General features: G+C 32.7%; 3 protein-coding genes across 7 annotated transcripts; 2 read left to right on the top strand and 1 right to left on the bottom strand.

Annotated features, from left to right (window-relative positions):
• The first annotated feature begins 12,188 nt into the window (after positions 1-12,188).
• LOC131029290 (uncharacterized) lies at positions 12,189-13,354 on the top strand. Its single transcript, XM_057959721.2, has 3 exons — positions 12,189-12,460; positions 12,568-12,656; positions 13,124-13,354. Exons 1-3 carry the CDS (start codon positions 12,280-12,282, stop codon positions 13,142-13,144), a joined length of 291 nt encoding a protein of 96 aa, XP_057815704.2. The 5' UTR covers positions 12,189-12,279; the 3' UTR covers positions 13,145-13,354.
• Positions 13,355-25,742: 12,388 nt separating this feature from the next.
• Positions 25,743-26,619, top strand: LOC131029284 (uncharacterized). Of its 2 annotated transcripts, none has more exons than XM_057959709.2 (3): positions 25,743-25,997; positions 26,105-26,178; positions 26,349-26,619. In XM_057959709.2, exons 1-3 carry the CDS (start codon positions 25,817-25,819, stop codon positions 26,418-26,420), a joined length of 327 nt encoding a protein of 108 aa, XP_057815692.2. In that variant the 5' UTR covers positions 25,743-25,816; the 3' UTR covers positions 26,421-26,619. The 2 variants fall into 2 exon arrangements, with proteins under 2 accessions (XP_057815692.2, XP_057815691.2); XM_057959708.2 differs by having other exon boundaries at positions 25,752-25,997; positions 26,102-26,178.
• Positions 26,620-29,394: 2,775 nt separating this feature from the next.
• On the bottom strand, positions 29,395-30,563 carry LOC131029285 (uncharacterized). Of its 4 annotated transcripts, none has more exons than XM_059213235.1 (3): positions 30,326-30,563; positions 30,029-30,105; positions 29,395-29,719 (listed from the first exon to the last, which is right to left on the bottom strand). In XM_059213235.1, exons 1-3 carry the CDS (start codon positions 30,489-30,491, stop codon positions 29,567-29,569), a joined length of 396 nt encoding a protein of 131 aa, XP_059069218.1. In that variant the 5' UTR covers positions 30,492-30,563; the 3' UTR covers positions 29,395-29,566. The 4 variants fall into 4 exon arrangements, with proteins under 4 accessions (XP_059069218.1, XP_057815695.2, XP_059069219.1 ...); XM_057959712.2 differs by having other exon boundaries at positions 29,395-29,726; positions 30,326-30,556; XM_059213236.1 differs by having other exon boundaries at positions 30,371-30,554.
• Positions 30,564-72,089: the final 41,526 nt, after the last annotated feature.

The following is a 72,089-nucleotide window of genomic DNA, read 5'->3' as shown; positions in this document are numbered from 1 at the left end:
AACTTTATATAGTTTGTGATGTGAAGAAACTCAAGTTGGTATGAGTATGGAATCTTTTTCTTCAATGTCAACTTCTATTGAAAAGCATTCATTTGAAAACAAAGGATTGATGTAGACACTTTCACCAAGGAAGGAATCATCATTTGGAGATTTCAAGCACCAATCTGGGGTACAAACATCATTAGATATAACTTGATTGAACTCCTTCATTAGATCATCCATTTCTTCATTCTTCTTTGCATCACTGGTACAGTCCCCAAAACTAACCTCTTGTATGGGGTGTCTTCTTGATTTAGTAATTCAAAAAGTGGATTGCTTCAAAGCTTGAATGCTCCATAAGGCATAGATTGCACTTCCATCGAGGTTGATACATCTACATAGATTTCACTTTCAGCTTTCTCAACAATATCCATATAGTCTTCTATATTCTCTTCACTGGGGAATTCTTCTTCATGACATTCTTCATGAAATTTGAAAACTTCATACTCAGGTTGCATGTATGATAAAGGTTGAATGCTTGATGAATCATCTTCTTTCACCTGGGACTCTCCATGAGTCACAATAGTACATGAATGTCTAGTAGTCATCAAATCTATGAATTCATCATTAGATTTATCCTCTTCAATTATTAGTGATGAATGAATAGGAACATCTTCTCCACATAGAAAGTCATCATATGGAGCAATGAGACACCAACCAGGAATAAAGACTACTTGAGATTCATCTTTATGATTTTCTTCTTCATCATTACTTTCAAGTTGGGGCTGCATGAAAGACTTGAAATCATTTGACACTTCAATTTCATTAATGATTTCTTCTTCGAATTGGCAATCTTTGTAATCTTCATGGCTTACACCAATGCAATCTTCTTTTCCTATCTTTATCACTTCTTCATGGTATTTTCCTTCACATGTATTCCTATGAGAGGATATAGCTTCATCACCTTTCATGCATGTCTTGTAAGAATTTGATTTTTCTTCTACTTTAAGCTCCTTGTTTCCAAGTCTATGGAAGGCTTCTCCTTGGCTATGGCAATCTTCATAATGCTCATGGCATGTCCCGATACAATCTCCCTTTTCTATCCTTCACACTTTTTTTTGATCTTTCTCTTGACACACATCCTCATGAGTAGATTCAACTTCATCTTCTTTGGTACATGCTTTTTGTGATGAACCTTTTTCAAGAGTTGGATTGCAAGAAATTTCATCTGGAATGTGTTCATCATCATGTTTTTGTTCAATCATTTGCAATTTTCAAAGCAAAGAAGGATGCACTTTGTTAGGATCAAGTTGCCTATTGCCATAGAAGCTTTTTAAAAATTGAACTTGTTTGGGATCATCAAGTACTTGATTTCTTTCAGCAATAGGTGTAGGAGAAGGAGTATCATCATTATTATCCATTGCCGATTCAACAATACAATCATGATCAAGAAATTGGTCCTCTCTTCCATCTTTTTCCTCGATCTTTTGTAGAGTTTGGAGTAAAGAATGATGAATTTTATCAGGATGAAGTTTCTTTCCACCATAGAAACTCTTCAAGAAGTCAACTTGTGCAGGTTCATCAAGAGTTTGATTTTGTTGAGCAACTGGTACAGGAGAAGGATCACTTTTTGCTCCATTTTTCTTGGTTGTTGTTGATTTGGGTAAATGGTTAGAAGAAAGAAAACCAATCTTCTTTCCATCATTTTCTTCAATAGTTTGTAGAACTTGAAGCAAAGGAGGATGAATCTTTTCTGGAACAAGTTGCAAGCCTCCATAAAAGCTCTTCAAGAATTCAACTTGTATGGGCTCGTCAGGAACCTACTTCTCTAGATATGGATAGTCTTCATCATCACTTTTGCTATCACTTTCCAATTTTCCTTTGTACCAGACCATTGTTGGCATTTGATCTTTCAGTAAGAGTCACCAACCTTCATTCTAGAGAAGGTACCTTGAAATTTCTGAGAAACAAAACACATTGGTCTTTCGATCCCCAGCAGAGTCGCCAAAAATCTGTTGGTAAACGGATTTGTTGCTTTAAGAAACTTTCTTGAAAAACTCTGTTTTGCCCTCTAATTAGCAACAAAGCGTTCACAACAGTTGAAGAATCATAAAAACAAAAGAATGGTAATTCTTCTCTACGTTTGAGAGGGGCAGCTCCCTCGTATAATGGGGGTATTTGGATTTTTCAAAAATTTAAAGAACGAACAATAAAGAAAGATTTAACGCCATATAAGGTATGAATCTAGACTAAAATAAATCCCATATAATCAAGTTTGAGATACCACAACTTGAAATAAACTTCTTCACATTCAATGTTAAAGGGAAAGCATTAGGTAATCATCAATCAAACATAAGAACATTGATAATAACCCATGAGAATAAGTTGAACACACATCCAAATTGATCTCTATTGCTTAATTGCTTGAATAATACTATCCAAGTCTCTTATACAAAGCTTGTGAAAAAATGGAATCTCCTACATTGAATAATAATGAGGTATATATAGGTGAAGTTGTAACCACCTGAGGTAACCACCCTAACCACCTTTATAACTACTTTATAACTTCCTCAACTATTTGAAAGAACTTCCTCAACTTTGGAAGAAATAACTACTTAGAAAAACTACCCAAAATGAGAACTTAGGATAACTACCTCATCCAATGCTTAGAAAAACTACCCCTTACAAATAAGTTAGAATTGACCTAACTTTCACAAAAGAAAAGCCCAAATTCTAACTTTAATTACAATAAGTGACTTAGGTCACTTTTACAAAGATCAACTTGAAACATTAAAACATTAAAGTTAGGACCAATGTAAGGCACTTATCCATCTTCATCTTCTTTAATGATCTTTGTCACCGTCTCATCATCTATTCATTTTTATTGACATCAAGAAGTAGTTTTCGCCAACACATCTTCTTCAAGTACATATGTGCTTCAACTATCCCATTAAGCATCTTTTGCTTCCATGAATACACCTTCCAAAAACCAAGGAGTCTTGCATCAATGTGACTAACTTATTTCAAAATATTGCATATTTTGTTCACATTTCCCCATAACCATTTTGACATGACATTAAAGTGGGAAGAGTTGAATGTATTCACTAAATGATAAATTTATATTCATCTATACATTCTTTGTCACATTCTGTCTATACCTCCTGCACTTCTCTTTATCTCCACATCAGCAAGATTTCGGAAATTGACTTTGGGATTTTTTTTTACATATCTTCTCATAAGCTTTTAAATTCATTCTAATATGTCATTTGTGTCCAACCTGTTATTATTTCATTTTCCTCCATGAGATGACATGTTTTGGAGGCATTTGTCAAATGGATCTTTTTCTATGCAAATTCTTTCACGGCTTGTCCGGTGTACTTCAGTGGGTGTCCATACCATGAGCATGAAATAATGTTTCTCTCAAGCATCCTTTTGAATAATTCATGACGCCATGTCTATGTTTGTCATGCTACACACATGTCAACCAATGCCTCTCCTTTACTTTGTATTCTTGGGTGACAATGTTGATTGCTAGGACATATTTAAAACTAACATCTTTCATAGGCAATTTAAGGAGTATTGGCAATGTTTAACTCTTTGTTCTCCCTCTTCATCAACATTATGGTATGTGTGAGAATATTAACTTTGGCAACCTAGGAAGAGTTACCAACTTGTTGACGATGACCAATATGCCACCTTGAAAACTTTTCTTTGCCTTGTCTATACTTACATTCTTTCCTTGTGCTCTAACTGGCGTCCATATGTTGTCTCAAATCTCTTGTTTCTATTGCAATCATTATGTTTCATTCTTTAATGAAAATGGTATCTTTGAGGCACTCTATCAAATAATTCAGATGATGATTTGATGAATGTTGAAGCGCTATTGCAAAACTCCCATTTTAGCAAAGGCAGAAGGATGCTAGCTGAGGTTACGGAATTTTTCTTTACACCCGCCAAGTGCATCGACTTGAAAATTTCAAAAGACTTTCTTTTCACAGACCGATTTGTGCATATCCTGCAATCTTTGCTTGTCATGAGACCACATTTATTTGATGTTTTGCCTTTGAAGATGCTTAGTTAATGACCATACATTGTTGTGAAGAGCCCTACGAAATTGTTGGGAAACATGACATTACTCCTGCAAATTGCATTTTTTGAAAGTTTCAAAATCTTTTTCAACATCTCCATTTTGTGCAATCTGCAACTCAAACAGCGCATTCATTTTGTCTATGTTCTTCCACACTTTGCATTCATATTGGCCAAGGTAATAGAAACCAAATCATTCGATGATGGATGTTCTCAACCTACTCTGAACTCTAGCATTCCGGAAATAGCTTAGGCACTTTGTCTATAGCTTCTCATTTTGCATGCATATCTACCATGGCATTTCCAACTGTAAAATCTCATTGAAATCTTGCACTATATTAGACATCTCACATGCAGTGAAGGCTATCTATTTGCTTTGAGTATTGAGGTGTACGATGAGAGGTCATTTCCTTGAGACATCCTATCAAACATTTCGAATGCATTACCATCGCATAGCTATTACGAGGCTCCCATTTTTGTGCTGACAAAGAAAATGGAGACAAAGATTGTAGAGCTCGGCTTCGCAACTGTCACTTTAAATTTTCCTGATGGTTACCAAGTTGTTTTTATTGAGTGCATGTAGTTTCAAAGCAATATAAGAATTAGTTATAATAACTAACTCTTTCTTGAAGAATGCATATGTGCTTTCAGAAGCTTGCACAACTTTTCTCAATCATGGATGAAATAATAACAACCTTTTCGCTTAAGAATGCATCAACTCTTTGGCAACTTGATAAAATTGTCAATAAATGAGTTAGAATAACTAACTTTGAGAGTGCATTGGTGTTTTTCTATACTTTACACAGTTGGCAATCTTACAAATATTACTTCATTTATCGTCCAAATCTTCAGTCAATTAGTGACTTTTGAAAGTGCTATAACTTGCCAATGATATTAATGAGTTGATATTTTGGTAACTTTGGAATATTGAGAATTTTTTTTTTAAGTGAAACTTTGAAAATATGTCTCATATAAGTATATTGGCTTCTTTAGAAAATAAACCAACTTGCCGATGAAGACTTTATCATTGAAAGTGTTTGAACAAACTTGGCCAACTTGTCAAATCTTCGATGAATGAGCTTTAACAACTAAGTTTTCATAGATAGAATGCATGGGTATTTTAACTTGTATTGACAACACTCATCAATAATGAATATTACTTTGGCAATTAGGAAAGAAGGATAATAAATCATAATTTTTTTTTCATTTTAAAACCCCTCATTTATAACTTCTTCGGCCATGAGATTATTAGTTCAAGGATTTTAGCACAAAAAGTTTAATGTTTGACCTAAAAATTTTTAATTTTACTGTTAAAAATGGAGCTAACAATTATATATTTAGATTTTTTAATAATATTTTTAATTTCTATTTATTTTAATAAAAATCATATTATAATATATATAATATGTAATTGATGATTTTAAGATATATGTATTATATTAAAATTTTAATAATATTATTTTTTAATTTTTACATGCATGTAAATAGGTAAATAATAGTTTATTTTTCACTAAAATATTTTTAACTAAGTTATACATATTTAAGTTAAAAAATATTATCAAATTTACTAAAATTAAAAATAAAAGTAATTAACTAAGTTTCTTAGTTAAAAATATTATAGTAAAGTAATTAAGTTACACATATTTAAGTTAAAAAATATCAAAAAAATTTACTAAAAGTAAAAATAAAAGTAACTAAGTTACTTAGCTAAAAATATTTAAGAAAAAAAAATTAACTTACACATATTTTTGATATTTTTTCATTTAAAAATAAAAGTAAAAATATGTGTAATTAAGTAAAAATATGTGTGACTCATATACAAATTTAACATATATATTAAAAAATAAAATTAATATAACTTAAAAATAAAATTAAAATATGTGTAAGTAATGTTAAATTTTAAATCCATAATATATAACTAATTAAGTGATTTTAACACATGTAAGTTAAAATTAATGATTAGTTACACATATTTAAATTATTATAAAAAAAATTAAAAAATTAATTAAAAGTAAAAATAAAAGTAACTAAGTTACTTAGTTAAAAATATTTAAGTAACTAAATTACACATATTTAAGTTAAAAAATATCAAAAAGTTTACTAAAACTAAAAATAAAAGGAACTAAGTATCTAAGTTAGTTAAAAATATTTAAATTAAAAATATTTAACTAAGTTACACCTATTTTTTATATTTTTTAAAGCTTTTTTTTACTATATTTTACTTTTATTTTTAAGTTATATTAATAAATTTTTTAATATATGAGTTAAATTTTTATATTGCTTACACATATTTTTACTTAATTACAAATTTTTAATTTTTATTTTTAAATTAAAATTTATTATTAAAAAAATTAATATATAATTAAAAAATGAAACTATTATTTACCTAATGTATTTTAAAAAATTAAAAAATAATACTATTAAAATTTACATATATGTTAAAATCTTATAATTATATATTACAATACAATTATATCAAAATAAATAAAAATTAAAAAAATTAAATATACAACTTATTATTAAAATAAAACATTAAAAAGAAATATAAATAAAACATAAAAACATAAACAATAAAAATAAAATTTTAAAAGAAGTTAAATGAGTAAAACTTAAAACAATATAAATTAAAACATTAAAGGTTAATAATAAAAATTGAAAAGTCCAATGGGTTGAGCTTAATTGGTTAAAACACTGGGTTCTCATTTTGGAGACCCAAGTTCAATTCCTAATAGGGACATCTAAAGTGGAATTTTAAGCTATGATCTTGGGGTCAATCTAATCAAACATAATAATAATAATAATTCAAAAATTAAACATATAACTATTTATTTATAAATTAAATATATATTTAATTATTAATTTATTATTTAATTAATATAATTAAAAACATAATAAATAAAAAATTAAAACAACACCAAGGAAACTCTATCCTACTCCTGTAAAGTAAATTTAGTATATTATAATTTTATCATAGAATCTTTTAATGTTTAAGTGCCAATTTGATGTGTGCTCTAAGTAGCCCCGACAACCCAAAGTAACATTCCATATTTGTCACATTCTATGGAATTTAGTAAATTTAGTACATTGTTTTTTTAATCCTTGAAATAATATTGGCAGTCAATCAATTAGTCAATCTCTTCGTAGAGTAATCCGCTCCTCATTATTATTACTAACAATTGCACTTTGGTGTGCAATGGGTACACCGAAATGGTGTGGAAGGTCAATTAAAAAAAAAAGTAGTCTAATTTTTTTGCATACATTTGTACATTGCATGAGGTAGATTGATAGACCATTTAAAAAATCATATCTTAATCCATGTAAGTAGAGTGGGAGACTAAGGGAAATATATAGATAGAGGGAGAGAGATAAAGAGATAAGGTGACAATGGTAGAGAAAGATATGGATAGAAAGAGATAGAAATATAGCATAAGTAGATGAAGGGAATAAGAGAGATAGTGAGACATAGATATGGGTGGAGAGATTGATAGAGAGAGAGGGGGGGACATAAGGAAGAAATGAGAGAGAGAAATAAAGAGAGGATAAAGGAGAAGTGGATATATAGAAAGAGGGAATGATAGGGAGAGAGGGAGATATAGGGATTAAAAGAGAGACATAGAGAGATAAATGTATTGGGAAAGATAGAGGGCGAAGAGAGAGAGAGAGACGTGATGAGAGGTAAGGAGAGAGAGAGAGAGAGAGAGAGAGAGAGAGAGCTCTTTATATATTTTTCTTCCCTTCTCTCTCTCTAACCACAAATGAATGTGAAATGGATATACATCAAATTATAAATCAAACTTAATACAAGAATGTGTCACTTATTAATATATAATTGTATCAATATATTCCATCAAAAAGAACCTAAAACTAAATGCAATTTGTTATTAGATATACACTTTTTAACATGACAATATGTGATTGAGTTTATTTAATTAATTGAAAAGCTAATTTCCATTACAATTTCTGATAGCATGGAACTTCTTTGAAATGGCTATCCAATCTATGCCCATTTAGTTGGTATTTATTAATTAAAGTAAAAATCACAAATAGTTGTATTTTGTTTAATAAATAAAAAATAAATGTTTAATAAAAACCATTTTGTTCGTTGGATAGGCCAATTTGACCCGACTTCTGATTCAAACAAGCTACTAGGCAAATTAACCCATCAAAATGAATAACCAAGTGCTTTCTATTCGTGCCCATCAAGAAAATATTTTCCCTAGCCAAAGACCAGAGCAAAGCATCAATCCAAATATTATATTTACACTATCAATGTTAGCGGTGAAATCTGCACCTCCTCTCAAATCGATTATAGATTATACATCAAACTACAATTGAAATGATCAAACAATCAACCTCATTAGCCATGGCCGATGAAGAGCAGAAACCCCAACCTCTACAGGGGCACATAGCCATTGTGATAGGCACATCAGGGGGCATAGGAAGAGAGATCGCGATCCACCTGGCCCTCAAAGGAGCCAAAATCCTACTTGTTTACTCTTCAAATCCACAAAAGGCACAATAAGTGGCAACCACAATAAACTCTAGCACCCCTATTACGACAACAATTGCCTCTAGGACCGACATCTCAAATCTGGCTCGAGTGATCGGCCTCCTTAACAAGGCAGAGGAGGCGTTTGGGCCAGTTCACATAATTGTAAATAGCATAGGAGTAATGGATGCCAAATATTCATCCCTGGCAGAGATTTCAGAACAAGATTGGTACAAAGCCTTCAACATTAATTGTAAAGGGGCTTTTATCTATTCAAAGGAGGCGACAAAGTGGCTTGTGTGTGACGGGGGCAGATCATAAATGAATTTTGTGTCAGAGACCTAGCATTTACCTTGCATTCATTAGGATCGATCAAGGGCCAATATTACTACAATCGTCTTGCAGTACCTCCAAACAATTCTCCACCGTGGATTTGAAAAAAGTAGCCCATCCATTTCATATAAGAAGTGTACTTTCTTGTACAGCCAGCGAGGAGGAGGATAAAAAATCAAGGGATGAAACTATTTGAATGGTCTTCCATGAGATTTTGTCAATTTTGAACCATTGATTTTAATAATCAATCGGTTCATCACATATAAGAGATGCCTTCGGCGTAAATAATATGGTATTCGATAACAATTATTTGTATCTGTACGATAAACTAAAAGGGTCATCTTAAAAGGGTTCACTACTATTCAATAGTTGTAGTTATCCTGGTTTTAAAATAGTTTGTGTTATTGATACTTTTGAAAAATTATAGTCGTCGCTTTCATGATCAATGATCTGTAATGCACCCATAATTTATATTATGTGACTTTGTGTGATAAATTAATACGTTTTTGAAACCAAAATAACCGCAGTCACTATTCCACATGGTTGAATTACCATAAATTTATCTACTTTAAATTATGGACTATACTTTTAATAATAACAAATATACTTGTCTTGATCTTCCAAATTCCACACCATTTTATGAAGCAGAGTATTTAGCACTAGCTATAATAAAATGCCATTAACACAGTGAAGTTGTTAGTTCCACTTTTCCATAGTCAATTCCTCATTCTCTACAACATTCTTCAAACCCACTTTACTATCTTCTTGTTAAACGTATGTGTTTCCATTCGGAATTTGCATGTGTGTATACACCTCTATATGCGTTCTATTTTGAATGCAGACTTTTTTGAATAGGAATCTAATGTTTTGTAGTACATTAGTTTTAGCTTGGAATATTGTTACATTTCATGTGTTTGTTAGTTCCACTTTTCCACAGTCAATTCCTCATTCTCTACAACATTCTTCAAACCCACTTTACTATCTTCTTGTTAAATGTATGTGTTTCCATCCGGAATTTGCATGTGTGTATACACCTCTATATGCGTTCTATTTTGAATGCAGACTTTTTTGAATAGGAATCTAATGTTTTCTAGTACATTAGTTTTAGCTTGGAATATTCTTACATTTCATGTGTTTGTTACACTATCTTGGGTGATTTATTATCAAGAAGATTGAAATTTTCCTAGTTCACATTTCAAAAGGAATGGTATAATGTTTTTTATTGTCTTTAACAACATTCATATGTATTAATATTATAGTCAATATTAGTTTTTATTATTATATATTTATAAGAGATGATCTTTCAACATCTATAATGTTATTTCTAGATGCTAGCAATTTTCAAGGGTTTGGTTTGGCCGTTTTTTGTTAGGTTTGGGCTTTGTGGTTTCTTGACTCTATTCAAGTTATGGGAGCCTAGAAAACCCTTCTTGTTGGTTGAGGGTGCCAGTTAAAACCCTCGTTCTTTGGTCTATTGTTTGTTGGTTGTTGTTTGATTGGTTGTGGCTTCTATGTTTCTTTGTTTATGCTTTATGCAACCTTTGTGTTTTGGGATCTGGATGCTAGCTAGTCTAGTCCATCATTCAATGGTAACTCTTTGATTGTAAGGGTTTTGGGGCTGCTACAAAACTTCTTTTATCCTAATCAAAAACATCTATAATGTTATTCATGTTTGTTGTATATAATAAAAAATTATTAAAATCATATCAAAATTTAAAAATATTATTTTTTATATTAAAAAATTATATAAAAAATATCAAAATGGGTCAAATGGTTGCCAATTGAAGTAAGTAAAAAATTGAGGACTATTAAAGTAGGCAAGTGCATAGAGTTTTTTTGCATAAATCTTATGTGGATATGCTTTTTCTCATTTTATTCTTATTTTTATTTTATGTAATCACTTAAAATTCATACGATAACCCTTGTTTAAAGAATATTTTCTTTTGCATAAGATTGTAGAAAATTTAATTATAATAATTTTACCTTGTTTCTAAACAATCAAATCCAATGCATAAATACAACATTAGAAATTTAGAATAAATCCTCTCATTTTATGGCCACGTGTATCAAAATAGGGCACTCTATTTCAAACCTTTTTTTTTTTTGCTTAGTTCATTCATAATCTTTTTCTTTTAATTTTGTAACTCCCACCTACAATATCTTACACATTATATGATCCATTACAATCTTACAATATTATAAGTGTACACATCTTAGATGATAGATAGTTTTACAACACTCTATATTAGTAAAGGATTTCACACCAAGTTAGATGCTTATTTCCCATGAGAGTACATAAAAATACAAATTAAATAATAAATATAAATATTAAGAACTACATGTGATTAACTCTTAATCTTAATAGTAAATATTATATGAGACAAAGAAGCCCAACCTAACTCCTATTCAATCAATCTAGGTGGAATTCTAGAACTATAAGCATAAAAAATTTAGAATTAGCTTGAGTGCATTTGTAATGAAATCAAGTAATTATAAATGTTGAAAGATAATACTTTCAATGCTCATCGCACTTTTATACAAAAATTCTATACTTCCTAACCCAAAAATCTAAGAGATTCATATTAATATTCCATTAAATTTCTTAAAAATAAACATGTATTGAAATTATTTATTATTACTCATTAAACTTTAATGTGGCCAAATTAACTTTGTTTATCAATACATATAAAATAATTTGATGCTTTGAATGATCATTTAAAAAGAAAAGATGCCCAACCCCAATTCCCTTCTGTAGAGAGATAGAGAGAATTTTTGTCTGAGTTTCCAAACATTTGAGAGGCACAAGTTGGAAGATGTCTATGCAACATACCAAGACTATTAATTAATAAAGAATTAAAATTCATTATATTCTAGTTTTTAGCTAATTAATATATACGATCAAAGATACATCTTATATATTATTAAAAAAAAAAATAAAAAAATCGAAGTGAGTTTGAGAGTCAAAAGTAAACTTGACTTGAGCTTTAGATTCACGAGTCAACTTGACTTGAACTTGGGGCTTGACTTGAGCTCGAAAGTTACAAGTCAACTCGGGCGCATTCATGCTCCACTCAAGTCATTGTCAGCGAGTAAAATGAAGTGACCTTAGTGCATTTATTTACATCATTTTCGCTGTTTTCTTAATGGCTCGGATAACGTTCACACTTGAATTGCGTTAATCTTATGACTTAATCAAGCCCTCACTTGCACAAGTTTTGTTCTTCACTGCTTGCACGCCTTTCAATATGGAATCTGTGACTTCTTTATCTTTTCCTTTTGCCCGTGGGGTTCAGCATGTCGAGTCTTCAGAATGCGGAATGGAATCTTACAAGAAAATGCATATAATGAGCTCAAGAAGAGGAAGAAGAAATCAGAGATAAGGGTGGGTGAAGATGAGGCGAATAACAGTGAGCAGCAACACATGTGTTCTGTGTATGCGAAGCTTCACTACTACCCATATAAGTGTTTGGAGTAATGCTACTGTTTTCCACAACAGATTTAAACATACATTTCCAAAGGGAAAGAACGATAAAGTTACTCACAGCTTAGAAGCAAGAGAAAATCTGCAACTGGGTATTTGCTATTTTATTGTCATATAGCTACAATGGATTTTCTTATTTTGTAATGTTGTTTATTTTCTTTCCAAGTCCACTTATTTGATTTTCTCTGCACCCTTTCAGAAGATGTCAATCTGGTGGAGAACTCTACTAATGAGTTTAAGAAGGCATCAAAAGGTGGTACCATGAGAAAAACCCAAAGGTTTTCAACTGTAAGCATCGATCCCCAGACAGAAGAAGTAATGCAGTATTTTTCTCTTGCTGCAGTTCTTATACTGTAGAATCAGGCCTTTTTTACTGATTATTGGAGTCAATGGTTTAAACAAATTTTTTGAATTTTAAAATGTGGCGATTATTTGTCATTTTGATGTGTACTGGCAAGCAGTATTTCTTAAAAAGAACAGGTTTTAGATTTGAACTTTTAATACTTTTTAATTTGTAAAAGAAACAAGTCGTTTGATCACTATTATCATTACAGTCAGTAATATACAATTTTCATGTAGAAATGATCTCTCGTAAACAATTGACAAGGTAACTACAACATAGCTGCAGTTTACCTGGGTGATTCCATTGTGGCGCTTTTGTTATACTGCCATCTGGTGAAATCAACTTTATCAAACGGTTTTGATAATAAAGATTCTCTTAATCTAAATCTTTTTGTTGGGTATTTGTGATAAAGGCTGCTGTTATGAGTGTGTAACCTCGAGACACTCCAGACCCTCCAGGCCCAAATAAAGGTGATGACCCACATCATGATTAGTAACCAGATTGTGATATACAAGAGGAGAATAAAACACATAGGAAAAGTATGGTAGATTTATGCATAGATTAGGGCTAGTGAAAATGTTGTGTTTTGAAGTGCCCTGGTGTTGGGACACAGAAATAAAAGTAGTACTAGTGGTTTGCTTTATTTCTATGAGAGGTTTCTACTATATTAGACCAAGAGACTAAGATCCTAGTATGATATATGATAATATGGCTACAATATGTTTTGAAGTCTAATATAATGTAATACATTAAAAGCTGAAGGCTTGCGAGAAAGGATTCCATTCTTTAAGGAAGTGGATAAGCCTACGATAAAATGATATTTTCTTATTGATTGAACTTTGAAGTCTTTTAGGCTAACTCTCTCACTTTATAATGCTATAAAAGGGTGTCATTTTAATTTCAATGGATTATGATTTAATTTCACCAAAATATCATTTAATTTAATAATAAAATGTCAAAAAATATTTACATAATTTTTTTTAAAAAAGCTAAAGTTCAATGATTTATCATCAAAATATATAATATTAATATTTTCATTATTAAATAATGTGAGATTATTTAATTACTGGGGACTTAATGTTTTAACTTTTATATGATGGAAATACATGCAAATCTTTCTACTCTATCATGGGTATGGAAGAGAGATTTATTTAAAAATAAAATTTATAAAAGAGTTATTTTGATGTCTTTTAATTCCTTTAAGTATATAAATGTGCTATTAGATGGTCAATATACGTATATAAATAGTTTTCTAAGCAAAGGAATACATAATTACATTTTTTTTTTTTTGAATTGATTTCATGTACTACAAGTGGTCAATATGAGTATTTATATATGTTCTTATCAACCATTGCATATCATCTTCGAGTGCTTTTAGTATTTAATGCCAATAACATGTATTAAATAATTAAAGATTTGACAAATTTATTAAAAATAAGTGACTTTTATTGCATTATAGTTTATCAACATGAATAATTATACAAAACAACACATGAATTGTTATCAAAAGTATAAGCCATAAAATTTTAATTTATTTAATTTTCTATTAAACAATATATTTATGATTTAATCGAGCCTGAGCCTGATAACCACAATTCTTTTTAAAAAGATGAGGTCTTTTGGTTAGTGATAGAAAGGGATAATCTTTCTTCCTACATTGAGGGAATGAAAGGCTTTGACCCCTCTCTCTCTAATTATTTCTTGGCATGAAGGTAGGGTTTGTATTATAGGGTGCCTTTCACTATTTCTATGGAGCTCATTATAGTTGCTATTGGGATTTCAGTTGAAGGTGTACATTACTTAAAAAACCCAAAGGAAATTACAAAAGGGTTTTAAGAGATTCCTAGGGTTGGTGAGAGAATCTCTCAACTGTAGAATGGATTCAATAGAGAGGACCTCCCGAGTAAATGGAAGGATGTTTGTCTTGTCCTGATTAAATATATTACTTTTGATGGTACGTAGAAAATATTTTGGACTCACAACTATTTCCTATGCTAAATCACTTTGGGCATTGGGTTGAAATGAAACTTTCTTTTTGGATTTTCTCATCCTTGTCTCAATTTGTTGTTGTAGCTAAGTCAATGGATGTGCTTCCCCTTCACCATGGGTTAATTCTCAAACTTTACAATTTTCATTTGTCTATGTCCCCTGCTAGCAACTCGCAAGTGAACCCGATTGGCCGTCATTTGAAACCTACCTTGGTTGTGGAATTGTTGAATGTCCTAGAGACTAATTGTAAAGGTTCTTCCAACTCTACTATGGATACTCCCCATTCCAAACTGTTGGCTACCTATGTCAATCCTCAATGTACTACTAAACTAAAAAATATTTAGTTTCATGTTCAACCCAAAAACAAAATAGTATGTTTGGTCCTAAGAACTATGAGGTCATCTAGGTGATGACTCCACTTCTTCATGGACTACTAGCTTAGAATGGACCCTATATGACTCCCTCCCTAATGCATCCATAGCTACCACTAATCCTTCTTCAATAACCCTACGTTCCCCTGCCCCTTCCCCTATTTTGTCCCCAAGTGATTTGGATTTGGGAGAGGTAGCAGAGACAATTAATGATTTATGTATCGCCTGTAACAAGCTTGATTAAATAATTAGATGGCTCTTAGCCTGACTTCACACTACAATAAGGAAAATTAATAGATTGGAGCCTTTGGCTAAGGTGAAGGTGAAGGATGGTGATCGGTCTTCAAAGGTTAAAGATGATAGAGTTTGGACTTCTACTAATGATCTGGCAGAGAGATCCATGAGATGGGATAATCTAAATGTAAAGGTTAAGGCCCTAAGCACTAAGGTAACCTTGGAGGAATAAAGAAATGAAATCACGAGGGTGACCTCTACTATCCAGGGTAATCAAGAGACAATAAGAATAAATTTTGATGAGATTGTAAGCAAAAAGTTGACTTCTATGTAGGTCCTCCAAGAGGAGCATGAATAAAGACATGCCAGCAGGATGATGTCCATGACGGTCACTACTATTGTTACTGCTATGGAGTCATCTTTTAATACTCTTAAGGTTAATTGTGAGCCCCTTAATATTATTCATACTAAGGATAAAATTAAAAGACTCTGTTTCTAGAGAAACTAGAGAAGCTACATTGGGATTTGTAGGCTATTAAAACCCCTAGTCTCTAGACCATTTTTTCATGTCTCCCAAACATATAACAAAACAAAATGATGCTTGCCAATTTATTGGAAATCTTGATTTAATTAGATTCATGAACTCATTTTGCATGCCACCAACAATAAAATCTAAGATAAACCTACAACCAAAACAAATAGTTAGATATATAAATAGGAACTAGGGGGGTGAAAAGTTAATTAAGACATGACTTAAGGGGAAATTAACTAATTAGGACATGGGGCTTAAGGGGATGGGCCCGATTAGGACATGTGGCTTAAGGAGATTGAAAACTAAATAGGTCATGTGGATTAAAGGGGATCATGTGAACTAATTAGGACATGGCTTTAAAAGGGGATGGGCCTAATTGGGACATGTAGCTTAAGGAGATCAAACTAAATAGGACATGTGGCTGAAAAGGGGATCATTTCAACTAATTAGGATGTATGGCTTAATGGGATGGGCCTAATTGGGACATGTGGCTTAAGGAGATCAAACTGAAGAGGACATGGCTTAACGAGACATAAAATTAGAATCTAGATTGAAGTACAAAATGGTTGAACATTTTAAATGACTTGTAAAAATATGTATTAAAAGCAATTTATAAATTTATCATTGAAAAACATGTAATTTAAAAAACTTATACATACCTCTGTATTAAATACTTATTCCATTACATACCATTGAGCAAGCTCTTAAGGACCTAGATAAATCAAACAATAATATTTAAACTATCTAGATCAAATGGTAATAAAAAAAATTATAGAGAGAATCTGAAAATTGTGTGTGTGTGTGTGTGTGTGTGTGTGTTTACCTATATAAATACTTATTTCATTGTACATCTGCATCCTCTTTTTTTTCCAAAGCATCTATAATTGTCTTGTCATCTTCCATAGAAATTATCCACAACTCTTTATTAGTAGGTCTCCCACGATATCTCACTAGTTGTATATTTGTTCCAACAATAAAATGTGAGTAGTGTATAATCTTCCTGTGTGTTTCATAATCTTCAAAATTAGGCAAACCATTCTACCTTATCAAATATTTATTTATCCAAGTTCCAACAACTACCATTGAACCAGTCAAATAATGAAAGTCATCATCATCTTCTCGAGGATTAACTAATTTGTGTTTAGTATCAACACATCGAGCCAGCCAATACTTTGTTTCCTCTTCATTGTCCTCAGGTGCAACAAAAACATACACATGTCCTACAAAAAAAATTAATTTTATCAAAATTTCTAATAAAATTTCACCAAATTTTTCTACATTATATAAAAAAAGTTTTAAATTAATTATTAAACATGAACCAGAACAATATAAATTTGAAACAAAATAATTAAAGAATTACCCTTTTGTACAAGGTCTGAAACACGATCATAATCATCTGATGTTGCAAACAGTTGACCATTATCTTCAATTGTGTCAATTTGATCTTGTCTTTGAGAAGGTGTCAACATTCTTTTATTCCACTCTTCAATCCATTCAGTATTCTCACATACATCAGAATCACCTGGAATACAAAACTGACAAAAACATTCAAGTTTTCTTGTTCATATAGTCCATGTGCTTGCATTTGAACTCTTAAATGAATGCCATTTTGTTGATCCACTAATTATCTCACAATCAAGTATGGGCATAATGTTCTCTTCTTCAACTAACCAAAAGAATCACTGAATTGTAGATTTCACACCTAATCGAGTAGATAATGTTGTATTGCACCAATCCACAATTGCAATTTCATCTTTAAATTTTACATTATCTTCAAATTTTAATTTCTCTGTAGCAAGAATTATTTTAACACATGCACCAGCTCCATCATGTTCTCCTTTACCATGTTCAACTTAAAAAAAACTCTATATATATTGGATATTGTACTCCTTGTGAGTCTCACTTAACCAATAAAATATTTGAGAATTCTTGAATGGTCATGTACAATTATCTAACCATATAAGATGTTATGTCATCTAGATTCCTCTTTCTCTTAAATTTTTATAAAAATGTTGAAACAATATTTAACAAATTCTAATGAGTGCATCTAATTATCACTCACATAAAAATGGTACTCCCTTAAAAAATTTCTATCATCCTCTGTGCTATCATCTGCACGTCTATAAACAATATGAACAAAAATAGCAACTTGAGTGGAATTATAATACTGAGATTGAATTTCCTCTTATGTGTTAATAGTATAGTTTTTTGCAAAGTCCACCACTGATAGTATACATCCAACTGGAAATGAATTTCTACATGTTTGAAATTGATCATCAAGCCATCTAGCATGTTGAGAGTGTGTCACATATTTTGGTACAATCTTACTCTTAAATTTTGGTTTGTGCTTCGAATTGGTCCAAATTTGCTATATCTTTAGTTATGGATGTATTGGATGTGTTCTGGACTTTGATGTGTGTCCTCAGTTCGATTGGTTCATGATTTGGATGTCCACAAGTGAATCTTTCATGCTAACGACTAGATATGATGTTGTTCTTGAGCTCTAGTGGTGAGATGGTGATGATTCTGGTAATCTGAGTTGTTGCAGTTGTTGTGGTACAATTCACATTGCTTGTGAATATTTCTAGATCATTTTAAACTCATATTGGTGGTTTGTATTGATCGTTGTGCATGTTATTGAATATTTTCTAGGTTTGATGATGTTCTTTGTGTTATGTGATACTCTTGGTGGTTGTAGCATGTTGCAGATGATCGAGGCATAATTGTTGGAGGTCTTGTGTGTTTGCAATGTTGATTTGGATCTAGAATATGTCTTAGCTGACTTTTTTGGTCTGTATATGGTGTTAAAGCATGTGAGATTATTATTTTGTAATTTGTATTAAGGGTTTAGCCGAGCTTGAGATATAGGTCGATGTCTTGTATAAATAAAAAAAATGTTGTAATCATGTAAGATCAAGAGTCTACGATCCTTGAGTGATTGTATGATCGATTTGTATTTGCGAACAAGTGATTTCATCTATCGTTAGTGTGAAGGAGAGAAGAGAAGTGTTGCAAAGTAGACTGTGTGCTCAATCGGAACTGTATCCAGGCATATGGAGATGTTATTTTTATAGTTCATGTAATCTTAATTTTTGTCCAAATGCTTTTGTAAGTCAGTGAGACTTCTTGTATGGAAGAGAGTCTTCCCTTAAGGTTGTAGCCTTTCTGGGTTTCTTGGTTGAGCAGTGAGCTCTAGGTAGTGTGCCTAAATGCATGTGCATTCCCCATTGTAATATTTCATTTACTCCTAATAGGGTATTATCTCATTGTGGGTAGGTTCCCCTTGTGATTTTTCCCTTAATCGGGTTTGCCACAACAAAAATCTTGGTGTTATGCGTGAAATTGATGTGGTGTTGTGTCATGTTTTAATTGTTAATTATCAAATCTGATTTGTAGTATAAGTTGCATAAAGTTTTTGTGTAAACTAATTCACCCCCTCTCTCAGTTTGCTGCCTATTGCCAACAATTGGTATCAGAGCTAGATCCTCTGGAAGAAGCTTGATCCTTTGGAACAAATTATACTCTCTTGAAAATTCAGTTGCAATGTCATTTAAGATGCATACAAGAAGAGTACTGGAAGATCATGAAGAATATATATAATTTTCTACAGAATGGTCCTACTACCCCAGACAAAGTTAAGGAAGAAGAATACAACATCAAAGCAAAGGAAGCATTGCTAAGTGCCTTGTCAAATTCCAAGATGATGAATGTTACAGACTTAGAGATTGCACATAAGATCTAGATAAAACTGGAAAATTTGCATGAAGGTGATAGTCATGCAAAGATTTCTAAGATACATAGCCTGAAGGGTAAATATGAGAACCAAAAGATGAGTCAAGATTAGAATATCACCTATTTTATGCAAAAATTAAATGAGCTTGTGTGTGGAATAAAATGTATCGGTGGAGTGCTAGAAGAGTCTATGATTGTTGCCAAGGTACTGAGATCCTTGCATCCTACCTAGAAACATAAAGCTACTGCTATTGATGAGATCCAAACTATGACAAATGTGACAAGAGACATGCTAATTGGTAGACTTGCTACTTTTGAGCTGAGTGAGTTTGGAGACTCCTCTCCTAAGACTTAATCTGCATTCAAAGCTCCTGTTTCTTGGAAGCAAAGATATGATCTGGGAGAAAGTTCTACAAGGGTATCTAGATATGAGAAAGAGATGGAAGATGAAGAAAGAGAGATTAAGGAGATTGAAGCACTTATTTCCAGGAAATATTTCCTAAAGGTGCTAGTAAGTATGAAGGTAAGTTGTTGCTTAAATGCTTTTCATGTAATAAGATAGGACATTTTGCATCAAGGTGTCCAAAAAGAGATAGAAATCCTAAGAAACCATTTAAGCCATATAATCCTAAATATCAAAAGAAGTGTCATTTCTATCAAGGAAGATGATCATGTAGCTATAGATTCTACAAGTTGCATTAATGAGGAGAAATCTTTAGCTGCTAAAGTAGAAGAGAAAGATGAATGGATAATTGATAGTGGTTTGTCTCATCATATGACAAGTGATAAGAGTAAATTTGTGATCTTTGAAAAGTATCATGGCGGTTTAGTAAGATTTGGTGATAATAAAGCTTGTATAATTCATGGTAGAAGTTCTATTTCTCTTGATGGTAAGCACAATACTGATGATGTGTTGTATGTTGAAGGATTAAAGCATAATATTTCGAGTATTCCAGTCAGATGGTTGATAAGGGATATATCTTGCAATTCAAGAATGGAAAATGTGAGATCTTGAGTAGCTCCGGAACTAAGATTGCATTAGGAACATAGACTAAAGGTAATATCTTTCACTTGAATGCTAGTGGTAAAAGTTGTTTGATTTCTCAAATTAATGAAAGTTGGTTGTGGCATAAAAGGATGTCTCATGTAAATTTTGATTGCATGGTTAAGATAAGTTATACTAGAGTAGTAAGAGATCTACCAAAGTTGATAAAGCCATCTAATCCGGTATGTAAGGAATCTCAATTAGGGAAGTAGACAAGAGTTACGTATAAGAGTAAATAGTATAATTCTAATGGATTGTTGGATCTTGTGCATATGGATCTATGTGGTCCTTCTAAAACAAGAAGCTTGTAGGGTGACAATTATTTCATGTTGCTAATTAATGATTATTCAAGAATGATGTGCGTTACATTCTTAAAGGAGAAATATGAAGTGTTGGAGACGTTCAAAATTTTCAAGACTATGATTGAGAGAGATAGTGGTTTGAAGTTAAAATGTCTGAGATCTAACAAAGGTGGAGAATTTACCTCCAATGAGTTTAATACATATTGTGAAAAGCATGGAATCAAGAGATAGTTATCTGCTCCTAGGACACCACATCAAAATGGTGTTATGAAAAGGAAGAATAGAACAGTTCAAGAAGATGCTAGAACCATGATGATTGAAGGAAATTTTTTAGATATGTTTTCGATAGAAGCTATGAGTACTGCAGTATACACTCTTAACCAAGTAAATGTCAAAGTTGGTATTGGTAAGGCTCCTTATGAGTTATGGTTTGGCCATGCTCCTAGTATTAGATATTTCAGAATTTTTGGTAGTAAATGCTATATCAAAAGAGATATAAGACCTTAGAAAGTTTGATGCTAGATGTGATGAAGGAATCTTTCTTGGTTATTCTGCTAAAAGTAAGGCTTACCAATGTTATAATAAAAGATTGAGAAAGATTGTTGAAAGTGCTAATGTGAAGGTTGATGAAGGAAATATGTATTAGATTAGATCTTTGTAGATACAATTCTAATGACCAGGATGTCATTTCAGATAAAGGAAGACAAATGTAGACCCAAAGTGAAGTTCAGACTGCTCCGGAAAAGCCTGAGAATGAAGGTGTAGATGCTAATGTAGAACAAAGAGTTCAAGAGCTTGAAATTCAAGAAAACTCTTATGTTTTGATGTTGTGGTTGTTTGTTTTATGTTCTTGCATATTTCTCTTCAGTACTAATATTTTTGGCAAAATGTTATTGGTTTCATGGTTATGCAAGTATATTCAGATGGTATGGATGAGGCAATTGTTGGAAATGAAACTTGATGGATACCTGGTATTTTATTTCTTGAGAGAGAAGGTGAATGAGAAAGAAGTCTCACTAGAGTATGTATCTACAAAGGAATATGTTGCAGATATCTTTATGAAGCCCTTGCCTAAAGATACTTTTGAGTATCTCAGAGAAAAGTTAGGGGTAATTGCCCCTTCTGATAAGAAATAAGATGCATGGATTTGCATCAGTCCGGTGAACTTCACAGAGATATCTTGTGATCCAGATTGATGTGTGAGACTGCTACTTAGGGGGAGTAGTCAGTGTTGGTGTTCAAATTTTTGGTGAGGGAATCCTAATCCCTAAACCTTTGTCATTTATGTCAAAGGGGTAGAGAAGCATGTGAAAAACCCTAGATAATTCTGAGTTTTGTAATTTGAGTTATTTGAGTTGATCCTGGTGACTTTGATGGAGATTGGTGAGGGATAATTTCTTTCTTTGCATTGATTATTTATTACATTCATATGTTACCATCAATACCAAAGGGGGAGATTGTTGGATGTTGTTGAGAGTTTGTTGGAATGATGTGTTTTCATTTATGTCAACATATTCTTTCCTGTATTCCAATGTTGCGGTTGATTAAATGAGTTGGTTTGGTCAGTGTGTTGCAATTGAGCTAGTGCAATTTAGTGAGTTTTGAGATAAGTATCTCTAGTTGATTCAACATAATTTTCAGTGGTTTGTATGATGTTCAAATTGAGTTATGAAATCCGGTATTGAGATTGATATTCAGTTGTTCATGTTAGTTGGTATTTTGACTTATGCTTCGAACTACTCTAGAATTGCTATATCTTTAGTTGTGGATGTATTGGATGTGTTCTGGATATTGATGTTTGTCCTTAGTTTGATTGGTTCATGATTTGTATGTCTACAAGCAAATCTTTCATGTTGAGATTCAGTTATGATGTTGTTCTTGAGCTCCGATAGTGATATGGTGATGATTTTGGTAATTCGAGTTGTTGTGCTTTCTGTGGTGCAATTCACATTGCTTCTGAATATTTCTAGATTGTGTTCTATGCATATTGGTGGTCCACATTGATCATTGTTTGCGTTATTGAATATTTTCCTGATCTGATGATGTTCTTTGTCTTATGTGACATTCTTGGTGGTTGTAGCATATTGTGGATGATCGCGGTGTAATTGTTGGAGGTTTTGCATGTTTGCAGTGTTGATTTGGGTCTAGACTATGTCTTAGCTGACTTTTTTTTGGTCTACATATGTTGTTGTAGCATGTGAGGTTATTATTTTGTAATTTATATTGAGGGTTTATCCAACCTTGAAATATAGGTTGATGTCTTATATAAATAAATGTAATAATCATGTAAGATCGAGAGTCTTTGATCCTTGAGTGAGTGTATCATTGAGTTGTATGTGAGAACAAGTGATTTCATCTTTCAGAAGTGTGAAGGAGAGGAAAAGTGTTGCAGAGCAGACTGTGTGCTTAAACGGAACTGTATTTAGTCATATGGAGATGCTATTTTCATAATTCATGTAATCCAGATTGTTGTTTGAATTCTTTTGTAATTTAGTGAGACTTCTTGTAAGGTAATGAGCCTTCCTTAAGGTTGTTGCCTTTTGGGGTTTCTTGTTTGAGCAGTGAGCTCTAGGTAGTGTGCCTGAATGTATGTGCATTGCCCATTGTAATATTTCATTTACTCCTAACAAGGTATTGCCTTATTGTAGGTAGGTTCCCACTATGGCTTTTCCCTTAACCAAGTTTTCCACATCAAAAATCTTGTTGTTATGTGTGATATTGATGTGGTGTTGTTTCACATTTTAATTGTTAATTATTAGATCTCATTTGTGGTATAAGTTGCAAAAAGTTTTTGCCCAAACTGATTCACCCCCCCTCTCAGCTTGTTGCTCGTTCCCAACAGTTTCAGATGGCATATCAATACCACATTCCTGGATATGCATGTTACTATGCAAAACACAATGTATATATTAAAAATCATCATAATAGTAACAAAATTGCATGAGCGTTTTACAAAAAAAGAGATTATTTGCTTATTAATTTTCACATAACAAGGCTTGCATTTCTCAAATGATCTTTGACATGGTAATATTTTCAGGTAACACAACTTCATCCAAAAAAATTCTATAAAATTCCATTTGAGTTGTGTCTTATAGGTGTTTTGGATAAAGATCACAAATTTTCGACCCCACTCTCAACTTTAGAACATCTCTAACATTAGATGATACCCCTGTATTATCATGCCAAACCTTTTCAACCAAAGATTTCAATTCAATATTCAATTTCATATTTGACCTTGGAAGTCTACAACTAAAACTCCAACTTTGATTGATTGGATCATTTTCAATACTTTTTTTTTTTGTTGTTATTACTAATGTTTTAGGGTGCATCTTTAAAATTCTAATAATGTTGCTTACCATCCTTTTATTCAAGGTTGTTTTATTAACTGTAGTAGTTGTTATAGCTCGACATGTATGTGTGAACAAGTGATTTCATATTTCGGAAGTGTGAAGGAGAGAAGAGAAGTGTTGCAGAGTAAATCCCCTCATTTTATGATCCTGTGTACCAAAATAGGGCACTCTATTTCAAAACTATTTTTTCCTTTAGCAAAGTTCTCTTATGCATCATAAATTGGTCCACATTCATTCATAATCTTCTTTCTCTACTTTCTAACTCCCACTTACAATATCTTACACATTATATGATCCATTACAATCATACAATATTATAAGTGCACACATCTTAGATGATAGATGGTTTCACAACACACTATGTTGTACATATTATATTAGTGAAGGATTTCACACCAAGTGAGATGCTTATTTTTTGTGAGAGTATATTAAAACATAAAATAAATAATAAATTTAAATATTAAAAATTGTATGTGATTAACATTTAATCCTAACAATAAACATTACATGAGATAAGGAAACCCAACCTAACTCATATTCAAGCAATGTGGATAAAATTCAAGAACTATAAGGATTGAGAGTTTAGAATTAGCTTGAGTGTATTTTACTATCAAATCAAATCATTATGAATCTTAAAACATAATACTTTTGATGCTCATGGCACTTTTATACAAAATTCTACACTTCCTAACCCAAAAATCTAAGAAATTCATATTACAAATCAATATTCATAAAATTTCTTTAAAAAATAAACATGCATTGAAATCATTTATTATTATTCACACCTAAACTTTAGGTGTAGACAAATTAATTTTGCATCTCAATAGATATAAAATAATTTGATACTTTAAATTATCATTAAAAAAGAAAAGAAGCCCAACTTGAATTCTCTTCTCTAGAGAGATAAAGAGAATTTTTGTTTGGGTTTCCAAATGTTTGAGAGGCAAAAGTGGACAAACGTCATAAGATATATTTTTATAATAATTATTAATTAATTCATTATATTCTAATTTCTAAGTAATTAACAAATACGATCAAACATGCATCCTGTTACCTTGTATATTGCAAGAACAAAAATAAAAAAATCAAAGTGAATTTTAGAGTCAAAAGTAAGCTTGACTTGAGCTCTAGAGTCACGAGTCAACTTGACTTGAACTTCACGAGGGAGCTTGACTTGAGCTTTAGACTTTACGACTCAACTTGGGCTTGGGCGCATTCATGCTCCACTCAAGTCACTGCCAGCGAGTAAAATGAAGTGACCTTAGTGCATTTATTTACATCATTTTTACTGTTTTCTTAATGGCCCGGATAACGTTCACACTTGAATTGCGTTAATCTTATGACTTAATCAGACCCTCACTTGCACATGTTTTGTTCTTCACTGTTTGCACGCCTTTCAATATGGAATCTGTGACTTAAACTCTTATCTTTTTCTGCTTTTGGTGGGGTATTAACATGTAGAGTCTTCAGAATGCGGAACGGAATCTTACAAGAAAATGCATATAATGAGGTCAAGAAGAAGAAGAAATCAGAGATAAGGGTGGGTGAAGATGAGGCGAATAATAGTGAGCAGCAACACATGGGCTCTGTGTATGCGAAGCTTCACTACTACCCATAGAAGGGTTTGGAGTAATGCTACTGTTTTCCACAACAGATTTACACATACATTTCCAAAGGGAAACAATGATAAAGTTACTCACAGCTTAAAAGGAAGGGAAAATCTGCAATTGGGTATTTGCTATTTTATTGTCATATAGATACAATGGATTTTCTTATTTTGTAATGTTGTTTATTTGCTTTTCCAAATCCACCTTTGATTTTCTTTACACTCTCAGAAGATGTCAATCTGGTGGAGAACACTAACAAAGAGTTTAAGAAGGCGTCAAAAGGTGGTACCCAAAGGTTTTCAACTGTAAGAAACAATTTCCCAGACATAATAAGTCATGCAGTATTTTTCTCTTGCTCCAGTTCATGTATTGTGGAATCTTGTATACTGTGATCTGGTGAAATCAATATTATCAAACGATTTTGATGATAAAGATTCTCTTAACCTAAATCTTCGGTTGGATATTTGTGATTCAGGCTGCTGTTATGAGTGTGAAACCTCCAGACCCTCCAGGCCCAAATACAGGTGATGGCCCACATCATAATTAGATACCAGATTTTGGTATACAAGAGGAGCATAAAGCAAATAGGAAAAGTATGGCAAATTTATGCATAGATTAGGGGTAGTGAAAATGTTGTGTTTGAAGTGCCCAGAGAAATAAAAGTTGTACTAGTGGCTTGCTTTGTTTGTATGAGATGTTTTTACTGTATCAGAAAAAGATCCTAATATGATAATATGGTTACAATATGTTTTGAAGTCTCATATAATGAATTGTCATTCATTAAAAGCTGAAGGCTTGTGAAAAAGGATTCCATTTTTTAAAGAAGTGGATAAGCCTATGATAAAATGAAGTATGAGTATCTAGCATTATATATTTTCTTATTGATTAATGAAGTCTTTTAGGTTAACTTGTGTTACTTTATAATGCTATAAAGGGGTGTTATTTTAGCTTTCAAATGGATTATGATTTAATTTAATAATAAATTTTTAAAAAATATTTACATAAAAAATGTTAAAAAAGCTTAACTACAACCATTTATCATCAAAACATATATATTAATGTTTTCATTATTAAATTATGTGGGTTTGTTCAATAAGCTGGGAGGCTTAATGTTTTAGCTTCTATATGATGGAAATACATGTAAATCTTTCTATTCTATTATGAGTATGAGTGAGAGACTTGTCTAAAAATATAATTTACAAAGAGCTTATTTTGATCTCTTTCAAAAGCTAATACATTTGAGTTCTCAATCCGACCTGAAACTTGGAAGAAAATAAGATAAGATCAGATCATATTCTTTTCCAAAAGGAAATCCATCTCTTATCATCCTCTATCCCTAGCTTTTATAGCCCCTTCTACTATAGAGAAGATAAGATTTTCATTTCACCACTATTCTGAAAGATCTTATTTGGAATAACAATATTTGACCACTTTCACGATGGAAAGATTGTGAGTTATAGATCTAACTCTACATAGCCTTCCTCCGCAAACTCGAAGACATCCACTAGCAAAGGTTGGAGTCAAAACATGACCATCCACCATACGTGGCATGCCAATGAAGACTCAGGAATCCTCCCATATTGTATGATTTATTTCCTTCACTAGGCCAACACGTGGTAGGTTATTGGAGAGAAATTGGAGAAGAAAAGATTTTGTTCGTAGGGACACAAAAAAATCAAAACGTGCCCCATGGGGCTCACCGTGTGATAAGGAAAGGAGTTATCCATTTGAAAGAAAAGGGTTGGAAGGCTAACCATTGTAAAAGGTTTTACGGTTTGTATAGTGTATTGTAATGAGTTTCCAGATTCTATGTTTCATAAAAGATATATCTAAAACAAAGAAATCACAAAAAAAAATTTCTTAGAAAAGAACAATTTGCACTCTAATGTTAGGATTAATCTTGTTTGTGAAGAATTGTTTTTATGATGATCATCTTTTATAAGTCATTATTAAAAAATGTGTAGTAGATCAAATATATAAGTAAATATAATCTTTTACAAAATTATAATCTATAACAATAAAAAATTTCAAATATAATCATATAACTATCAAATTCAAATTCTAATAACAATAAATGATATTCATTGCTTGTTTCTTAAGAAATATTAAACTTAGAATAATAAGTAATCAAACTCTTTAAATTGCTTATTACCTACATTTATTAATTCTCTCTTTCAATATTCTGACATACTTTAATTATATTCGTTTTGAAAGAAAAGAAACAATTATTTAAATATTAATAGAACAGCTTCGGAATAATTGACTCCTATAAGTGAGACTAGACAAGAAGGATAGAATCTGAATTTAAAGATCAAACATGTTCTTACTATCTAATATTCCACTTTACTTTACCGTGAATGGAATGATTGTCTCTACGAAATCATTAAATTTGAAGATGACTTTATTATATGTTTCCTACTGACGTGAAATTTAATTTATAATACGGTCGTATTGAACTTTACAAAAATTCTGACAGAAAGTTTTTTAACGCCAATAATCTTATTCTTAAAATAAAATTTGTCATAGAGAATTACAAACAATTCACCATATGTAAAAACATAAAAGTAATGATAGCTTATTCTGAAAGGAAATTCTTATTCATTCAATCATTATGAGCACCATATGCTAGAAACTATTCAATTGCCATTAATTTGTCTAGTTACTTCTTTAATATATTTTCTAATATTCATTATAATTTTTTATAATAAAATTTATTGATTTTTAAAATTTAAAATAATATTGATATTTTTTAAATAATCATATTAAATAATTATAAAAAAATAATTTATTATTTTAATTTTATTTGTCTACCACACTTATCAAATATATAATCTAATTATACAACATAATATAATATAATACATACAATCATAAACAAAAATTTGTTTAAAAGTAAGTGATTATAATGCAAGCATTCTATATTTCTACTATGTATCAATTTTATATACAAACTTACATAGTCATGTGTCATCAAGACAACATTTATAAATCTACATGAATTAACCCTACTAAAGCATGGAAATAATGTACTTGTCTATGACTCACTAAAATGCATTGTAAGGCAACAAGTAAGAACTCGGTATAGAAGAAAACAAATAAAGGAGTGAAAAACAACATTGTTTGAAGGATATAAATATTCAAGAATGGAACCAATCCCACTTAAGAGTAAGAAAAAATGTGCTATATTAATTTGCAATTTCAATTGCATTAGTATGAAATTAAATTTGGTGAAACCCACAAACTATAAATTGTTGCAAGAATAATATCTTGGATCTCATGTGATTGTAACAACCTTCTAAAATATCTATTGTGATTTCAAGTTGATTATGACTCCAACCATAGCATGTCATTACAATGGTATTGATGAACTTACTTCTCATAAGAATAGAATTTAAATTGATCTGAGAAATCTGTTAGTTAATTGAAACATACTTCCAAAATTAAAAACATTTTTTTATTAAAATTAGATAATTCAATCACAAATAAATTTAAAATGATTTAACATACATTAGATCCATAAATAATTTTAAGTAATCTACATATTAATAAACCATTCATCTTATTAAAGTTACATGCTAAATTTGGAAGAACTTTCAAAAGCCCCTGCATGAGTTTCTCTGCTATACTTATCTCTGCCAAAAGGCCGAGAAAGGTATAGTTCACTACCACACTTAAACATATGTTTTAAACACTTTATCTATTTTCTTTCCTACATAATTTATAAGCTTCCTGGTGGCTGGCCATCCAACCTGAACCCCAAAACTGTAACCAATGTCCTCTCTCAGTTATGAACAGGAGGAGATCCTGTCTCTGGTTTCGGTTTAGGAGGTTCCTGCCCTCTTTTACCTGAAATCTGAACCCAAAAACATTAAAATGTCTTAAAATGAGTTTTATCAAAATAATCTTTTAAAAATGTCTATATCATTACACATATTAAGCAACATATTAAGTCTAAAGAATGTCAGTCAATTCTGAATGTTTTAACACTTTTAAACCTAGAAATCAAAATTTATGATGTGTTTATGCAGTCTGCATCAAAAATAAGATTATATTAACAATCAAAAATACAATTAATTCTTTTGGTAGTTTATTAACTGAATCTTGGGGGAAAAAAATATAAATAATATTAGTTATTAAGTAGGGAGAAATATTTACAGCAGTTTCTCCTTTGATGGAGGTAGCCTGCGACCTCTTCTGCAAGTTAGTGTGAGCCTTCTCCACCGGAATGACATCTTCAGAGAGAGAAAAGTAAATAACACAAGATTAGAAAGCAAATAAATGATATGTTTAACAGAAATATTACTTTTGGGACCACAGATCACTGATTTACTCTGAAAAGTTGAAGTAACAGATCTTATGTATTTACTGCCAAAATCATACTAACTGATTTATGTAAAAAAATCATGTCTACTACAAAAAAATGCATTATGTTGATATGATAAAAAAAATTACTCGATTTCAGATTTTCCCTGGTGTCTGAGCTCTGAGTAAATTTACCATTTTCTCCCTTTGAAAATGCTTGTGCATATCTCCTATGAATAATGCTTGCATTTCTCCAAACAATAGCTGGATTAGCGTTGACGATCCTGCGAATCCACATATTGCAGATGATGCTCATTTTGATTTTGATCAATTATCACAAGCAATTGTGATCTCTTCTGTTGAATGCTCTTGCCGCTATATAACTTTACTCTATCCTACAAAATTTCACAGTAAAATTGACTTCTTGTGCGTAGTAAACCCTAGTGGACAACTCAAAAGTAAGATTCCTTTATCTTGGAAAAAAATTTGCCTGTCATTTTCTCTCTACATAGATTGCCCCACTTTGCTTTTCCCAATATAATGATATTGTTATTATTCGCAATGATTTTTCTAGTCTAATATAGCTAGTTGATCTCCCTTTATTGCGGCAAGATCAACTATAATTACACATTGCTACAAACACACACTTGTCTTGACTAGAGGTGCTTATTCCTTTCACTATTTTCTATAGATCTCTCAATTTGCTACTTATGGCAATTAATTCATCTTCTCTCCCTTTTTCTGAAAAGTAAGTTAGAATTTTAGAAAACATCTATTAATATTTACATATCATAACATTTTAGTCAATAATCACATGTACCCATGCAAATATTTATCAAAACATTAATAGAAACATAGTTTTTGAAAATTATAATAGAAACATTTGAGATTCTTGATAAATCACAAAAAATAAGATTCTTGGCAAGCCACCAAAAAAAAACCTTCTTCTACCTTTCGAGATATTGATGACAATACATATTACCCTCTAACATAAAAAATTATTGAACAATCAATTTTATAATAATTTTGAAAACAACAACAATAATATTCTAAAATAATTAATAACCATTTTTAAAAATTCACCAAAATACCTATTATCTACACCCATGGCCCCTTTTTCTTTTCTTCTCATATTGTGAAAGATCAAATCATTAACATTTACAAACAAAAGTTTAATTTTATATATTTATTAATTAATAAATGTATAATAAACAAAAGTATTTGAATAAATTTAATATCCACAACAATTATACCACACATGAAACACTCACTTATATAAAATCACTTAAAAAAAAAAAAAAAATCCATTCCATCATATTTATTAATTAATTAAAGATTATAAAAATATAGCATATACTAATTTTAATCAATTAACAAATTTGGTAAAGGTGCATTCTTGTTTGGATAGACAGTAAAGTAACACCACAGCCGGCACACGTTGTGCTGCTCCAAAGTAAATTTAGTATACTATTTTTTATTTTTTTGTATCATGGAATCTCTTAATGCTGAAGTGGCGATTTGATGTGTGCTCTAGCCACCCGACAACCCAAAGTAAGATTCCATATCTGTCACATTTTATGAAATTTAGTATTATATTTTTTTTTATCTTAGAAATAATATCCGTAGTCAATCATTTGGTAATTATCTCTTCGTAAACAAATCAGCTTCTTTTTACTAATACGATATTCGATAACAATTATATGGAACTGTACGCTCAATCAATACTATCGATTTTTAAGGAACACCTTAAAGGTTAGCTACTTTTCAACATCGTTAAATTACCATAAATTATCTACTTTAAATTATGAGCTATACTTTTTTTATCTTCCAAAATTCCAAACCATTCTATGAAGCAAAGTATTTAGCACGAGCTATAATAACATAGAACCATTTTATGAAGCAAAGTATTTAGCACGTTCTTCCAACCTTTGAGATTCGCGTTGCCAGTTGGAGGATCCGAGGATAGAACAACCGACACGGTAGGAATAGGGTTAGAATACGAAACTTCACTTGTGACCTAAGGGTTCTCCAAAGTAGAGTCGTCAAACTGAGGCACTGCCAGAATGGAAGGAGGAACCGCAGTGGGACCAACAGAGGATGTGGTAGATAGTGTCAGCAATGCAGTGTCCAAAATGGGGGTCGTGGGTGGTGGGGGGAGATCCCCACTAGCAAACACCAACATGAATGGCGAAGGTTTAAAATTTGAAATTGCATTTATGACTAAAATTGCCTGGAAGCTTCTAAACAAGGATACGGATTGGAGTAGGATCATTAGGGCTAAGTACTTGGGCAATGCGGATTTTTCCTCTGTCCTGAAAAAGGTGGGCCTTCCTAGGGGTTCCAAAATTTGGAATAACATCTTGAGTTGTAGGGACCCTTTATCTCATGGTTTGAGGTCGATTATTGGAAATGGCAGGAACATCCTTTTCTGGGAAGATTGTTGGCTAGGAGAGGAACCCCTCGCTTCTTCCCCCTTCCTGAGACGGATACAAGATGTCACTAAAGGCTTCTTTGGTGAGAGGGTCGGTGACTACTTCAACAACTAGAAAACCTTGGAGGATTGTTGTACTGACCTCCCCTTGCTCCTTCTTGCTGCTAGAAAACTCCAGAAGATTTTGGCTGGTATTTTCCTCCCCATGTTCCCTAGGGATGACAGACTTATTTGGAAATGGGACCCCTTTGGAGACTTTTCTGTCAAGACTGCCTATATAAGTCTACAAAGGGAACCTATTGTCTCCTTTATCTAGAAAGAGGTCTGGAACCCCAAGCTCCTCCTCAAGGTCAATTTCTTCTGGTGGACTGCCCTTTTCAACAAAATTTTGACCCAAGACAACTTGGTCAAGAGGGGATTTCATCTCCCAAACAAATGCATTCGCTGCAAAGATGATGGAGAAAGTACTACCCACCTCTTCTTCCACTGTGCCTTCATTCGGGAGCTTTAGGGGATGGTCTATAATAAACTCAATATCAGCTGGGTAATGAACGATAACTTGGCTAATATGTGTGAGGAGTTTCAGGGCCCCTCTCATCCAACACCTATGGAAGCAGATCCCCTCCCATGTTTGCAGGTGTATCTAGAAGGAACGAAATGATAGGATATTCAGAGACAAGGAGACCTCTGTGGAAAAGGTGTTTGCTCGGTTCCTTAATTTGATTCTTGAGAACATCTTGTTCTCTAAAAATTGAATGGCATCCAAGCCCCCCTCTACCTGGGACTGGGGAATTAGCAGATGCTGGAACCTCCCCCCCTCGTTCTCCCTTATTGACTCCTCTAAGAGACTTCTAAGACAATGCACGATTTGGTTCCCCTCGGCTACTAATTTTAAATTGAATTTTGGTGGGGCTGCCAGGGGTGCCTTGCTGTTGGTGGTGGGGTGATCAGATCGCACCTGGGGGGCCTTGTTGCTTCTTATACTAGCACCCTAAATGGTCATTCCTCTAATCAGGCTGAAGTGATGGCCTTAGCCTGGGGAATTTGTATTGCCCTCTCCATGGGAATCAGAATTATGGACATTGAAGGGGACTCCATGCTCATCATTAATGCTGTCAAAGGAAGGAATAAGCTTAATTGGTCAATTGAGGGAACTATCACGGACACCTTGAGTCTCATCTCCAGGCTTGACTCGTTCAGAGTGATGCATATCTATAGGGAAGGAAATCACGTGGTGGATGCCATGGCTGCCATTGGCCTAAACCTCTCAGGGCTCAGATGTTGGAGGAGTCTCAAAATCTCTCCCAAACCATGTCAACTTCCTCCTCCAGGAAGAGAAATCTAGAATCCTAACTAATGATTGAGTGGTTGCTAAATGCTTCCCTACCCCTCTTATTTTCCCTCGGGATTATCTGGCGGTGGTGGTTTCATAATTCAAATAACGGGAATATTCCTTAGCTCTCTTCTGATGAGGTGGCGACTTATTCGACCTGGCTGGTGACGATGCATGTGTTGTTGTGTTGGCACTTCACTTGGGCTTGCAAAGCCATGATGAAGTATTACGTGTTTGGAAACATGTTGCCTGCTGCCGATTTTTTTTGGCGCTTAATGCCTCATTTCCAGCAAATCATTACTAAAAGTGACTTCTTGATTTCCCATGCGCCCAACTTTATTTCTCATTTTTTGAAACTGGGCTCGCACATTCCCCATTTATTGAAGTTGGGCTTGTACATTCACCATTTTCTCTGCTGGGCTATCTTCTCAAAGAATCTTTGCATTTCCCTCTATTTCACAACTAAGGAAGCTTTATTGGCAGATGAAATGGGGGGCGATAGAGTGAGATATGAACCGGATAACCGAGATGATTTTAAAAATGACCCTCTTGTTTGGAACTTCTGTGTTGAAGGTGAAATTTTTTATTTTCTGGATTGCTTGAAGGGCCATGACGAGCAGGTCTCGGCTACGCTCACCTCCTCTTGGTCTGGAAGGCGGGCCTCGGTTGGCGGCATAACCTTTGATATCTCTGAGGAGACTATTTCCCAAGCTACCAAGCTAACCCTGGATGACCACCGCTGGAAGTGCACTAGTCATGTGGCTAACAATGAGGGTTTGAAATGATTCTTCTGTAACTGTGAGGAACCTATCAAGCTACAAGGTGGGTTTGCGCGAGAGGAGCTCAAGTACCCATGGAACATGATCTGCCTCATGATAATGAAATACTTCACCCTCAAAGGTAGGTATAAGGTATTCTACTACTACCATTTGCCCCTCCTCAATCACTTCCACAATAATGATTTGCTTTGCTTGCCATTTTATTTACTGCACTCCTTGGAGAGCTTTGTTGAGGACACTATGGATCCCAAACATGGGGATAAACCTCATTTCCTCCTCCACCAGGGTCTTATATATAGGTTGTATAAATTCCATGAGGCCCTCTGCCCCTCAAGGAATCTCTTGCTCTCTCAACCCCCCATGCTGACTCCCCAGCAGCTCGCAGCCCTATCTTTGGCTTTCCCTAGGAGGGATTTGCAATGGCCACCATGTCCTTGCCTGCCTATGCCTTGGCTATTTCTCTATCGGTGACCTCCCCTATTTTAAGTCTCCCTTCCTCCCCCACTATTTCTCGCTCCCTGGCCAAGGGCAAGAGTAAAACTCCTGCTAAATGCAAAAGCATTGTCTATAATGACAATTCTTCCTTTGAAGATTCTGACAATGATAAGCCCTCCCCGGATTTAGAGGTTAAGAGAAGATCCTCTAGAATTGCTTCCAAAGGCCGCATGAAGAAGACCCCAGTTATTGAAAATTTGGACTCTAAGGAGGACCCCATTTGGGACAACAAGGAGGAGGGCCCAAAAAAATTGGGGGCCCCTAATGGGGGTGCTGACAATGTTAATATGACTAGGGACCCCATTGTCCCGACCGCTGTTGTTGCTATTGACATTACTACTCCTGAAAGGAAAACCCAGGAACTCATTGATGATAAAGATGTGGCCCCTAACACTTTGGGCCTTATGGAGGTGGAAAACCTTCACAACAATGCTCTAGATCCCAGAAATTCAAAGGTGGATTCAAACTTGGCTGAGCAGGTGATGCATTCTATCCCTTTGATGAACCTGGTTAAAGACATTGATAACCCCATTGTTGGTGGTGAGCAGAAAGAGACTTCTGAAACTACCGATGATCTAACTACTGAGGACCCCCAAGAGGCCTCGACGATACAACAAATGGAAAAGTTGAGCATAGAGGTTTCAGTTATTACACAGAGAATTGAAAATCTCAGCCCTGTCCTCAATTTGTAGTCCATCAAGCAGGAGGTTAATCAGCTAAAGAACAAAATGGTGGCTTGGGAAGCCCAAATGGTGGGCCTGAACAAATTTCATATGCAGGTTCTTCGCAGCTTTGCACTCACCCTCTCTCTTTTGAGGGAATGCCATTTTGACACTAAGGACGACAAAAAGAAAAAAAACGTAGTTTGTTTTAAAGGTCGTTTTTAATGCATTTTTTTGATGTTTTAAATCAGTTTATAAAATGATTTTTTTTAAATGTATTTGCTTCTATCATTCAAAAAGAAAAAAAAATGCATATGATACTTTATATCATTTAAATGAAAGTTATTTTAATGAAGAATGTTGTTTAGTTTCTTAATTATGCATGAGGTAGCATTAATCTTGATAAAAGTTGATTGGATATTGAATAACGTGATAAAGGAGCTTATAGGCTAATTGTATCCCACGTCATTTCATGACATATGCCCTCTTCCTAATTAATTTTTACAACTGTAATTTTGTAATTTAATATTGTTGAATATATTCTTATTGATCTTGGATTAATGAATCTAGATCTTACCTGCTAGCTGATTAGGGAAGATGGCTAATTGAGGTAGTATTGTTTAAAAAAAAATGAATGGAATAATATGTTATTGGGATTGAAATACGAAATTGTAGAGGCCGGTTTTAGACCAGCATGTTAATGACGTTTTGATTGGAGATTAAATAGCTTATTTTAGTTGATTAATGGTTGTTTGAGATTTATTAATATGAATTGGTTAAAAACTCATTATGGCTTAATTTGCTTGTTTGATGCTTTGATCTTTCAAGAGTTAGAAAACCAAGAGCGACCTATCCCTCGATGAGGTAGATAACTGTTATCTGATTTAGATCTTGTAGAAAACTTGACCGATTTTAATGTTTAAATCAAGTTGAGGAAATATTGTCTTTTCTGATTATTGCCTTGCAAGTTTAATTTCTATATTTGCCTTTAATTAGGAAATGGCATGTCTTGCTTTGTTTGGTAGGACCCTGTCGTATGGATTGACTTGGGGTGCCTGTTTCAGTCCTCGATTCTGAGTGGACTGTCGTATTGTGATGTTATCATAGTTGGTCATATCCTCTTTGTGTGAGTCGAATGATGATTCATGGTTAACCTTAGTTGTCAGGTCTCTAGTTAGAGTACTGTCAGTAAGTGTTCATCTTTGAGTCGTGTTTGACCTGATGATTGTATCTCCTTGAACTCCGTTCGTCTGACCATGTGTATTCTGTGGTTTGAGTTCGTTTGAGTTAGTCTAGTGTCGTATGGGAAAGTGGCTTTCGATTGGGGGCCGCGCCCAAAGTGGCGGCTGGATAACCCGTCGAAAGTGAGTCTAATAAGTGATAACCTAAGTAGATTAGAATATAATTTATAAATAAGATAATGTGCCTCACACATGGGACGAGTGCTAGTATAGACTCGACATGCTGTGAGAAGGCCTGAAATGGCAAACTACCTTCCTTGTCTTCACGAGAGGATGTGTGGGTCCACATGAGGCTTGGATGGGCCGGAAGTTCGGATTAGGTTGCCAGGGTTACCAGTGTATGGGCCGGGACCTATGAAGACTTGCCATGGTATCCATACCAGGTTGTGTGATGACAATTGTCCCTACGTTCGCTAGTGTGTTGTCGTTTTGTCCTGTTTTGAGTACCTTTGTGAGTCGTCCTTTGTCTCTGCCCTTGAGAGTGTCGGTTTCATGTTAGACCTTGGGTGGTGATGGCTCAGCTTTATGGATGCTCCTCCGGACTTATGTTTTTAGCTTTGATTATGTCAGCTGGATCCTGTTCTTTTAAGGATCGTTTATGTATTATTGACCGATGTGGTCGTTTGTATAATGTTTAGGTATCGCCTTGATGGCTGGATTGTATGGTGTAACCTCTTGTACTCTTAACTTTATTAATTATCAGAGGGGTCTTGCAGTTGCGCGGACCCGGAGATGTAGCCCTTTAGGGGTGAACTCCGAGATCATTATGGTGTTATGTGATGCATTCTCTTATGTCTCTTTATTCAGCTTTATCATGTATGATTAATTTATGTTAAAATGGTTAAGTGGATAAATGGGAATTAACTCTAAATGCTTATACTTAGTTCTATCTTGAAAGCCATGTGGATCGAATGCATAATTGGTTGAGATGCGGTTTATCATAATGCATGTGTGAAATCGACCCTTTTAATGCAATAAGTTGGAATATGGAATAATGTATCTTAGAGTAATGAATTATTCTCAGTTGTTGCTAAGGAAATTTAATATGCTTGGTAAGATCTCTTATGTTATGATGAAATCCTTGTGAAATAGAATGTTAGATGTATGGTTTGTAATTTTAAATGAAAAGCTTGAATGGGAAATTATGAATGGACCTTAATGGATGAATCCTTGCTTGTGATTTATATTTCCGTCTTTTGAAAGAAATTGTCTTGATTATGAATTATCTCGTTGTTAAGATAATTAGCTTATTGGATTAATTTTGCGAATTAGTGAATTGTGATATTTAAGTAATCTCATTGGGAACTCTTTAGGTGTTAGTTGAAGTCTTCCGCTATGTAATCTGAATCTTTGATATCTTGTTGCATCTTATGTGTTGTAAACTTTAAAAAAAAAAAATTTGCACTCTATTCTTGTGTTTTGGCTTTTTCCCTTCGGGGTTTCCTGGCGGGGCATTACATTTGGTATTAGAGCCCATGTTGCAAACATTGGGATCTCTGGTGTCGCGTGTGCCCTCTAGTGTTGTGAGGTGTATCGACCTTATGTGTACGCTTGTCCTCCTTTTGCAAGTGAGTGATTGAGCAGACCTTGTCTGGTGTGTAACGTGTGTGTTCACACCTTGTTTTCGCCTTCTTGATGTTGGTGTCTGAGTGCTTAGATGTGCATTGTTGCTTTTGATGTCTTGGTCTACGATTACTCTTATTCTGAAAGAGAGTCGTATGTACCCTTCCTTATTGAGTGTTATACTCTTTAGACTAATCCATTTGGATTGGTCCGTGCTTGTCTTGAATCTGAAAGTGCGAATTTTGTCTGTTTAAAAATTATGATTTAGCTTAGTGTTGTCCACTTGAAGGACTAGTATGGCAATTATTGAATGCTTATTTTGTAGAAATTAAATGATTATCACCATTCCTCTCTTCTTTCTGGAAATTAAAATGATTAGGATATGTGTAATTATCTTTGATTTGAGTTCTTGTTTGCAAAAGAGAAGAAGGTGTGATTTCTTGAGCCCTTGAGTGAGCCTTATGTCGCTTATGTTTGTAGATTATTAAAGGGCTATGGGTTTAAAAATTTATTTTGGGTGAATGGGAGGAAACTGTATGAGTGCGTTTAAAGAATTCTCCATGTGTATGTTGTAGGAGTAGCATGATTAAATTCTATTTTAGTAAGGTGCATTACTATGCGAATAGATGAATTATGTGAAACTGCTTGGTTGTAGAAGTATTAAAAAGAGCATGTTATTGTAGCTTTGAGAGAGTGTTAATGTGTTTTCCGAAAGATTGTCTTATGTGTTTCATTAAACCAGTTTGATTGAAGATTTAATTTAGCAAATGCTCCATTGAACTCGCTTTTGGGTATATGTAATTACCTTAATATGTTTAGAAAGTGCGAGTGAAAAGCTTGTTTGATGTGCGTGCATTAATATGTTTTATTTGGGTAATAGCTTCTTGCTTATCTTGATCGTAATGTGATCTTCTCTAATAGGTTGCAATTATGACATGTGTCTATATTGTATTTTTATAAGTGTGTTTTTATGAGGTCTTGCATTATCGAAAAGATTGCCTCTCTTGATCTCTGTTTTGTTTGGAAAGCTAGAACCTCCTGTTGCAACCATAATTATTGGAAATGCTTTTGTTAGGCTGATTGTCATCCTTTAACGGTAGCGAAATGAAAACCGTGTAATTAAATGATAGGCTTATAGTGGGAAATTTAATATTATAGCGTGATCTTGATTGATCTTGTGTCTTTGTAGGAAATAGTTTGGTTATCAAACTCTTTTTCCCTTCTCTTTGCCTAATCATGAGATTTTTAGAAATGGTATTAAAGAGTGCATTGATTTAAATAGAATGCTTATAAAACATGTGAAATTGTGTGTTTGCTTTTGGCTTCATAGTGATAGATGAAGTCTTAAGCTTTAGAAATGAATTTGCGTAGCTAGTAATTTAATTATGAATGCTTAGTGAGATTCGAGAAAGCTATAGGAATGATGTTAATTCCTTATATAATTGTGAATTGTTAATAATTTCAGTACTTGTATCTAGAGTAAATTTGATTCAGTCATTTATATAGAAAGCGTAATTGGAATCTTCCTTGTATAGATGTTAGCGTACTAAAAAGTATTCCCCGTAAATGTGATTAAACCAGTGCTGGTGTATTTGTGTGTATTGTAAGAAACCAGTGCTTATTATATGTGCCCATGGATTGGTGAAGTAATCAACCATGGAGAATATGTTGCTTATGAGTAAGGGAGACCATACTGTTTATGTGATGTTGCTTATTTGTTTCCCTATTGAGTACCAAACCTCGGGTTGTGGGTAACTCAGTATGTTAAGGGGTAGTATTCAAAGTAACCGTTCCTTGAATAGTATGGATTGGCGTACGAGTAATATCGACGCGAAGCGACCTTAGCTTCTCTACTTCGAGGAATGATATAGTTGTACTACTAAACTGTATCAAGGTGTACTCAATACTTTCCCTTTGATGAACCTATTTATAGGTTTATGTGTGTCAACCTATTCCTCTTCCTTATTTGAGCAGTTTGGATGGTGATTCTTGTGTATAGTGATGGTATGATTTGGAGGATCCTTTGCCTTGTCTTCATGAAAGGTAGGTTTATTCACATGTGCTACCAGTTAGTATGTGTTGGTGGGCATGTGGATGGACCATAGTCATGTATACCTCTGACTTACGGCGAGTATCCTTCTAGATACGTCGCTATGCGGAGTGCGACCAGCGCGTGCCTTATCCGTGGGGTACACTGCCATGCGGGATACGTCCATTGCGTGCTTTGTCCGCTTGGAGTATTGCCATGCCGTGCTGAGACACGATGCGGGATGTAGTAGACATTTCCATGCGGCCTACCGCTAGGTATTGGGTAGAGCCATGCCACGTGACGACGTGATGCGGGGTGATGTCGAGGTGCACACTGCCATGCCATGTGGATGTGTGACTTGGCCACACCATATGATGAGCTACTAGGATAGCTTGACGATTGTTCCTTCCTTCCTCGTTGGTGGCTAGCTATTAGTCATGTAGTGATGTAATGTGCAATTGTGATATTCTTTATATTTCTTTGGGGATCAGCAGTTTATTTTACTTTGATTTTGAAGGTTTGGCCACGATCTTGTGATCTTTTGCACTTTGATTTGGTGTTGAGATTCCGGATTATTTTCTTGCCTTACTGTTGGAATTGAGGATTTATTATCTTTATTCTTCTGTACTTTGGTGGCTAAACTGGTTTATCATTATTGTTTTCGTATGCTAGTCTTGTGTTGCAATGTGAATTCCTCTCCAAGAACGTAGGAGATGGGCTTGGATGAGTGTATACGAGGAAGTAGACGCAAGGAACCTTGAGGATGGAGGTATGCGAGGCTGTGATGCAGCTAGTACCCACTACCTACCTATGTGTGGTGACTATCTCTTGGAGGCTAAACACCTTACACAACAAGGGATATTCACAAAGGTCTTGTATGGAAGGTAGCACCGCTATGGTGTGCCTAGCACCATCAAGCCTTTGAGTGAGATATTGGATTCTTATGATCATATTGTTGTTATGAGATCCGGCATAGAGATGCTGATCGTGCATGTTACCCTTTGACCGAGCATTAGACATGCTCACATGTGGCCTTTTCTGTTATGCATTCCAGTTTTGTGGATGGTTATTGCTTGTATCATGGAGTAAATTGTGTTAACTTGTCGCTATGTTATGGGACATAGTCTTTGGAAAGGTTTTCTTATGCCTGGCAAGTGTAACAATTGAGTTATTTTGTTGCTCTTATTTCATGAAAGCTAATTTGGCTGTAGAAATTGATATTTTGAGCTAGTTCTATGTTATTAAATTTTATGATAAAGATGGATTGGTAAAGGAAATTGATCTTATGGCATGTTTTTCTGTCATTTTGATCGATGATTATGGTAATTGTTGGTTACCTCCTTGTAATGTTTTAATTTGGTGCAATGAAAGGAAGGAAATTCCTGTTTCTCTGCTATGATTGTGGATAATTCCTAGAATATCTTTAAGGAATGTATGGTTTAGATGTATCTTGCCAATGGATAATGGCGTTTGTAAAGGATTTTGCAATTATATTTCATTTATTTATGGAAAGTTTTCTATGTGCAATTTGATCTTTGTTGAATGAGTTTCAGGGCTGATGCGTACGACATGTTCTTCATCTAGCCTTACGACTTCCAGGAGTAAGTCGGAACCTAGGGGGGGAGAATGTAGTACCCCTACCGTAATCGATCTCTAACCTTGGTTTAATCTTGATTAGTTAATCGTAATATTATGTTATAGTTAGATGTTAATTTTACGCATAGCTATTGATGTGGTTCTCACACTAGTTTTATGCTAGTTGTTTAGTGTTCTTATTTCATGGTATTCATCGAGCTAACGCATTCATTAAGTTTTATATAAGTATGCATGTATGATCGTTGGTTGCAGGAGATTTCAGGTACGAAGTCGCATGAGTGCGAGGTTCGTCGTCACCTGGTTTTGCAGGTTTGAGCATATCTTTTTAATCCTTAGAGTTGGATTAGGTGGTCGTAAGACCCTAGTTGACCTTAGTCGTGCTCAAGTGAGCATCGCCAGTCGTCGTCGGTGACCCCTTCTTGTTTGGGTTTGCGAGTCATCTGTTTGGTTGACCTTCTCGGTTTGCGTGCCTGGTGTGCATGGTTAAATTGGTTAATTAGTCCTTAGTAATTATCTTGTTTATTTATGCGTTTGTGCATTGAAGATTAATGGATTAGATTAATCAGGTATTCGTTATGCGATTTTCGTTGTTAATGAATTGCCTATGTTAAATTGGAAGTAAATCTGATTAAATGTCTGTTTTCGAATATTTAATGCATTTTGTTTATGCTGTTGAAAGAGAAAGTCTGATATTTTATCGCAATATATTAATTGTATTCTGTTGGATTATTAAATTAGAAAGATTAAATTTGTTTAAATGAGAAATCGAATTTTGAATTGAAAAGGCAAGTTAATTTGTTGTGTTTGTGAGAAAGGAATTAAATTTTGTGAATTATTTTTAAATAAGAAATTTTATTCCAAAAATGGGATTTTTGGGTCAACTCTTCCATATAACCCAAATTTGGGGAAAAATGGAAGGATAGAAATATTTGGAGAAGATTTTGGTTGGGAATGAAAATTGGAGGATTTGGGAGCTGGAGATTGGGGCTCTCCTTCAGCCATTCCAGGATTGCGTTTAAAGGTAGGATTCTGAACTTGTTATTGAAAATCAATGTGATTGTCCATTTTAAATTGGCTGGAAATTTTGGTTTTGAGATTTTGGTTTTGAGATGTTGGTTAAATCCTCTTTGTTTTTGGGTGTTTGAAACCCTTGGACGTTTGAAAAGAATGAGAAAACCCAGCATGAAAACGTGATAACAATCTCAATATGTTTAAACCGGATGTATAGTAAATCAAAATTTTAGTATGAATCTTTGTGCTGGGCGTTTGTTTTAGTTTTCGGATTGGGTGTTTTAAAGGAAATATATTTATTTAAAAAAAAAACTCGGGCTGTGCGTTTTGTTTTACTCCACCTGGGCGTTTTAATCAAATTGGTTTTTTATTAAAGTTCATACTGGGAATGTAACCAGACTGTGTGTTTTTTTTTTATTATTAGCAAAATATTATAAAAATTCCGAACTGTGTGTTCGAAGAAAGTTTCAAATGCTGGTGTTCGAACCTGGGCGTATTTGTTTTTTTTTGTTCGGACTGTGTTTTGGGGATGGGAGGCGGGGAGCGGAGCTCCACCCGCTCCCTCCCTCTCCACCGCTCGCACCCCCTTCGTTCCCCGCTCATCCCCCTGGTTCCTTCCCCCGCCTTTCGTTGGTGTTAGGGCCTCCGATTGTGGCTCACTGCGGTGGCCGTAGGGCCGCGGTGGCCGCGGGCCTGCGGGCACCGCAGCGGCGCCACCGCTTGGGCAATGCCCTGCGGTTAGGGTTAGGGCATAGCCCGCCCTCGCCGCTAAGGGTTAGAATGCATCTTTTCATTTTAAACATAGTTTTTAAAAAAAAAAAAAACTTAGTTTGTTTTAAAGGTCGTTTTTAATGCGTTTTTTTGATGTTTTAAATCAGTTTATAAAATGATTTTTTTTAAATGTATTTGCTTCTATCATTCAAAAAGAAAAAAAAATGCATATGATACTTTATATCATTTAAATGAAAGTTATTTTAATGAAGAATGTTGTTTAGTTTCTTAATTATGCATGAGGTAGCATTAATCTTGATAAAAGTTGATTGGATATTGAATAACGTGATAAAGGAGCTTATAGGCTAATTGTATCCCACGTCATTTCGTGACGTATGCCCTCTTCCTAATTAAGTTTTACAACTGTAATTTTTTAATTTAATATTGTTGAATATATTCTTATTGATCTTGGATTAATGAATCTAGATCTTACCTGCTAGCTGATTAGGGAAGATGGCTAATTGAGGTAGTATTGTTTAAAAAAAAATGAATGGAATAATATGTTATTGGGATTGAAATACGAAATTGTAGAGGCCGGTTTTAGACCAGCATGTTAATGACGTTTTGATTGGAGATTAAATAGCTTATTTTAGTTGATTAATGGTTGTTTGAGATTTATTAATATGAATTGGTTAAAAACTCATTATGGCTTAATTTGCTTGTTCGATGCTTTGATCTTTCAAGAGTTAGAAAACCAAGAGCGACCTATCCCTCGATGAGGTAGATAACTGTTATCTGATTTAGATCTTGTAGAAAACTTGACCGATTTTAATGTTTAAATCAAGTTGAGGAAATATTGTCTTTTCTGATTATTGCCTTGTGAGTTTAATTTCTGTATTCGCCTTTAATTAGGAAATGGCATGTCTTGCTTTGTTTGGTAGGACCCTGTCGTATGGATTGACTTGGGGTGCCTGTTTCAGTCCTCGATTCCGAGTGGACTGTCGTATTGTGATGTTATCATAGTTGGTCATATCCTCTTTGTGTGAGTCGAATGATGATTCATGGTTAACCTTAGTTGTCAGGTCTCTAGTTAGAGTACTGTCAGTAAGTGTTCATCTTTGAGTCGTGTTTGACCTGATGATTGTATCTCCTTGAACTCCGTTCGTCTGACCATGTGTATTCTGTGGTTTGAGTTTGTCTGAGTTAGTCTAGTGTCGTATGGGAAATTGGCTTTCGATTGGGGGCCGCGCCCAAAGTGGCGGCTGGATAACCCGTCGAAAGTGAGTCTAATAAGTGATAACCTAAGTAGATTAGAAAATAATTTATAAATAAGATAATGTGCCTCACACATGGGACGAGTGCTAGTATAGACTCGACATGCTGTGAGAAGGCCTGAAATGGCAAACTACCTTCCTTGTCTTCACGAGAGGATGTGTGGGTCCACATGAGGCTTGGATGGGCCGGAAGTTCGGATTAGGTTGCCAGGGTTACCAGTGTATGGGCCGGGACCTATGAAGACTTGCCATGGTATCCATACCAGGTTGTGTGATGACACTTGTCCCTACGTTCGCTAGTGTGTTGTCATTTTGTCCTGTTTTGAGTACATTTGTGAGTCGTCCTTTGTCTCTGCCCTTGAGATTGTCGGTTTCATGTTAGACCTTGGGTGGTGATGGCTCAGCTTTATGGATGCTCCTCCGGACTTATGTTTTTAGCTTTGATTATGTCAGCTGGATCCTGTTCTTTTAAGGATCGTTTATGTATTATTGACCGATGTGGTCGTTTGTATAATGTTTAGGTATCGCCTTGATGGCTGGATTGTATGGTGTAACCTCTTGTACTCTTAACTTTATTAATTATCAAAGGGGTCTTGCAGTTGCGCGGACCCGGAGATGTAGCCCTTTAGGGGTGAACTCCGAGATCATTATGGTGTTATGTGATGCATTCTCTTATGTCTCTTTATTTAGCTTTATCATGTATGATTAATTTATGTTAAAATGGTTAAGTGGATAAATGGGAATTAACTCTAAATGCTTATACTTAGTTCTATCTTGAAAGCCATGTGGATCGAATGCATAATTGGTTGAGATGCGGTTTATCGTAATGCATGTGTGAAATCGACCCTTTTAATGCAATAAGTTGGAATATGGAATAATGTATCTTAGAGTAATGAATTATTCTCAGTTGTTACTAGGGAAATTTAATATGCTTGGTAAGATCTCTTATGTTATGATGAAATCCTAGTGAAATAGAATGTTAGATGTATGGTTTGTAATTTTAAATGAAAAGCTTAAATGGCAAATTATGAATGGACCTTAATGGATGAATCCTTGCTTGTGATTTATATTTCCGTCTTTTGAAAGAAATTGTCTTGATTATGAATTATCTCGTTGTTAAGATAATTAGCTTATTGGATTAATTGTGCGAATTAGTGAATTGTGATATTTAAGTAATCTCGTTGGGAACTCTTTAGGTGTTAGTTGAAGTCTTCCGCTATGTAATCTGAATCTTTGATATCTTGTTGCATCTTATGTGTTGTAAACTTAAAAAAAAAAAAATTTGCACTCTATTCTTGTGTTTTGGCTTTTTCCCTTCGGGGTTTCCTGGCGGGGCATTACACTGGGAGCCTCTACAAATTCCTGTCTAATGAATGGAGCATTACTATGGAGGCCTCAGGGGTGCACATGGCACCTCTGTAGTTTGTTTTCCTTTTCTTTTGTTGTTTTTTATTGCTAAAATGACTTGGTTTCTTTTTGAAGATAGTTGTTGTTATTTGCTGTTATAGTGTTGTCTTTGTGCTATGATTTTCGATAGTTCAGCTATGTAAAGGGTCAGTGCCTTTGTTCTCACTGCTTTTTTAATCAGAAACATAGTGAAGTTGTTGGTTCCACTTTTACACTGTCAATTCGTTATTGTTAATACATTCTTCAAACCCACTATTCTATCTTGTTGAATCTACGCGTTCCTTGAAATTTGCATGTATATATACACTTCACTGTATATGTTTTTTATTTTGAATAAAGTAGATACATTTTAGCTTTAAATTTTGTTGGAATATTGTCATCTTTCACGTGGAATGCTGGTCATATTTAGAGTTTAGATTTAGTTTGAATTCATTTATAATGAAATCAAATCATTATGAATGTTGAAACACAATATTTTAAACTCTCATTTCACTTTTATACAAAGTTCTATACTTTTTAATTCAAAAGTTCAGGAGATTTAGATTACACATTAATGTTCTATAAAATTTTCTTTAAATAAACATACATGAAAATCATTTATTATTATTCACACCTAAACTTTCAACTCCACAAATTAAGTCTGTATATCAATAAATATAAAATATTTTGACACTTTGAATGATTAATAAAGAAGAAAAGAGCCAAATCTGAATTCCCTTCTTTAGAGATATAGAGGGAATTTTTGTCTAGGTTTCCAAGCATTTTGAAGGTGGGCAGTCTGAACCATCTTTTTGAGGAGACAAGGCTTCACAAAATGGCAAAAAGCTCAGAGGAGCAGGGTGTGGGCGAGATAGTCTCGACATTGTTGGAGCTCTTTTGGGAAGTAGGTCTGAATCTACTTACATTGCATAGATCCAAGTTCGTGGCCCAATCCCACAACTATAGCTCATTGTTTATGCATTTATAGTTTCCCTAATTTTAGCAATTCAAATTACAAAAGAGGGATTATCAATTCACATCATCAAAAACCCTCCAATCCAATCAGAATTTTTAGTCCTAATCCTTGTTGGTTTGCGACTAGATCTATTCGATTGGAACCCTCTTTTGAATGTAATGGTCCTTAATTAAAAATTGGTGGTTTCTTCCTTCTATGGTGGAAAACCTATTTTTCACCATTACATTAACAAAAAGAAAAAGAAAATGCTTAGTGATTTCGCTTACACCCAAGATCCACAAAGGTGAGGGGAGAGGATACTTTCACAAAACACCTTAGTTTTATACAACATAGAGTGTGCAAGCACAAAAGACACTTCAAACAAATGTTCTTTTTTGTACACCAAATCCAAATGTGAGCTAAGCTAGGAAATTACAAACAAACTCCTATGATACCCTTGTAAAAGCACAAATTAGTAGTTTCAAAAACAACCCCAACCTACAAATACAAAGGTTAGGATAGCAAATACTAAAAGGTGCCTTCTACAAATGGATGGATAGCTTCAAGGTTTGGGATACCTGCAAAATAAAACACAAAAAAAAACATAATAGAAATGCGTAAAAAATAAACATATAAATGCCAATAAAACCATAAATACGTCAAAACAAGATATATATGCATTATAAATGAACATAAATGTGTCAAAAAATCAAATTTGTTGGTAATTTGAAAACCCTAATGGTCCCGAAAAATGTGCCATGATGAACCAAAAACAAGTGAGGACAAAACATATATGCACGAAAAATGAACAAAACACATTAAAACAAAAATGCAGAAAACCAAATATATGGCCAAAACTGTCACATATGCGCCAATAAGGACTAGAAACATAGCATAAATCTAGATCTAATAGAAGAAATAGAGAGACAACAAAAATTGCCAGAAATGCAAAATTGTAATAAAATCATTGCAAAATTTGACCTTGCAAATCTGAAAATATGAAAACTCCAAGAAAATATTAGAAACAATGGACAAGGGTTCCACTAGGTGTGGCAAAATGTTTATGTCAAATTGGAACTCGTCATATTGTAAATCCTAACAAGATTCAACCACAAAACCCTAGACCTACAATGAAATCCAACATAACGTTAATGAAGAATAATAAAATATGTAAAACATGAACCCAATAAAATAATATCATTCACAAATTTGATGGGTTTGATCTTCATTATTCTCTATCTCCCATGATCTTGTTTAGTAGGGTTTCTCTTAAATTTATTTTCTTGCACTACAACTTAATGGTGAATGGATGTGGTTCGAGTAGGTAATTCAGCAAAGTGTAGGTATGCTTTAACTTGATTATTTGGAATGAGCAGAAGAAGCCTCTTTTATAGAGAACATCCTAAAAATGGAGGGTTCATATTAAGAGGTGGGAAGATAAATGGTTGGCTAAGATTGAAGGGTAGGTAGAGGAAATAATAAAATAAAGGGAAGGTGGTTAGGGATAAATCTGATAAACTTATAAGGCACTAAGAGGGGGGTGAATTAGTGCAAGCAAAAACAACAACACAAATCTGATGGGTATGTGCAAGCTAATGAGTCACAAATTCGCGGAAGTCTGTGTGTTGGAAAACATGCTCCGCAAAATGGGCCCCTGTTTTTTAGAACGGGCCAAAAACGGGGGCCCGTTCTAAAAAATGGGGGCCCGTTAATGGTTCGGCCTCCAAAGCCGAAAGGTCATGGGGTGCTGAAGCCAAATAAAATGGGCCCCCGTTTTGAAATTCTATTTTTACCATTTTTTTGGGCAAATTTTTCATTTTCACCATAACAATGAATTGACAAGAAGAGATCAAAAATGCGCCCCCGTGTTGTGGTTTCCACTTCAAGCCTCCACCACTATCCCAGGTAGACATTCAGTCATCTATTTTCACATTTCATAATTTTTTTATATATTTTTCTTGTTTTTTTGTGTATTATTTAGTTTTTTTTGTATTATTTTAGTTTTTTTTTATAGTAGCCTCTAAATAAATTATTTTTTATATTTGTAAATTCTTGATTTTGATCTAAAATATTTTTGAATAGTTAACCATAAACCGTAATCAACAAATTTAGAAATCAAAACCAAACCTAGATAATTAACAAAACGAAATTGACACAAACAAAAAAATGAAAATGAAATGGAAACAAAAACAAAAACGTTTGAAAATGAAATTGAAATAAAACCAAACATATGTACCTAAATTGTTCTTAATCCTCATTAGGCAATACAAAAGTTACCACTAAATTAGTATAACCTTAAAAATAATTAACATTACTCTTCAAATTTTAGATATCAAAGTTTAGGCTTAGGTTTATGCCATGTCATGGTATAAAGGTCCTATTATGGTCCTATTATGTCATGTGATGGTATAAAAGGATCAATTATAGACACATTATGTCATGTCATGGCATAATAGGTCACATTATGCCATGATTATGTCATGTGATGGTATAAAAGGATCAATTATAGACACATTATGTCATGTCATGGCATAATAGGTCACATTATGCCATGATGGCATAATAGGACACATTATGACATGATTGCATAATATGTCCTATTATGCCATGACATTGCATAATGGGTTCATAGTTGGTACTATTATATCATGTCATGGCATAATAGGACCTATTATGCCATCATGGCATAATAGGTCCTATTATGCCATGACATTGCATAATAGTCCACCTATTATGCCATCATGGCATAACAGGTCCATAATAGGATCTATTAAGCCACAACATGACATGATTTTCTCAAAAATTGCCAACTTCGTCATCTAATTCATCTCCAACACTGAAACTATCCTAATTCGACATGTTTACTTAGTATGATAGGACCAATTATGGACCTATTATGCCATGATGGCATAATATGTCCTATTATGCCATGACATTGCATAATGGATCCATAGTTGGTCCTATTATGTCATGTCATGGCATAATAGGACCTATTATGCCATCATGGCATAATAGGTCCTATTATGCCATGACATTGCATAATAGTCCACCTATTATGCCATCATGGCATAACAGGTCCATAATAGGACCTATTAAGCCACAACATGACATGATTTTCTCAAAAATTGCCAACTTCATGATCTAATTCCTCTCCAACATTGAAACTACGCTAATTCGACATGTTTTCTTAGTATGATAGGACCAATTATGGACCTATTATGCCATGATGGCATAATATGTCCTATTATGCCATGACATTGCATAATGGATCCATAGTTGGTCCTATTATGTCATGTCATGGCATAATAGGACCTATTCCTATTATGCCATCATGGCATAATAGGTCCTATTATGCCATGACATTGGATAATAGTCCACCTATTATGCCATCATGGCATAACAGGTCTATAATAGGACCTATTAAACCACAACATGACATGATTTTCTCAAAAATTGCCAACTTCATCATCTAATTCATCTCCAACACTGAAACTATGCTAATATGACATGTTTACTTGGTATGATAGGACCAATTATGGACCTATTATGCCATGATGGCATAATATGTCATATTATGCCATGACGGCATAATATGTCATATTATGCCATGACATTACATAATGGATCCATAGTTGGTCCTATTATGTCATGTCATGGCATAATAGGACCTATTATGCCATCATGGCATAATAGGTCCTATTATGCCATGCCATTGCATAATAGTCCACCTATTATGCCATCATGGCATAACAAGTCCATAATAGGACCTATTAAGCCACAACATGACATGATTTTCTCAAAAATTGCCAACTTCATCATCTAATTCATCTCCAACACTAAAACTATGCTAATTCGACATGTTTACTTAGTATAAATATCCTATGTATCATTTAACATATATCCACACCTAAAGGATTTGGTTTTGCGTAAAAATTAAAAAAGAGAGAAAAGTAAACATAATTTTTTTATTCATGGGTGAAAACCATTCTTATGACACATTGGACAAGTACATTGGCATCATGTATAATTTTTTTAAAAAGTACCCTACACTTGGAGCATACCACAATCCATTCAAATTCTCTTTATTCTCAACCATCCTTGTCATCATCCATATCATGTATCTCACATTCCTAGTTTTTGACCTTGATTCAAGTCTTTTAATCATTTTGAGACATGTTTTAGGAAAATTCTAATATATAAAAGCCTATTTATAGAGAACTGTTACAAAAAAATTGAGAAGATGAGTAACATATATCCACATCTCTACCAAAGTAGGGAGTATGAGTTGAACATGTGATGCCTACCTAGGACTAGATATCTACCCAAGTAATCTTATCATATCCTCTAGGTGCAAATATGCAATACAATAGTTAGGTAAATGCAAGAAAATAATGATGCACCAACAAAATGAATGTACACATTGAGGTGACACATAACATAAAAGAGAAACCACTAGATATCACATGATTTAATATTTTATGTTTACTTCATGTGTTTTATCTCCTATTTTTACATTAAATCTAATCTTTATTAGTAACTACTAATTTCCTAGAATGATTGATGTCTTATACTTTAATCTTTGTTCTAGCTTATGATCTTCAAGACTATTTGCTTCACATGTATGTTCATATATAGTGTTTTTTTTTATCTTATTAAAGCATTATCTTATGTTTGCATATTGGTTAATCTATCCTCTTAAAGTATTATCTTATGTTCATACATTGGCCTATTATTATAGAGAATATAATAGATTATCACTATTTGATCACACATTTTTGCATCTTACTATCATATGATTGTGCCTCACATGACGATCTTATGATCATATCTTGGTTTATAGAGCATAATGATCTTAAATTTCAATATCTTATTTTAAGCACTTATCATCAATCCTTATATATTCTTACACTAGAAGGACGATATTGTAACTTAACTTGAAATTATTTAGTACACATATATATGTTCACTAAATATGATTTCATTAAATGCATGTATGCAGGTGGACTCTACCATTAGGATAGGTTATCCTCATAATTTTGATCAGAGCCAATTTGAATGCACATCGACATCCTTTGAGGCATTAATATATAATACTTAATTTGATCTTATTTTGACTCTTAATTTAAGATTTAATTGGACACTTTGAATTTGACCTTGTACAGGAGTTAGCTAGCATTACATTTGGTGTTGATACTGTACAAGATACTGCTAGAGGATCTAATGAGCATATGGTAAGTTTGTAACTTAATTTATGAATTCTACTATATTTGATAAATGATTCTTTTAATAGTTAATTTCAAGTAATATTTTAATATTATTTTTTTATTGTACAGCATGAGACAGGTGGATCTAGACCATGTCCCGGGGACAAGAGAGATACTGCTAGAGGATCTAATGAGCATATGGTAAGTTTGTAACTTAATTTACAAATTCTACTATATTTGATAAATGATTCTTTTAATAGTTAATTTCAAGTAATATTTTAATATTATTTTTTTATTGTACATCATGAGACAGGTGGATCTAGACCACATCCCAGGGACAAGAGACCATGAGATGTTATTGATGATAGCACTTAGGTTTTACTATTTATTTGGCTTTGATATGTACTTTTTTATGGACTTTACACATTTGTTTAAACGTGCACATACTTTATATATATGGATAGTTGCATAATAGGATTGGATCATATATATTTTGTGCATACTTTATATATTTTGTGCATATTAGATATTATTTGGAGTGAACATCATGTTACCATCTAGACATATATATGGATTAGATATTATATGGATTATGTGGACTTGAAATTTTACTGTTTATTTGGCTCTGATATGTACTATTTTATGGGCTTTACATATTTGTTTACACGTGCACACATACTTTATATATATGGATAGTTGCATAATAGGATTAGATCATATATATTTTGTGCATACTTTATATATTTTGTGCACATTAGATATTATGTGGAGTGAACATCATGTTACCATCTAGATATATATATGGATTAGATATTATATGGATTATGTGGACTTGAAATTTTACTTTATTTGGCTCTGATATGTACTATTTTATGGGCTTCAAATTAATAGTTTCTCATTTATGTGTATTGTACACAAAATGTAATCAAGAAGACATATCTAAAATAAAATAAACAGTCTATTTAAATTATAATAATAAGTATTTATATCTCTCAAAATACAACATAAAGTATGCACAAACAATAGTAGTCATTGAGGCCAAGTCTACTCTGAGAGACCTGGAAAAAATAAATACATATGATTAATTTTTATAATCAGGATGCATTGAATTTAAAATACAAAGGGATTTGCCTTAAGGGTACCAAAATTTAACTTACTTGTAATTATTCAAAATGAAACATAAAGTATGCATAAATAACTTTGTTTTCATTGATGCCTTCTACTTGTGGTAGACTTGAAACAAAATTTTACTAGATTAGATTTTATAATTATGATGCATGATATAAAATGCTATATATAATATGCATCATGAATTTTAAAAGGGGGGTGGATTAAGGGTTTAAATTATAACTTACTTGATATTCATTCCGTTATACCATCTACATCCTCTCTCTTTTGCAAAGCATCTATAATTGTTTCATGCTCTTCCATAGAGAGAGTCCATAATTGTTTATTAGCAGGCCTGCCACGATATCTATCCAATTTTATATTAGTTGCCACTACCAAATGCGAGTAATGTATAATCTTCTTCTCTAATTCATAATCTTCAAATGCGGGCAATCCATTCTTTCTTGTTAGATATTTGCGTAGCCAAGTGCCAACAACAACCACAGATCCTATTGGATAGTCATAACCATCATCATCTACTCAAGGAGTGGTTAGCTTATGTTTTGGCTCTACACATCGAGCCAACCAATACTCTGTCCCCTCTTTATTGTCCTCTGGTGCAACAACAGCATAGACATGTCCTGTGCACAAAACATTTTTATTTTAATATTTAATGAGAAATAAAAACAAAAATATACACTGTAAGATTTCATAAATTTATGTACTATTTAATAAATCAAAACAAATTTCAAAAATAATTTTACCTTGTTGTATAAGATCTGAAATGCGATCATAGTCATTTGATACAAACATTTGATCCATATCTTCATCAGTTCTTTCATGTGGATCATTTGAATCTATGGGTGTCAATGATCTTTGTTTCCATTCTTCAACCCATTCTTTATTCTCACAAAATTCCCAATCTCCAGAAACACAAAACTGACAAAAGCAAGCAAGTTGCCTTGTGAATATAGTCCATGTGTTTGAATTAGAACTCTTAAATGAATGCCATTTAGCTGATCCAATGATGGTATTACAATCATGCCGAATAGGAATACTATCTTCCTCTATCAACCAGAAGAAACGTCGAATTGCAGAGTTTTTACTTGATCCTTTTGACAACTTTGAATTGCACCAATCTAAAACTGCACAAGCATCTCTGAATTTCACTGCATCCTTGAATTTCAATTGTTCTCTAGCAAGAGCCCTTTTTATATAGGCACCGGCTCCATCATGTTCCCCCTTACCATGTCCCGCTTCAAAAAAACTCCATAAATGTTTGACATTGGTTATCTTGTGAACTTTGCATAGCCAATAAAACATTCTTGCATTTTTTAATTGTCTAGTGCAATTATCTGACCATATCATATGTTGTTTCATGTCAATTTCTCTTTCCTTAAGATTATCATAAAATACCTCGAAGCAATGTTGAACAAACTCTAATGAGTGTAATCGATTATCGCTAACATAGAAATGATACTCCCTCAAAAATTTTCTGTTATCTTCTGTACTATCATGGTCATGTCTATATATAATGTGCACAAATATGGCCACTTGCACTGAGTTGTAGTATTGTGATTGAGTTTCCTCTTGTGGTTTTTAGAGTATAATTTTCTGCAAAATCCACAACTGATACTATTGTTCCAACTAGAAATGTGTTCTTGCATATGTGAAACTGTCCATCAAGCCATAGGGCATGTTGGGAATGTTTCACATATTTTGGAACAATATGAGTTTTAAACTCACTAATAAATGCATTCACACTATTCTATTCTGTAATCAATTCTAAACGTTTCCCCATCTTTCCATCCTTTAGAGGGTATTCTATATTTTTAAATCTCCTAACATCAACCATTTTTTGTCCAAACTCAGATGAAACATGTTCATGCAAAAATTCACCTATCGAAGAATAGTTCCCACATAAATTGCAAAGGCCATAAATGCATGAACTGGAAAGAAATAATTGTTCATTAGGTGGTTTACAAAATAAACTTCCAATAAAATCTTTTATAGTTTCAGGTGGAACATAAACACCACAATCCTGCACAAGATCATTACCATGCAACATACAACGTATATATCAAAAAACATCATAATAGTAACAAAACTGAACATGAGTTTTACAACAACAAGATATTCTTTGTTTATTGATTTTAACATACCAGGGTTTGCATTTTTCAAATGATCTTTAATTCATAAATTCATTAGCATAGATTCATCAGTAAATTTTTTAAAGAATTCAGTTTGAGTCATGTCAAGAAGATGTTTTGGATGAGGATCACAAATTTTTGATCCCACCCTTAACTTTAAAACATCTCTAGCATTTGATGAAACTCTAGTGTTATCATGCCAAAATTTTGCAATTAATTGTTTAGTTTCATCATTTAATTTCATGTCCGACCTTTGAAGTCTACCACTAAAACTCCAACAATGGTTTGGTGGATCAATTTCAATTGTGTCTCTTCTTTTGGGCGCTCTTGACAAGGTTCTACGATGTAAGTTCAAATAGCCACTTATATCACTTAACATTCTTTTACTAACAATCATTTTATCAACTATAGCAGTCGTTATAACTCTACGTGCTGCATTCTTATCTTTAGATCGACTTGTTTTTCCTATAGAATCAATGGCACTGGCAACAATAGATACAACTTGCTTATATGATTCATCTTTTCTTTTTGGTTTTGCATAAATACCTATTTTTTTCATGACTTTATGCATTTTTAACATTTTTATTAATTGTAGCATTAATTGACATTGGAATCCTAACTTTTTATTATAGAAAAATTGTTTATATAATCTGTTCGCATGTGTTTTGATTTGTCTCCAAGAAACTAACCCATTAAGATTATCTAGCACATTGCTATCAATAGTAAACAAATTACATTCATTTTCTTTTAGAGAGGGTGGTGTAATATTTTCAATTTTTATTTCTTTTTGTATTGGTGTATGAAATTTATATCCAGCTTCATTTAAATCAGCAATTTCATTGGCATCATAGTCATCGAGATTTAAAAACATACCAGGATTCGCATCCACATCAACATTTGCATCAACAGTCATACCCGTGTGTGGTTCTACATTTTTTGCATCCATCATGATGTCTTCAATGGTCTCATCTACAATGACCACTGAACTAGATGCTTCAGAAGTGTTATTCAATTGTCGTTGTTGTGATCTTTGATCTCTTTGGCATTTTGCCTCCTTCTCTCTTTGTGCTTGAATTTCATCCACTGTCATTGTCCTCTTTTTTTTCTTTTGACATTTCTCAGAACCCATTTTTACAAACTCGTCTTCAAAAAATAATATCTTTTTACTGAGTTCTTCAAAAAATCGTGTAAAAAATATTAAAAAGTACTGCCAAATGATGTAAAAAATCTTTGTCAGTATGGATTTCAATGATAGTGTGGTAAATTGATGCAATCTATCTTTTTGTTTACAGTAACGGTTATTTAGAAACAGGGGCCCGTTATTTAAATAATGGGTCCCCGTTTTAATAATGGGGGCCCGTTATTCCTTGTTTCTAAAACGGGGGCCCATTATTAAAATCCAACAGGCAAAAAATGGAACGGGCCCCCGTTTATAAAACAGGGGCCCGTTATGTAAAATTTGAATTCACAACCCGCCACTTGCCTCGGGATTAGGCCCGAGATAGGCCTGGGATGGCCACACCTGAGACATGAACTTGCAAATTCAAAGCTCCACGAATGAAAGCACAAATATGATGAAATGAAATAGTTTACGTGCCTCTAATCAGAGAATTTTTATATGAAATTGAAACCCATTTCAGATTATACTGTCTAGATTCAAAACATGTAAATTAATTTGAAAATTGATTATTTTAACTATTTTTCATTTAATTTATACTAAATCAGGTCCATAAATTTGAAATATTAACTAATTTTCTTAATTTAATAAATTTTCTATTTTAATGAATTTTGAAAAAAAAATTATATTTCATCAATTTACACAAAATTCTTTTCAATTTAAAAAAAAAAAATTCAAAAAATGCTAAGTTTACATCAAATTATGTGGGTCGTACACGTCAAATTTTTAAAAACATAATTACGGCCATTAAAAAATTAATTAAAAAAAAATATATTTGAAAAAAAAATACAGAAAAATATGCTCATCAATCTTCAGTGTGTTACAAACCATTTCCCAAAATGGTTTGACAAAATAATTTTAATTGTGTCAAAAAGTGTGGTTCGTACACATGCATGGTATGATCCTAAAACAGGCATTTTTAAAACATAGTTTTTAGAATTCCATTCAAAAAGTTTTTTTTATTATGTGGGTATTAAAATAAATTACATATTTGAAAATTACACTTAGAGAGCTATCTTTTATATTATTGACTTTTTCCAAGATTCAATCTCCAAGTGTTTCAAAATTTAAGCTCAAGTGAGACAAAATCTGAAAAACAGGGAAAACACTTCCACTTTTTGGCCAAAAAGTGGACTCATCTTCTTGCATTGACCCTGAATCACCACTTTTATCAATTTGAAACTTAACAAGAATGCAAGGAAAATAACCATATAAGCTAACACCCAATAAAACATGCAACTCATAACACAATGTTTTTCACATGGGAACCCAAATGGGAAAAACCACGGTAGAAATTAGTACCAACAAGATCAACTATCTGCAGAATAGGGATCTGTCTAGTTAAGGTCTTACAATTGCTATGTTAGGAGCACACTCAGTTAGGATTGTCTTCTCCCGATTAAGAGCTATTACAATAAGGCATGTTAGGACCAACCCTGTTATGAGCTACCTAGCTATGGGATTTAAACAACACAAGTTAATGTGTGACCCTATTAAGGGATTTAAACCTTCGGATGCATGAGGATCCTACTGCACCCTGTTAGCAGTGACCTTGTGAGAGGATTTTATCTTTCTGCAACTGTTAGGGAACAACAAGTGACTGATCTGTTATTATCACCTTTGTTCTTGATTAGATTCACTTCAGATCTTCTTCTAACTCCTACTAAACATCAATACAGAGCTTCACCTTTCACCACACAATCACATTCGCACTTCGGATCTCATATCTCATTCATCATCACACAATATACTTCTTTTTATAAACAGCTCGGCTAAGTCGACTAAGAACCCATGGAACAATTTCCTAGGTACATTGAACCTAGACAATCTTGCTCATCATGCTTTCCTTATGTCAGCAAAATATAACACGACACAAAAACATAACATTATGTCTATCAGTTTATTGATCTAAGTGACTCTTCTCTACTAGTTAACTGTTCTTCCTGACTGATTGCTTAAAACATCTTAGATCACTAATTCCATCGAATCTACTGATGCGGTTTCGGTCATAGAATCCTGCCAATATCATGAACATACATTCCAAACCGTAACACTTAACTCTTCACTGATCTTCTATACCAGTCACTTGAACATAGCTCTGTAATTGTTTAACTAGTTCACTATTTAATTGCTTCCTCTATCGGTTAGGCTTTACCATTTGGACTAAAAGATTTAGATGGCTGACAAAACATGGTTGTCATCAATGACAACACAATACAAGTCATCAATCAACCTCTTACAACAAAATCATCATCAAGACAACAAAATCAAGACATGAATGTCAATTATCATGGAAAGAAAAGGCTAAACAAATTAATTAAATAAATAAATATCTTCTTAATTAGTAGAAGAAAGGCCACATCAATTAAATAAATAATTAAAAAATTATTTAATTTGGGAAAACCAAAATTTAAATAAATAAAAATATTAAAATTAGAATAGAAAAAGAGATTAAGTGAATTAATTAAATAAATAAAAATGAATTTAATTAATAGAGGAAAAGGGGATAATTAAATAAATAAATAAAAATATTTATTTAATTAGGCTAGGACAATTTTTTATGTCTACACGATAAAAAATATCACATTATATCAAGTCCAACAACCTAGAAGATTTGTGAGAACTAGAGTAAAACTAAACATGATTTTGTTTAACATAAATGTAGTGTTCAAAGAAATCAAACTGAAGATTACAATCATCAAGCCCCTCTATCAAACATTTATTTTTCATGGTTTTGAGACCCTTCTCACCAATATGACCAAGTATTTGGTGCCATAATTTTGTCTTCTCCACCGGGAATTTTATCTACAAAGTATTGGAACCCTTAGGTACCCAAAAAGAAAAACCATTAGATGTAGAAGCAATAGTCCTCTTCATAGTTCAATCTGATAGTGAGAATGAAGAATCTAGATCCCTCTTCTTGGACTCCACTGAAGCACTATTTCACTATATAGTGCATGCATCCAACTTATACAAGGTGCCTATTTAAACATCCTTAGCAAGCACCATAGAACCTCTAGTCATCTTGCATCCACCTTGCAAGAAAACAACCTGCACACTCACATCACTCAACTTACTTACAAAGAGTATATTTCATGTCAAACCTAGGATGTGCATTACACCGTTAGTCCCTTTCACTCTACCATTAGAGAATCTAATCTTCACTCTTCCATGACCAACAACATTTAGATGAGACTCATCAATGAGATACACCTTCCCACCATCATATTCTTCATACTTTGAAAACTAACCCTGATGGGAGGTCATGTGAAAATATGCACCCAAATCTATCAACCATACATCTTCTAATGCTTGTGTTGCCAAGGTTGTGGAAAATGATTCACTGTCATCCTAAGAGAATTTGCCTAAATCATAGGAGCTTCACTTAGTGAAATTGGGCTATATCACATGCATTCATGGCATACTAAAGAATCCCCTTTTTTAAAAATTTATTGCCTTAATATCCTTTCTTGTCACCCCCTCCCAATACACAGCCCAAGCTAAAACCCCCCTATTTTCACCAAATATTGTACGTATCAATTTTTTCTTTAACATTTTTCATACCCCTTTATATTATTTAATGTTGTGACAAAGAGGTGGGCTCACAACCCCACTAAAAATATGATGTGGAAGCCAACATGGTGTAGGAGCAACATGAGATTTGAAGAGGGTTGTAAGCCCCATGGTCTTCACACGAGTAAACAACTAGATGACAGGCAAGAACATGAATGCCACATGGGATGGACAACACATAGGATAGTGACATGGATGCTACATTAGTGGCCAACGAGGATGCTATTTGACAAGAGGTGTCACAAAAACAAGTGGGGCCAGAGGCAAGGTAAATAAAAGTCTAAGTGTATGTACCCTACGCCCTAGCGGGGAAAAACATAGAAATGAGAATGAGCACATGAGGACATGAGGTAGACAAAGGGAAGGCTATATGCACCTCGTGCATTCACAAAGGTAATAATAAGAAGGATAAAATCCTGTGGACATACAAGGTCGAATGAAGACAAAGGTGGTGGGCTCCGCGGTCTTTGTGTAGGCCAATAACAATAAGGGATATGGCCATGTCGCCAAGTCAAGAAGACTTTGACCCAGTCTTGACCAATCAGGATGCACATCAACAAACTATCGCCTAGGATTTTTGCCTCTACTTCAGACAATTGTCAATAAAAAATGTCTTATGATATTTGTATTCTAGTGTTAAATTTATAAAACCCCTACATCCTTAATATATTTTCAATATATTGTGTTCAATTTTTGGGATATTAAACCCCCCAATATGAACATACATGTTATAATATTGCTTTGCCAGTTAAACCCTCATGGTCTAAATCTAAGTCATAGGGTCTCTTCTTCTTCTTCTTTTTCTCGTCCTTACATTCTTTGTAAAAATGACTTGTTTTTCCACAATTCCAACACTTTGCCTTGGAATTTCCAAGAGAATTAGATCTCCCACAAGATTTGGATTTGCCTCTTTCATCTTTCTTGTCCTTCTTCTTGCCCTTCTCTTTTGATCTACCACAAATAGCAAGAGCCTCCTTAGCTAACTTAGAAGGCTTCCTCTAAATTTCTTCATAAAGAAAAAAATGCTACCACCTCATCCATCTTGAACTTGGTGGTTGTACTCCTGATAGCCATAAAAAGCTGGTTCCATGAGTTAGGCAAAGAACACAATAAAAGCATGCAACAATCCTCCTCCTCAATCTTGTCACCAACAGAACCCAACTAAGCAACAATCATATTGAATGCATTGAGATAATCAATAACGGATCCTCCATCTTCCATCTTCAAAGAATACATATTATTTCTCAGAAAATCTTGTTTACTAGGAAATTATTTTGATAAACATCTTGAAGATTCTTCCAAAGATCTCTTTCAATCTTCTCTTTATGGACATTCAACAGAGAAGATTTTGCTAAACAAATCTTTATGAGGCCCTTATCTTTTCAATCCATCAAATCCCAAACATCTTGCATTGTGTTCTAGGGTTTGTTCCAGATATTGTCACCCATAGATCTCAGTTCGTGAGCTTATCCTCTATTTTCAACTTCCAAAGTTTGAAGCTCTTGATATTAAACTTCCCATATCATCTTTGTGGACATTCTTTCCATCTTCTTTGAGCAACAAGATTTTGAAAATTCTCTACAAAAGCTCCCGGTCAAACTGAGATCTATACAAAAAAACCTATACCCAACAACAAAACAAAAAATGTCTAGGCTCTGATACCAACTTAAAGGAAGTTAAGGTGTGGAAAACACTTCCTAAGACTAATCTAGTGAGGGATATAGCACAATTTTTCTTTACAAATCTTAACTATTATAGAAATAGAAACACATTCACAAGGAGATAATCAACATGCATAAAGATAATTGCAATGAACACAAGATATATCATGGGGAAACTCTTTTAGGTGAAAAACCCCACACTCCAAAAGCACAATACTTCGTATTCTAGTAAACTAACAGTTACAATAAAATATCAGCACTTAGCTTCTTTAATAGGAGTCTACAACTATCAACCCACAATCTGATAGATTGCAGCAACATAACACTTCACTTGCAAACATTTATCTATGACTATAATCCCCAACATTCAAACCTCCTAAAATGGGCACCCAAAATTTACTATTTGGAGGTATGATAGATGCCCTTGCATCTTATAGTTGTCACACTTACAGTTGTAAGAGAATCCATCATATCTGACAATTATTAACACATTCTCTTACAACTTGTCATAACTCAATTTGGGCACCCACCTTCTCCATGTAAAAGGTATCTCTTGCCACTTATCCAATTCATTATAGAATCTATCATAGCATGACACTTTTCAAGATCTCTATAGTGGAATGCCTACCTCCACATGTGCAACACAAGTGTCATACTGTCATTATCAAATAGGATGCCGCCAAGCCCATGGGTCTCATTAAATGACTAGACATGTGTAGGAAATTAATAAATTAAAATAATAAATAAATTAATGATATCACACTTCCACAATCTATAATTTCGTTAAAGCTGTTTTTTTCTGAATTAGATTGTGTGAGAATTTTTTGACAGAGTCTAATCCAGAAAAAAACAGCTTAATGACATTGTAATTAATCTTGTAATACTTTTTTTTGTTTTTGTTTTATCAGACCCTACTCTTTCAAAATAGATCCTAGAAACTTTCCATATAACTGCAGCCTAAACCCTCTTCAAAAATAATATCGCCTAAAAGTTTAGGAAAAAGAAAAATATAGATGGAAGAATGTCTATTCTGGATATGATTGATGAAAACAAACTCTTTGGAAAATTCCATTAAAGCCTGATCTTTGACTAGCATAGCCGTCTTGAATAATAGCAAGATATTTCTCTTAGCAGTTTGATTGATGGTGACTGTGAACCTTCAGAAACTTGGAACTGTGATTTGTACTTCTTAATAAGTTTTATTTTTTCACTAGTAGAAAGTCCTCTGGACAGCAGGAAAGAAAATATTTAAGAAAAAATGGTCCATTATAAGGCTACGAATGGTCCCCAGTCCTTGAATGTTTCCAATAACAGCATTCTATGGTACAAGCACTCAAGCCAATCTTGTCACTTCTGATAATCTACTTTATTGATAGAGTTTTCTTTTTCCACGAGTGGGCTCAGTCCTTCCACAGCACAAAGGAAAAAATTCCACAGCACAAAGGAAAAAAACCAAAAAAATGGCTATCTTGTGTGCAGAGTGCTTGTCTATTTCGAGTGATAAAAGCTGAAAAATATAAGGAGGTTTTGTCCCCCCACGATGTGACCACCACCCACCATCCGTCTTGGCTTTGTCGTTTTCCTTTTCGGTAAGCTAAATGCTGATTCTTTCTTCTGCTTTATCCTCTTCACTTTGAATGCCCTAATTTTTTAGTTGAATGTATGTATATACACCTCACTCTATAAATGTTTCATTTTAACTATAATCACATCATTTCATTAATATTTTTAATATTTTATTAATATTTAAATCTCTTAAGAATCTAATGTTTTGCTGGAGATATTTTAATCTCTAAAGTCTATTGAAATAGTTTCATATTTCATATAGTGAAATGTAAGGAATGTTAAAAAAAATTGAATAGGTCCTAAGTAAATATCAAAATTTTGAAATCTATCTATTTTATATTTTTCCACAAAATTTATATTTATTTTATTATATCATTAATTTAATTTCAAATTTCTATGTTTTATTTACTATTTTAATATTTCATATAGTTAATTAACTAGTCTAAAAATTGATTATAACAAATAATTTCAGTATAACTTATATATGTGTTAAAAATTACTTAAATATTATAACATATATATTTTTTATTTATATTAAAAACATTTAAATAACTAAATTTTTTTTTAAAATATCTTAATTGAAACTTTGTTAGTCTAATATATTAGTAGATTATAATAAAAAAGATACCATTTAAAAAAAATTAATAATATAATTTCATGTAATTATTAATTAGTTTATTTATTTAAAGAAATTTGGGTGACCCATGTAGTACAGTGGTTAAAACACTTGCATGGTGAAACTACCACCAAATTTCAAAAAAATTTAGTTGCATGATTAGCTAAAAAAAATTATAAACAATTGATCATATTTAATATTTTTAAAATAAAATATTGACAACTTTATAATATTCATAAGCTATTAATATTAATGCAAATCAAAATCTTATTGCACATATAACATTACTTACCCATAATTATTAAGTTTATAGCATCAAATAGACAAACAACATATGTTTTTTATACCACCATACTACACACAAGTGTCACATAGTGGCAAATAAAAGAGATTATTAATTTATATTGTATTAATTATAATCAATGAATAGGTAATCAATCAAACTAGTACATATCAACATTTCATTATTCATCCAAGTAATCATAATCAAAACATCTGTATTTTTATTATTATATTGTTATTAATTTAATATAATTATTGTATAATATTATTTTATAAATTTTTATATATAATATACTATATTATTGATAATATTATTTTATTATCTAATTTTTTATATTATTAAATTATATGAAGATAACTAAAATAATATTATTAATTCATTTTTTATATATTATATATATGTTTATTTATATATATAAAGCTTTAAAAGATAGAACTCTAAATAATTTGAAAAGAAAATTTAAACATTCTAAATATTATTTTATTGTACCTAAAAATTTGTCTAAGAAATTTCATTTATTGCCCTAACTCAAAATATTCTTTTACACCTTTAATTGAATCATAGTCCTAATCCTAATTGAACCCTACTCCTAATTTAACTCTAACACTAAACAATTGAACATAAGTTTAAACCTAATTGAATTATAATCCTAACCCTAACTATAATTAGAGAATCCATTTTTCATTTTTTAATTGAATAAAATTATTTTATTTAAGTAGAATAATAAGAAAATGAAAGTATAAAATATATTTAATAAAGTATATTTTATTATATATATAAGCTAGTAGCATCCACATGCATAAGTTAGAAGAAATTAAATAAAGAAACATTTATTGATTTACAAGTATAATAATTTATTTAAATATTAGAATCAAATTAAACCCTAATAAAATTTGTATTCAAATTATTTGAGTCAATTAGATTGAAGAAAAATACTTTTTGTATATTGAAAGAAAAAATTAATGAAAACTGAGTGGAACCTATTGCAATAGCACTAGCCTAAAGAAAAGTACTAATAAAATATTGCTAAACATGAAACTTACCAAACTGTACAACTTTATGATATTTACCAATCTATTTTTTTTAAAATTAAATCCAAAAGAATCCATCAATATGATTGTCCTATGATCCTTAATCATTCAAGAGGAAGCTAAAAAGAAGAGAAAACCTTCATAAATCTTGGATGATCCATTATGGGCTGAAGATTAACTACCCAAAACCAAAGAAAGAATGAAAATATTAACGAGTGCTTGCCACCTTTCCATCAAGGCTTGGCCAAAGCTCCTTTAAACAGGTAGTCTTCAATTTCTCGAATAGATCGGTCACCACGTAAACCAATAAAAAATATTAAAAAAACTTTGACAAATTCTATTTGTAACTAACATGTAGAGTACTAAAAGGTATTTTTGTCTAAAAGAATTTATGTAAAGCTGTATATGTCCGTATAATACTTTTAAACCAAATTGAGATTATTCTACTCTACATTCTACATTTGGTGGGTGTTGCCACACTGGTAAAGATTATTTTGAAGATAAGAAACCAAAAGTGATTCCATTCACAGAAATGTAGGAGCAGAATATTGATGTACTTTTAATGAAAACATGTGCTCTGATTAAATAGAAATGTCTTCAGATTCTTCGTCATCCTTTCAACTGTATGAGGTCTTTCATTTATGGTCTTAATGATTGGGATCAGATAATCTCATGTTTTTCTAATTAAAATCTAACTTACTGTTTATTTGTTTTACATTTAATGATTTGAAAAGTATTATATCCAACGCAGAAATCTTATCTCTTAAAATAGATGGGCAATATAATAAGATGAGGAGTCTATGAGAATTGGCATCTAAGTCTGCTTATGGGGTGTCATGAATGAAAATGAGTAACCTAATTTCAAACATGAAGCAAGATATGATTAACCAAATAGCCACACAAATGGATACATTACAAGCAACAACAAAAAAAAATAGGATGAAGTAAATGTTGTTTTGGTTGAATATTGTTCACAATCTCATTATAAGAAGAAAGATTACAAATGTAAAAGAGTTTCAAATATAGAGGATAAGACTAATTTTAAGATTAAGATGAGTGAGTATTATACCTTTACCAATGAAAACCATGGAATCGAAGGCCAGGTATGTCTCTTATGGCAATTTTAATCAATGGCAAAATTCAGAAAATCTAAAAGATTATCATATGTTTAGCCTTTGATGTTACTTTATTTAACCGTGGACTGCCCTACCATTTGAAGGGCGGTGTTGAATGAATAACTGCGATGAAAATTTTTACAAGATATGAAGTGCTAATCTTGATCTGATCTCTGCCATCTTTTCTCTATCTGCAACAACAAGAATTCCATTATAAGAATATCATATTAATAATTTTAAAGGAAGGTAGTAAAGATTATCCACTGCAGTCAGTTAAATAATTTGGAAAAGGAAAAAAACTTGTATTATAATATTCTGCATATGAAAATTGGGAAAGCAGAGATGCGAACTTGTTTGACAAGAGCTCTTAAAAAATCAACAATGGCAGAGCTGCAGGGGTTCTTAAGAGGACTTTTCATGATGATACATAATTGTAAAGCCCATCATTATTTATAAGGGTAATTTTTTTTGGTCAAGCAATTAGAGATCAAGGTCAAGCCTTTCACATAAAATAATTATTTTTAAATTTTTATATTAAAGAAATATTAAATAATTGTCTATTTTGTAAGTCTCTTCTCTATGTGTTATCATAAATAGAGGAATCAATTTATTTCTTATTTTTGTTAGTTATTTTATAAGTCTCTTCTATATGTATTATCATAAATAGAGAAATCAATCAGCTTCTTTATAGAAGATATCATTATCAATTAAACTCAATCTTTTCAATTATAATTAATCTTTCATATTTTAATTAAAAAATTGAATATTATAATATTATTTCTTCTATCTCAAAGTTCTATCATTTATAATAGTATAACAAAATGTAAAGTGAGTAAAGAGAACATAAAAGGAATTAAGGAGAGGCCTAGGAGAATTCTTTTGTTTCCCTTATTACCAATTGGAACATCTTTACTAATTTTGCAGTTGTGTAGTTTTAGTTATGTTCTATAGTAGTGGTAGGGTTGGCCTCTTTGTATCTAAATTTCTCAAAAAAAAAATCCCACTATTTTAAATTATGATTTTAATGTTGAAAATTGGGATCAGAGTAGGCCTTTACTTTTTCAATAAAAAACAATACAATGATATTTAAATTGATTTAAATTTTCTTTTAAAAAATTAGCATTGGAAAAGTTAATAATAAGTAAAATAAAATGTACTAATTCTTTATATTATTGATATATTTATAAAAATTCAATTTTTTACATCTATAATGTTAACAATTGTGATTATAAATAAGTTTACAACATTAATTTTCATCAACATTTGGTAGCACCGGCATGACTTTATGAAAGAATACAGCAAAACCCATAGCATAAAAATAAAAAAAAAACAAGAAAGAGGAACATTTGTTCTAATTTGATTTCAAATAGATCAAATTTTAAGAATATATTAATTTTCATTTTTAAGAATTATCAATAGCAACTGTATTTTTGCTTCTTTTTCTTTTTATATTTATATTTTCAAGGAATTTTTGAAGAGTAGAGTGGGCTTTATGGATAGGGCTTCCTAAAATTTAAGTAGGTATTGTTGAGATTTTTTAGGATTATGTTTAATTTTGTAATATAGATAAGAACTTTAATTTTGTAATATACACACGAATATATTAGATTTGTAATATAGAAAGAAAATAAATTTATAATTACATGAATATTTTAATTTTGTAATATAGACAAGAATATATTAATTTTACATATTCACTTCAATAAAACAAATAAATACAAAATACTAAATTAATTGATAGAATTTAAAATTTTCATATGATTAACAAGTAATAGAAAAAATACATAGAATAATTTATAGCCCTATTTCAATTGTACTTTATAAAAATAATCTAATTAAAATATAAAATTTATTACTGATAAAAAAAAATATTCTAATTAATTTTATAATTTTTTTTTAATGAAATCCTACTCTTTCAAAATAGATCCTAAAACTTCCCACATAACTGCAACCTAAAGCCTCTTCAAAAATAAGATCGCCTAAAAATGTAGGAAAAGAAAAATATAGCTAGAAGAATGTCTATTCTGGACAGATTGATGAAATCAAACTCTTTGGAAATTTCCATTAACGCCTGATCTTTGACCAGCATAGCCGTCTTCAATAATACCAAGATTTTTCTCTTTAGCAGTTTGAGCGGTGGTGTGAGCCTTTAAATACATGGAATTGTGATTTGTACTTCTTAATAAGTTTTTCTTTTTTCACGAGTGGGCTCAGTCCTTCCAACAACATATTAAAAAATCAGAAAAATGGCTATATTGTGTGCTGAGTGCTTGTCTATTTCGAAGAGACAGTGGTTAAAGCATGAGAAGCTAAAAAATATAAGGACATTGTGGCCCCCACGATGTGACCACACCCACCCTCCGTCTTGGATTTGTCGTTTTCCATTTCAGCAAGCTAAATGTTTATTCTTTCTTCTGCTTTATCCTCTTCACTTTGAACGCCCTAATTTTTCGTTGAATGTATGTATATACACCTCGCTCTATGTTCCATTTTAACTGTAATCACATCATTCCATTTTAAATATAATCACAATATAATTTTATATAATTATTAATTAGTTTATTTATTTTAAATAAAAAATAAAATGAAATCATAAAATTAATAAATAATTTTTCTAATAATAAAAAATTGTAAACAATTGATATATTTAATATTTTTAAAATAAAATATTTACTTTATAATATTCATAAGCTATTAATTTTAATAGAGATCCAAAACTTATTACATTTATAGCATTATTTATCAATAAGTACTAAGTTTATAGCATCAAATCAATAAATTGCAATCAAGAGGATCACTCCCATGCTATTATTATCTTTGAAAGAAAACATTACAAAGAAGAAGGTTAGTGCACCTAGCTAAGAATGACTAGACAAAACACCATACTACAAATAAAAGGTTGCTAAACATGAAACTAGTTTTTAACCTCCAAAATTTGTGACACACATCAAGCATTATTTGTTGAGGAACTAAATCCAAGAGAATCCATTAATGTGATTGGTTTCCAATGTTTGTGTTGAACTACCCAACACCAAAGAAAGAATAAAAATATTAATAAGTGATTGCCTCCTTTCCATTAAGGCTTTGACCAAAGCTCCTCTAAACAACTAGTCTTCAATTCCTTTAATAGATCAGTCACCACGTAAACCAATAAAAATAATAATAACTTTGACAAATTCCTTTTGTAACTAACATGTAGAGTAGTAAAAGGTATTTTTGTCTAAAAGAATTTATGTAAAGTTGTAAATATCCGTATAATACTTTCAAACCAAATTTAGATTATTGTACTCTACATTAGGATAGCATTGCCACATTTGTAAAGATTATTTTGTAGATAAGAAACCAAAAGTGATTCCATTCACGAAAAAGTAGGAGCAGAATACTAGTGTACTTTGTAATGAAAACATGTGCTCTGATTAAATGCAGACGTGTTCAGATTCTTCGTGATCCTTTCAACTGTATGAGGTGTTTCATTTATGGTCTTAATGATTGGGATCAGATATTCTCATGTTTTTCTAATTAAAATCTAACTTACTGTTTATTTGTTTTACATTTAATGATTTGAAAAGTATTATATCCAACGCAGACATCTAATCTCTGTAGAATTGATGGGCAATATAATTCCCAAGAAATATCCAAAGAGTTCTTAAAGACATTACTTTTGAGGTGGCCTAGTGCACACATTAAGTAATAGTAAAAAGTAGTGTATGGTTTATCTCTTTGAAAACATATTATATTCAAAGATGCATGTAAAAATTTAAATGACATTATTCGTATAGATGGGCAATAAAAATTGCAAAGAGTGTTTATGTACATTATGAAAATACAAAGAGAGAATCTTTATAAAAGGATGCTCGAAACTGTATAGGTGAAAACCATAAAGAATTATAAGATTCTTAAGTTTAGCTTAAGCATAGAGTATAATAGATTAATAATTAAATAAATAATTATTAGTTAATAAAATATTACTCTAACACCCCTCTTAAGATGAACTTAGGGAGTAGCTAAAAAACAACTAAAGACTAAAAAAATATGTAAAAAATGCAAGAAAGCAACAATGGGTCTCGACAACTAGGTCTGATGAGGTACCTAAGTACAATTAAATCTTTGTAAAGTGGAGACATAGAGAAAACCACATGAGAAAAAAAAATCTACTCCAAAAGGGATGAAAGCTCAAGTGAAGGACTAAGAAGCCTCCAAACAAAAGTGTTCCAGAAGATAAGAACAAAAAGAACATAATGAAGAACAGCACTGAAGCATGAAATAGTTGCAAACACTGTCGAAGAGTAATTGCTGATCTGAAGAACCTCCATTAAAATAGAACATGACCAAGTACAAAAGACTGTAATTTGTATGACTGTCCTCAAATGACACTACTCGAATCAGATAGCAAATGAAGGCAAACAATTGAACTTGAAGATATATATGGCATGAAATACCAAAACCTGAAGAGCTGATCAATTGAACTAAAGAAGCATTAGAACAACAGGACAAACCTCCCCATAATGTTGAAAATGGAGAGGGACAGGTACACTAACAGGTACACTAAAAAGAATGGCCAACAAGAACTGCATGACAAAGAACCAAGAACATCGAAGGTGCAGAGAAAGTATATAGTGTCATGGAAAGAACACTCACTTGACACACATCATGAGGTTAATGTTGTTGAAGGAAAACTCATTAGACAAAGGTAGATGGCAAACAAAAGGCAAAAATCAACCCCCCCATGAATTTTATAAGTCGTGCATGTACAATAAAGCACAAGATGTGCAAGATCTCAATTATACAATGCATATTGGCACTTTATCTCAGTGCCTTTGCATAAATTAAATGCTACAATGATCAGAAGAGATAAAAGACTGGAAACAGAAAGAACAACCAAGGATGAGACATCCTACTCAAAGAAAGAGATCTTAAGACCTGAAACATCCAAAATATTCACCTGAGTGCTGAAAAACAAAAAGT

This window comes from Cryptomeria japonica, chromosome 10, assembly GCF_030272615.1.
Source record: "Cryptomeria japonica chromosome 10, Sugi_1.0, whole genome shotgun sequence".
In the NCBI taxonomy this organism is placed as follows: Eukaryota; Viridiplantae; Streptophyta; class Pinopsida; order Cupressales; family Cupressaceae; genus Cryptomeria; species Cryptomeria japonica.
The sequence above is the reverse complement of the archived record's forward strand: the minus strand, read 5'-3'. Positions and strand labels throughout refer to the sequence as shown.

What these genes read in the sequence shown, in the direction of transcription:
- LOC131029290 (XM_057959721.2), top strand. Translation starts at nt 12,280, where the DNA reads ATGAGGCGAATAACAGTGAGCAGCAACACATGTGTTCTGTGTATGCGA. An exon ending in AAGAGAAAATCTGCAACTGG is followed by an intron (nt 12,461 to 12,567) that starts GTATTTGCTATT and finishes GCACCCTTTCAG; the next exon opens with AAGATGTCAATCTGGTGGAG. An exon ending in AAACCCAAAGGTTTTCAACT is followed by an intron (nt 12,657 to 13,123) that starts GTAAGCATCGAT and finishes TTTGTGATAAAG; the next exon opens with GCTGCTGTTATGAGTGTGTA.
- LOC131029284 (XM_057959708.2), top strand. Translation starts at nt 25,817, where the DNA reads ATGAGGCGAATAATAGTGAGCAGCAACACATGGGCTCTGTGTATGCGA. An exon ending in AAGGGAAAATCTGCAATTGG is followed by an intron (nt 25,998 to 26,101) that starts GTATTTGCTATT and finishes TTACACTCTCAG; the next exon opens with AAGATGTCAATCTGGTGGAG. An exon ending in GTACCCAAAGGTTTTCAACT is followed by an intron (nt 26,179 to 26,348) that starts GTAAGAAACAAT and finishes TTTGTGATTCAG; the next exon opens with GCTGCTGTTATGAGTGTGAA.
- LOC131029285 (XM_059213235.1), bottom strand. Translation starts at nt 30,491, where the DNA reads ATGAGCATCATCTGCAATATGTGGATTCGCAGGATCGTCAACGCTAAT. An exon ending in CAGGGAAAATCTGAAATCGA is followed by an intron (nt 30,106 to 30,325) that starts GTAATTTTTTTT and finishes CTCTCTCTGAAG; the next exon opens with ATGTCATTCCGGTGGAGAAG. An exon ending in CCATCAAAGGAGAAACTGCT is followed by an intron (nt 29,720 to 30,028) that starts GTAAATATTTCT and finishes TTCAGATTTCAG; the next exon opens with GTAAAAGAGGGCAGGAACCT.